Source organism: Apium graveolens, chromosome 7, assembly GCF_009905375.1.
Source record: "Apium graveolens cultivar Ventura chromosome 7, ASM990537v1, whole genome shotgun sequence".
In the NCBI taxonomy this organism is placed as follows: domain Eukaryota; kingdom Viridiplantae; phylum Streptophyta; class Magnoliopsida; order Apiales; family Apiaceae; genus Apium; species Apium graveolens.
This window is the reverse complement of record NC_133653.1, coordinates 5,716,220-5,788,308: the sequence shown is the minus strand read 5'-3', so window position 1 is coordinate 5,788,308 and position 72,089 is coordinate 5,716,220. Positions and strand designations below refer to the sequence as shown.

General features: G+C 33.4%; 4 protein-coding genes and 1 pseudogene across 5 annotated transcripts; 2 read left to right on the top strand and 3 right to left on the bottom strand.

Annotated features, from left to right (window-relative positions):
• Window positions 1–25,195: 25,195 nt before the first annotated feature.
• On the top strand, window positions 25,196–29,172 carry LOC141670450 (uncharacterized). Of its 2 annotated transcripts, XR_012554545.1 has the most exons (4): window positions 25,196–25,349; window positions 25,456–25,544; window positions 28,736–28,885; window positions 28,973–29,172. XR_012554545.1 is itself a non-coding variant. In XM_074476291.1 (3 exons), the coding sequence occupies exons 1-2, from the start codon at window positions 25,251–25,253 to the stop codon at window positions 25,513–25,515; spliced, it is 159 nt and encodes a 52-aa protein (XP_074332392.1). In that variant the 5' UTR covers window positions 25,196–25,250; the 3' UTR covers window positions 25,516–25,544; window positions 28,736–29,172. The 2 variants fall into 2 exon arrangements, 1 of the variants encoding a protein (XP_074332392.1); XM_074476291.1 differs by having other exon boundaries at window positions 28,736–29,172.
• A 487-nt stretch (window positions 29,173–29,659) lies between these two features.
• Window positions 29,660–30,714, top strand: LOC141673169 (protein ENHANCED DISEASE RESISTANCE 2-like). Its single transcript, XM_074479901.1, has one exon. The coding sequence runs from the start codon at window positions 29,660–29,662 to the stop codon at window positions 30,578–30,580; it is 921 nt and encodes a 306-aa protein (XP_074336002.1). The 3' UTR covers window positions 30,581–30,714.
• A 351-nt stretch (window positions 30,715–31,065) lies between these two features.
• Window positions 31,066–33,149, bottom strand: LOC141673168 (aspartyl protease family protein At5g10770-like; annotated as a pseudogene).
• Window positions 33,150–45,878: 12,729 nt separating this feature from the next.
• LOC141670647 (aspartyl protease family protein At5g10770-like) lies at window positions 45,879–49,868 on the bottom strand. The gene is made up of 2 exons (XM_074476593.1): window positions 49,618–49,868; window positions 45,879–47,351 (listed from the first exon to the last, which is right to left on the bottom strand). The coding sequence occupies exons 1-2, from the start codon at window positions 49,814–49,816 to the stop codon at window positions 46,087–46,089; spliced, it is 1,464 nt and encodes a 487-aa protein (XP_074332694.1). The 5' UTR covers window positions 49,817–49,868; the 3' UTR covers window positions 45,879–46,086.
• Window positions 49,869–59,540: 9,672 nt separating this feature from the next.
• On the bottom strand, window positions 59,541–60,377 carry LOC141673167 (uncharacterized). The gene has a single exon (XM_074479900.1). The coding sequence runs from the start codon at window positions 60,375–60,377 to the stop codon at window positions 59,541–59,543; it is 837 nt and encodes a 278-aa protein (XP_074336001.1).
• Between the last annotated feature and the right edge of the window lie 11,712 nt (window positions 60,378–72,089).

Sequence of the window (72,089 nt, the reverse complement as noted above, 5' to 3'; positions counted from 1 at the left end):
CCAATTATTACAACAGCCCCGTGGATCCACTCACATCCCTCATGAGCCCTTGGGCCTTTGCTATGTGGGAAATTGATCTGATTGGAGAACTTCTGAAAGCCAAGGGGGTGTTAAGTATGCAGTTATTGCGGTGGATTACTTCACTAAATGGGAAGAGGTCGAGCCTTTGGCCACCATCACGGCAAAAAATCTCAAGGAATTTGTGTAAAGAACCATTGTATGCCGCTATGGCATCCCTTACAAGTTGGTATCTGATAACGGGAAGCAGTTTGATAGCAAGGAGATGCGGGAGTTTTGTGAGCAGCTAGAAATTCAGAAGAGTTTTAGTGCGGTTTGTCACCTCCAAAGCAATGGGCAAACGGAGGCTGTTAATAAAATCATTAAGCACACCTTGAAGGCAAAGCTTGAGGAAAAGAAAGGAACATGGCCACAGGAGCTCGCACAGGTCCTGTGGTCTTACAACACGACCCCTAGGACTACAACTGGAGAGACCCCTTTTTCTTTGGTATATGGGTGTGAAGCCATGGTACCAGTTGAAATAGGGGCATGATCTTTTCGAAGGGATAACTATGACTCAGAGGCGAATGAGGTCAACCATCGACTCTACTTGGACATGATTGAAGAGACTCGAGAAGATGCTCTGTTAGATATATTTGATAATGTCATGGCTAATATGTTTTATGTTTAGCTTTCAGATCTTACTGAACAGGATAAATCAGTACTTAACTGTTGATCAGTACTTATACTGGAAGTCAGGACTTAAGGATATCAGTACGTATGTTATCAGGAGATAATCATCAGAAGATAGATATCAGAACTTAAGTGCTGAAGGATAATCAGATAAGGACAGTAGCTGATTAAAGGAAAGAAGATTGAGATAAACATAAGAAGAGATATGCATGAAGAAGGAATTCCGTGAAGAATGGGATACTTAGAAGAAAAGATATCTGATTGATATATTTTAGGAAGCAGAATTATATTCCATATCAATTAGCGATTATCTTGTAACTGTGTAGTATATAAACACAGACATAGGGTTTACACTATAAGTGTTATCATTATTAGAGAAGATTATTCATTGTAACCCTAGCAGCTCTCGTGATATTTGTTCATCACTGAGAGGTAACAGTTCCATACTGTAACAGAGTTTATTGTTTCAATAAAGTTTATTTTCTGTTACTTAAGTTCTTAAAGTTCGATTTGAGTGTACTATACACTGTATTCACCCCCTCTACAGTGTGTGTGTGACCTAACAATTGGTATAAGAGCTACTTTGTTAACACACATACAGTTAAAGATCCAAACACAATCATGTCGGACACAGAAACTCCAACTAAGCCTACCACAACTGAGGAACCATCAAAGACACAAATTCAGAGTCGGTATGAGACCATCAGAGTCCCCATACTGAGACCATCTAAATATCCCATATAGAAGGTAAGGATGACCATGTTCCTTGGAAGCAACAGATCCAGAATACCTTGATAGAATCAAGGAAGGCCCTCACAAACCAACCAAGCTCGCTATTGCAGTTGCAGGTGAAGCAGCAAAGACCGTACCAAAGGAGAAGAGTGATTATACTGCTGAAGACATAGCATCAATTGGTAAGGATGCTAAGGTACGCCACTTACTGCATAGTGCCATTGATAATGTAATGTCAACAGGGTAATCAACTGCAAGACTGCTAAGGAGATATGGGATGCTCTGGAAACAAGGTGTTAGGGAACTGACACAATTAAGAAGAACAGGAAGACAATACTCACTCAAGAGTATGAACACTTTGACTCAAAGGCTAATGAGTCATTGAATGATTTATATGATAGATTTGTCAAATTTTTGAATGATTTGTCATTGGTTGATAAAGAGTATGATCTTGAAGATTCAAACCTTAAGTTCCTGTTAGCTCTTCCTGAATGCTGGGATTTGAAGGCAACGACAATAAGAGACAACTACAATCTTGATTAAACAACTCTTGACGAAATCTATGGAATGCTCAAGACTCATGAGCTGGAGATGGAACAAAGAAGCAAGAGGAAAGGAGGAAAGTCAAGGACAGTTGCTCTTAAGGCTGAAGAAGAATTCCCCAAAGCAGCTTTCTCAAAGAAATACAAGGGTAAAGCTCTTTTCATAAAGTCTGATACTGAGTCATCAAGTTCTGAGAGTAATGATGACTCAGATTCTGAAAGCTTGCCTGAGACTGATGCTGATGAGGAGATGATGAAGCTGTGTGCTCTTATGGTGAAAGGAATCACAAAGATTGCATACAGGAAGTTCAGGAAGGGAAAGAAGTTTTCCAGGAAAGGCATAAGTTCTGATAAGAAGAATTTCAGAAGATCTGAAGGCAGAGGAGGAAAGTCTGACAGAGGAGATTACACCAATGTTAAATGCTATAAATATGGTGAGAAAGGCCACATATCTCCTGACTGCAAGAAGGTAAAGGGTGATAAAGGCAAGGCTCTTGTCACAAAGCAGAAAAGCTGGACAGACACCTCAGACTCTGAAAGTGAGGAGAACTATGCATTGATGGCAAATGCTGATAAAGAAAGTGCTGAGAGCAGTTCTGAAGCTGCTGAAACAAAGGTACCTCAGACTACTTATGCTTTTCATACTGATGATATTAATGAGTTGAGAAGATATCTTAAAACCATGTTTGTTAGCTATAGAGATCAATCTTTAACATGTGAAAGATTAACTTCTGAAAATCTTGCATTTAAGAAAAGGAATGATTTCTTAGAAAAAGAGTTAGTCATGTTCCATCAAACTCAGAAGGATAGAGATGATGTTTTTTATGTTAGGAATAAAGTGCTAAAATTAAATGAATCTCTAAAAACTGAGTTAGAAAAGGAAAGAGAGATTATCAAGACTTGGACTAACTCTGGCAAAACAACTCAAAATTTGCTAAGTAGTGGAAACTGGAAAGAGGGCTTAGGTTATGGAGAAGATAAGAAAGATAAAGGAACTGAAGAAATTAAGTCTGTTGATAAGCAAAAGCCAAAGTTAAAACCTGTTAAGTTTGTAACTGTAAAGTCTGAAAATGAAAAATCAGAAGTTACAAAGGAATCAACTTCTGACAAACTAAAACAGGAAAAGACAGCTGAAGTGAACATAGGCTTAATGACGAAGAAGCAGCTTAAACATAAGCTGAAAGATGTTAAGAATGCAAACAAGGTAAAATCACCTAGGAAAAATAGGAATGGAAAGGAAGGTGTGAATAAAAGCAATGATTATAAACCTGTTCCTGATGCTCCTAGGAAAACATGTCATAACTGTGGAAGTTCTAACCATCTGGCTTCTTTTTGCAGGAAGAATAAGAATATTAACTCCTTACCTTCAAAATCAGGAGTTAAGAGTCAGTCTGTTAGATACAAACCACAAAATCCTTGTTTTCATTGTGGTAGTTTATGGCATTCCATTTATACTTGTAAGGAATATCATAGTTTGTACTATGATTATTATCAAATAAAACCTTCTTTGAAGAAAGTTTCCATTATTCCTTCTAGTGTAAATTCTGATTCAAAGTCTGATAGTGTAAGTTCTGATAAGAAAAATGTTAACATAAACTCTGATGCTAAATCCGCTGCAAATGTTAACAAACTTAATAAGGCCAAAGGATCCAAGCAAGTCTGGGTCCTTAAAACTAATAATTAGTGGTCTTTGTGATTGCAGGGCAACAGAAAAAATATTCTAGTTCTGGACAGTGGATGTTCAGGACATATGACTGGAAATAAGGCCCTGCTATCAGACTTTGTGGAGAAAGTTGGCCCAAGTGTTTCTTATGGAGATGGCAACATTGGAAAAACATTGGGATATGGAAATATCAATCTTGGAAATGTCATAATTAAACAAGTAGCTCTGGTCTCAGGACTTAAACACAACCTACTGAGTATAAGTCAAATCTGTGACAGAGGTTATCATGTTGATTTCTTTGAAGAACACTGTGAAATTGTGAGTAAATCTAAAGGCAAAGTTGTTCTGAAAGGATACAGGCGTGGTAACATTTATGAAGCTAAGCTTTCAACAAGTACTGATGGTTCTGCAATCTGTCTGATGAGTAGAGCATCAATTGAAGAAAGCTGGAATTGGCATAAGAAACTCTCTCATTTAAATTTCAACAATATAAATGAACTGGTCAAGAAAGATCTTGTGAGAGGATTGCCAAACACAGTATTTGCTCCTGATGGTCTTTGTGATTCATGTCAGAAAGCCAAACAAAGAAAATCTTCATTCAAGAGCAAGACTGAATCATCAATTCTTAAGCCTTATCATCTAATACATGTTGATCTATTTGGTCCAGTAAATGTCATGTCAATTGCAAAGAAGAAGTATGCGTTGGTCATAGTGGATGAGTTCACCAGATACACATGGGTATATTTCTTGCATACAAAAAGTGAAACTGCATCAACCTTGATTGATCATATCAAACATCTGGATAAAATGGTCAAAGATTCTGTGAAAGTTTTAAGGAGTGATAATGGCACTGAGTTCAAGAATTTGATAATGGAAGAGTTCTGTAAAAGCCATGGAATAAAGCAGGAATTTTCTGCTCCTGGAACTCCACAGCAAAATGGAGTTGTTGAAAGGAAGAATAGAACTCTCATTGAAGCTGCACGTACAATGCTTGAAGAAGCAAAGCTTCCAACCTATTTCTGGGCTGAAGCTGTGCATACTGCTTGTTTTACTCAAAATGCAACACTCATTAACAAGCATGGAAAAACACCATATGAGATGGTGAAGAAAAAGAAGCCAAATCTGAAATATTTTCATGTATTTGGATGCAAGTGTTTTGTTCTCAAGACTCATCCTGAACAGCTATCAAAGTTTGATCTAAAAGCTGATGAAGGAATCTATAATTTGAGAACAAAAGTGGTCATGGAATCTATCAATGTCTCTTTTGATGACAAGAAGATTACTGGTCTTGAAGATTTCATTGACCATGATCAGCTGAGATTTGAAAATGAAGACTCAAATTCTGATACTGAAAATCCTGACAGTCTAAGTCCTGATACTGTAAACTCTGATGGATTAAACTCTGATATTATTGAAACTGTGGTGACTACGTCAAAGGAAGATGCACCTATGCAGGGGGAGCATACTCAAGATCCTACCACATCTCAAGAAACATCAGAACATGCATCTGGCTCTTCAAGTTCTGATTCGTCAAGTTCTGATAAGCCAAGTTCTGATAGTGCTGAAAATCTAAATACTGAAGAATCCAACTCAGAGAGCATAGTTTCAGGGGGAGCATCAGAAAATGAAAATGAAGATAGCATGGATCATGGGGGAGCATCCAGTTCTAGAGAAAACCTTCCATCTGCAAGGAAGTGGACAAAATCACATACACCTGATTTGATAATTGGAAATCCTGATGCAGGTGTCAGAACTAGAACAGGTACTTCAAATGAATGTCTTTACAATTCTTTTCTCTCTCAAACTGAGCCAAAAAAAGTGGAAGAAACTCTTCAAGATGCTGATTGGGTGCAAGCAATGCAGGAAGAGTTGAATGAATTTGAAAGAAACAAAGTCTGGACCCTAGTGCCAAGACCAAAGAATAGATCTGTTGTTGGTACAAAGTGGGTATTCAGAAACAAAACTGACAGTGATGGCATAATTACAAGGAATAAGGCAAGGCTGGTTATAAAAGGATATTCCCAACAGGAGGGAATTGATTATGATGAAACATTTGCACCAGTTGCTAGGTTAGAAGCCATAAGGATATTTTTGGCTTATGCTGCTCACAAAAAGTTTACTGTCTTTCAAATGGATGTGAAAAGTGCTTTTCTCAATGGAGAATTGGAAGAAGAGGTATATGTTGAACAACCTCCAGGTTTTGTAGATACCAAACATCCAGATTATGTCTACAGGCTTGATAAAGCACTTTATGGACTTAAGCAAGCTTCTAGAGCATGGTATGAGACTTTAGCTCAGTTTCTTCTGGAAAGTGGATTCAACAGAGGGACAATAGACAAAACACTGTTCTACCTCAACCATGAAAAGGACTTACTTCTGGTCCAGATTTATGTTGATGATATCATTTTTGGATCTACAAATGACAAACTTTGTAAGAAGTTTGCCAAACTAATGCAGTCAAGATATCAGATGAGTATGATGGGGGAACTTAGCTATTTTCTGGGCCTTCAAGTCAAGCAGAATGTGGAAGGCACTTTTATTTGTCAAACCAAGTACACCAGAAACTTGCTGAAGAAATTTGGAATGCAAGATTGTTCAAGTGCATCCACTCCAATGGCCACTGCTACAAAACTGGATAAGGATACCGGTAAATCAGTAGATATTACTGACTACAGAGGTATGAATGGCTCTCTACTCTATCTAACTGCTAGTAGACCTGATATCATGTATGCTACCTGTCTTTGTGTAAGATTTCAAGCAGATCCAAGAGAACCTCACTTAACAGCTGTAAAAAGAATCTTTAAGTATCTTAAAGGAACAGCTGCTCTGGGATTATGGTATCCTAGAGAATCAGATTTTAAACTAATAGGTTACTCAGATGCAGATTTTGCAGGGTGCAAAATTGACAGGAAAAGCACAAGTGGAAGCTGCCAATTTCTTGGAGGCAGATTGGTTTCTTGGTACAGCAAGAAATAAAAGTCAATTTCCACATTAACTGCAGAAGCAGAGTATATTGCTGCAGGAAGCTGTTGTGCACAGATTCTTTGGATGAAGAATCAGTTACTGGATTATGGGTTAACATATTTCAAAATCCCTATTTACTGTGATAATCAAAGTGCTATTGTTATGACAGGTAATCCAGTTCAACACTCTATGACAAAGCACATCAGCATCAAGTACCACTTCATCAGGGAACATGTGGATGAAGGTACAGTGGAATTGCATTTTGTTCCCACAGATCAACAACTGGAAGATATCTTCACAAAACCACTGTGTGAAGCTACTTTTACAAGATTGGTAAATGAACTTGGAATGGTTTCAGGTTCTTTCTCTAAATCTGCTTAGACTTGTTCTGTGTTATCAGACTTTATGCTCAGTATTTACAGAATTAATCTCATTGTATATTCTGTGCTTAATTGATAAATGTCTTTAAGTACTGACTGTTGTCTGATATATGTTTCTAAACTCTGATAAGTGATATATCTGTTCTAGTACCTATTCAATCCTATGAGGATAACTGTGCTAGATACTGACCTAGTAGTCTTCAATAAACAAATGATTCCATGTAAGAAATAATTATTTCAGTGGAAATCTTATGACACTATCAAATTCTGATAATTGAGCTTAGTTAAGTTTACTTTGTATATCTTATTACTAAGTCACAAATTAGAATAATGCTACTCATTTGTTAAGTTCTGATACTAGTAAAACTGCTGAATGTACTAAGTGCTGATAAACCTCACTTATCAAAATAAAAAGCAAAAAGATCAAAGAATAAAATCAGGTACTCCTTTGAGATCTAGAGTAAAAATGTGGAAGGGACGACCCAAGTGCATTGTTGGTATTAAGTAAATATGCATTAGAAAAGCAAAATATTTTCTTGGTGACTTTTCACACTCTATGATTACTGGAGAAATACTTTGATAATAGCATAAATTCTGATAAACAGTCGTGACTCACTTACACTGAGAAGCCACTGTAAAATAGAATTGCAAAAGATGCATAAAATTAGCACAAAATAGTTGAGGTGGACTCAAGCATAAACTCATTCATCAGTAGATTTCAGGACAATGACAGCTCCTTAGCAAAATTTTAATTATGTCTTATTTCTAAGATGTACTGAAGTGAATCAGACTTTAATTTTTGTCTGTTATTTAGCTTAATGCACACACTAATCACTCCATCTGAATGATGAAAATTTCTGTGGTGGTCTATGTTATTTTAGATAAACAGTCATTGTGTCACTTTGCACTAATTCTGAGGACAAGTTCTAGTTACATGTTCTAATGATTAAGTTCTGAAGTCTATAACTCAGAACTTGTATGAGTATTTACTAAGATGGGCATTCCTTTTTCGAGTTAAGAAATTATGTTCTGATGACTGTTAAGTTCTGATATAAGTCTAAGTTCTGATATTACAGTCTAATGTTTTACTTGACTTATCTGTGAATAAAATTTAATAACAGTCTCAGTTAATAATTGAATATGTTGAAGTGGAAGATTAATAGTCACTATGATTAGGATTAATGGTATTCGTACTTGAACAGTCCACTGTTTCTTGTGTCTTGTGCGGTCTAGACCATGATTCCTCTTTCCAATGAATGTTATTCTTTTTCAAAGTCTAGGGAGACGAGGTAGAATTAATTCTACCTGTCAGCATTCAATTTCTTTGCGTCTCCTGGCATTCTCTTGTCTATATAAGCAACCACTTCACATCAGTCTTTCCATCACATTCTTCTCACACACTTATCCTCCTTTTTTCTTTCAAAAACACAATGGTCAGATACAACATGTTTTTGAACTACCAAACCTTCAATATGGAGCTAAGTTGTGCCGAGTGGCAGCAGGAATGGCATGTCACAGCCATTCCTGAGGAGATATGGGACTCTGTCCCACAGGAGGTACTGACACGCCTCCTGTTCTTCTATATGGACTACCATCGCCATCTGGAGCGATTGGAGGAGGAAAGGCTGGCAGCTCTCCGCCAGCAAGAGCGAATCATCAGACTCGCCATTCTGTTTGTCGAGAGTAGGAAGAAGAAGAAATGATTTAATCTTGTCTTCTTCCTGTTTTTCTTCATCATCAGCTTTGTCAGGCTTCTTAGCTAGGACTAAGGCTGTTGATGTTAGGTTTCGTAGCTTAGGGAAATCTTGTATAAGTACTGATGTAATTTTAATTTCATAAATGTATTCTCTTGATATATTAATGAAATTTGTGTTTGCTTCAAGATTTTATCTCTAAGATATTTGGCAATGCATTGCTAAATCCTGATTGATATTCTGATGACCATATAAATTCTATTTTAATTTAAGTTCTGATTTTTTTATCAGCACTTACTCATCTCATTTATCTTGGTCATTTTTACGTGATTTACTTTCCGAATATTAATGATGCAGTGAAAAATAATTAACTCAGTGGGAACGGTTTCAATTTTGAATTAAAACTGTTTCACCTTGATTAATGGAATATCTGGGTAAGTGGAACGGTTTTTCCTTGAAAACAGGCAACTGAGTAAGTAATGATTCCTGTTTTCTCGAGCCCAGTAACTATCCGTTATTACTTCATGTCTGACAGGTGTCCAACGGTAACATTTTTGTTCAGAGTATAAGTACAACGGGAGAGGATTTCTTTAATCCTTTATTTTCTTCATATTTTTTCTCTTTACTTACTTTTACTCTCCTTCTTCTCACGTTGGTTTTTCATACAGACATCTTATCAAACACCTAATAGGCACTTTTGAATCTCAATTTTTCACATGGCACCTAAGGATTTAATCATTGATGGAGCTAAGTTTGTTCCAAACAACTATGCTGCAATTCTTGATCATGCTGAAGCTCCATCTGAATTGCATTTTGTGCAAGATCTTCTTGCACACAGTGAGATTGGGTATGCATTAACTCAGCCTGAAGTCTTTTCGAGTCAACAAGTTCTGACGTTTTGGCGGACTGGGCACTTTGATGATGGTGGTAAACATGGCACTCCCAGTATTGTTTTTGAAGTGGGTGATTCATCTTATGCAGTCACTCCTGGTACAATACGCAAAGCTCTACATCTCCCATAAAATTGTACTTTTTCAACTCCAGAGGAATCAGCACTTCAGGAGTTAATGGCTGATTTGGGATATGAAAAGAGTTTGGCAAAGCTTGGGCAGTTAAAAAGGGCTAATATCAGAAGAGAATAGAGTTTTTTCTTTGACTGCATCACCAAAGCTTTTGGGAACAAATGTTTGAATTTTGATGCTATCCCAATTCTGAGTCAGCACATAGGGTATGCTATTATCCATCAAACTCATTTTGATTTTGCAACTGGAATAATTGGTTTTATTGGGGATAGGATGACAGAGGATAGAAATATTGTCTATTTTTCTAGATTCTGTCAACTTATATATACTTTTTGTACTGATGAACCTCAATTAGTCAGTTCCTCAACCCCACCTTTTAGAGTTGCAAAACGATATTTTAATGATCTGGTAAATGCCGATACTAAGAAAAAAGTGGTTAGACCATTACAGATTCCTCAGTCTGTAAAACAGATCCTAGTAAATGCTGATCCTGATACTTATAGATCTGTTTACTCTGATGTCCAACCAACCACAAACACCCAAAAACCATCATCCTCAGCAACTACCACTCATACTACTCAACCTACCCTCAGAACATATCTCAAATCCTATCTCTCTACTTCACAGACTGCTCAACCTTCATCTTCAACACCTACTGTGAAGACTTCATCTTCCAAGCCAAAGAGGATAAAGAATGTTCCTCAAACACCTCAAAAGAGAAGGAGGATTGCCTTGAGAGATGACTCTGATTCTGAGGAACCGGTTCCTGCTAGAGAACCTGTTGTAACTGAAGCTGAGAAAGAGGTTTCTCAGAAGGATTCTGAAATTGGGGGTTCTAGGCTTCTCAAGAGGCTTAGACGAATGATAGTTCCTGAAACTCCCAAGGAATCCAAATCAACAAGGAAGTACAAGAAACAGAGGGCACAAAGGCCAGTTTCAGATGATGAAGAGGAAGTAGCTAAGGAAGGGGATCAGGAATCTTTGATCTCACAAAACAAGGAATTTGCTTCAATCATTTCTTCTCCATCAACTCCATCTCAGGAAGCTGTATCTGACAAGGCTAACTCACCATCTGTGTCTCTTGTTGATCCAGGCACAAGTGCTGAAATTTATATTCAGAACCTGGTTGTGCCTGAAATACTTTTCTTAGAAGCTCCAACAACAAATAATCCTTTCACAACACCTGTTACTGATGTTGTTCAAACTCCAGAGTTATCAACAACACCTTCTTTGCATCAAGATGCTGATGATCAGACTTTAGGTGAGCATCAGGATTTGGCTGTTGATCAGAACTTAGTATCAGATCAGCAATTAGAGGATGCTGAAGCCTCCATTGCTACTCACACTGTTGTCTTATCTGAAGAACTGATTCTTTAAGTTCTGATGCTGCAAATGCTGGAGATACTGGTGATGCTGCTCCAACTATAGATGCTGATGAAGCAGGTCCTTCAGGACATACTCCTCAACAGACTCTTCCTAAGTCTGAACTGGTAGAGAAGTTTGTTACTGGGGCTGCACCAGCACCAGTACCTTGGAGTGAAACTCCTGCAGGTCAGGAGTGGACTAAGGAATGGAACTCAGTTTCATGTGTTCCAAATGCATTACATCTTGCTGATCACTTTACTAAAGCTGATGAAATGTTAAATTCTGATAATTTTAAAACCTAGCTTAGAGTCACTGCATTGAGTACTAAACATCTACAAGGTCTTCATTCAACTACTCATGCAGAGCTACACAAGATTCAGGAGAACTTTATCAAACAAGAACAAGTTTGGAAAATTGATAAGAAAAAGTTCTTTCAACCTACCATTGACAGGATTGCTTATATTGAGAAAACTCAAGAGAAACAACAAGCTCAGATTGATGACATTCTGACAAATCAAGCTTCTCAGCAATCTCAACTTACTGAAATCCAATCCTCAGTGGAATTACTTATCTCTCTTTTACTACCTGCTGATGCCAAAAAGAGGGAGAAGGTAATTAAGTCCAAATGCAAAACTAACAAGACACTGCAAGGAAAGGATGATGGAAATGATGATCAAGGATACTCTGGAATGGGTAGCGGTCATAGTCAAGGTAGAAGGTTTACATCAAGACAAGCTAGTCACAGGACAAGTTCTGATACTTGGAAAAGAATAAGTTCTGCTGCTGGTAAAAGGATAAGTTCTGATGAACTTCTAGATCTTGATGAAGAAATGTCAAGACAGTTATTTCTTCAAGAAAATCCAGGAATGGACTTGGAAAGTTTAAAGGAAGAAGAAGCCAGACTTAAATCAGAGAAAGTCGCATCTAAATCTGAAGCTTCTGGTAAAAAGTCACTTCCAAAACTTAAAGGCATTGTGATCAAAGAAAGGACACATACTGAAGCAACATTGGCTAGATCACAACCACAGATAGATCCAAGATCCAAGGGTAAAGAAAAGGTTGGTGAACCTATCAAGGTTTATGTACCTCCTGAGGAAGAAGAAATTGCTGATGAAAAAGATGATCTTGCTCTGACTTCAAGAAAAGTTCTTAAAACAACCTCTGACATGGCTCAAGTTGTTCAGAGTCAAGAAATTGTAAGTTCTGATATTCAGAAGAAGCAAGTAACCTCTGACAGAGCTCAAGTTAACTTGATATCAGAAAATAGATCAAAGACACTCCTACCAGGATTCACTAAAGCAAAACAGACTCAATCTTTGAAGACTACTGCAAGTGGTTTTGAAGCAAGAGTAGTTACTGGAAAGGAAGCTAGAGATAAAACTGGATTGGGAAGTGCTGATGAAAGAAGAGTACACAACACTACCAATGATCCAACTTCCTTGAGTAAACCAGGTATTGGAGCAACTCCTGAGAGATTGAATCAACTGGAATCTGTACAGATGGTTTACCATACCTACTTGAAAGAATATATCATGTTGTATTTCATGACAGATGGTAGGGTTTATCATGTAAGACAAAATGCCATTCCATTGAAGTATTTTGAAGAATTGGAGCATGTACTTTTCTTACTTCAAGTGGATGACAGAATAACAGGGACTGCTGCAAACTACTTAAAAGAACAGATTCAGAGACAGAAAAGGCTTTATTCTGTTAAGTCTGACAGCATATATGTTCCAAAGTACAGAGATCACAATGGTGATATTGTTGATATGAAGCCTAATACTGCACAGATCAGAACGTATCTTGGTATTAAGGGACTTGAATTCAATCTAGAGTCTGACAAAGCTTATGTTATAAGACTAGATCAGGAGTTGAGAAAAGCAAAGATCAATGATCTCAGAGCTGCAATCTTTCAAACTGGTGAAGATACTGCAGAGCTTAAAGATGTTAAAAGGAGAATGATTGATGAACTAAGATATGCTGAGAAATGTTTGTTGAAGAACTATCTCAGAACAACTCCTGACATCAGAGAGATCAGAAAATGAAGAAGCCAAGTCGAAGATCTACAACTGCTTAAATTCTGATATTTATACAGACTAAAGTTGTTATCAGAAGTTGAAATTGGTAAAAACTTTAAGGATTGTAAGTTGTAGTTATCTAGTCTAATTCTCATGCATTTGTACTTAATGTTTTTGACATCATCAAATATCTGTTAAACTTGTATATTATGTTAATTTACAAGTTGGGGGAGATTGTTAGATATATTTGATAATGTCATGGCTAATATGTTTTATGTTTAGCTTTCAGATCTTACTGAACAGGATAAATCAGTACTTAACTGTTGATCAGTACTTATACTGGAAGTCAGGACTTAAGGATATCAGTACGTATGTTATCAGGAGATAATCATCAGGATATAGATATCAGAACTTAAGTGCTGAAGGATAATCAGATAAGGACAGTAGATGATTAAAGGAAAGAAGATTGAGATAAACATAAGAAGAGATATGTATGAAGAAGGAATTCTGTGAAGAATGGAATACTTGGAAGAAAAGATATCTGATTGATATATTTTAGGAAGCAGAATTATATTCCATATCAATTAGCGATTATCTTGTAACTGTGTAGTATATAAACACAGACATAGGGTTTACACTATAAGTGTTATCATTATTAGAGAAGATTATTCATTGTAACCCTAGCAACTCTCGTGATATTTGTTCATCACTGAGAGGTAACAGTTCCATACTGTAACAAAGTTTATTGTTTCAATAAAGTTTGTTTTCTGTTACTTAAGTTCTTAAAGTTCGATTTGAGTGTACTATACACTGTATTCACCCCCTCTACAGTGTGTGTGACCTAACATGCTCAGATCGGGATAGCAGCATATCAACAGAGGACAGTAAGGCACTACAACAGTAAGGTTCAAGCCCGGACTTTTAAGGTGGGAGATTTGGTTCTGCACCGGGTAATGCCAAACACTAAGGTGGTGAGCCATAGAGTATTTGGGGCAAATTGGGAAGGCCCCTACAAGATAAAATCAGTGCTTTGGGAGGGAACCTACCACCTCAAGGATATGCAGGACAAGTTGATCTCGAGAGCCTGGAATGCGGAACACCTCCGCAAGTATTATCAGTAATATTATTCTTCTGAGACTTAGTATTATCTTAAAATATTCCTAAGTCTCGGGGGGTGTTGCCATATAGGTTCCTCCCTGAGACCCCAAGTATGTAATCTTTTCACTTTCCATTATCTATGAAATGAATGATTGATATTTATTTGTTGCCTTGATGTTTTGACATCTGTTAATAGATTAAAATACCAGCAGGGGAGCCCATCCTTGGGAGCTCATGCAAGGACAAAAACAGTTGATTCATTAACATGTTAAAATCATAAGTCAAGCCGGGCCTCGGCCCGCTTTACAACAAGGTCTATAAACCGAGCTGGGCCTCGGCCCGCTTGAAAATAGTGAGCACAAAACGGATTGTTAAAGATGAGGACAAAACTATGAAAGTAAAAAGAGGTGCTCACAAGCTCACCTAGAGGCATGTCATGTGAGTTTAAAACTGACTTAAAGTTTAAGGATAGCCGCGATGCGAGCCTGCATCCTTGGCTCGCGTTCCCTTTGTCAAAGCTTGTGGTCCCAACCCGCTTCTAGGGAAGCAAACCTGCCATACACGGCTAGATAACAATAATAGGCCAGTAGGGATGCGAGTTTGTTTTCCTTCGATTTATCATAAGTACATTCTATTTATCTTGAATTTAAAAAGACAACGCGAGCTCGAGGATGCGAGCCGAGTAGCTCGACCCTCTATAAAATAAACAAATTTGCCATACGCGGCCAGGGTTGTGATAACTCTAGACCAGTAGTGGCAAAAGTTCCTTACATTAAAAGTAATTTCTGACAAAGGAAGAAGAAGGCGAGAAAATCTAATTTGAATTATATGGCTCGCATTATGCGAAGAGAGGATACATGAACGAGATGCGAGCCTTTGGGCCCGGCTTGCTAATGCAAGTATACATACAACAATTGTGAGTTAGCAGCGATGTGAGCTTGTTTTACTTAAAATTATCAATGATTTTACTTGTTTTACCTGAAAAGTAAGCAACGATGCGAGCTGGTGGTTCGGCTCGCTGTCAAGGAATAAAACTCGCCATACGCCGCCAGGATTATGATAACTCTAGGTCAGTAGAGGCACATTAAGGTTACGCAAAATAAAGAAAATTAACAAGGAAAATCAGCTAGCACGGTAAAAGTAAATACGAGCACAAAAGACTTCATAATTTTTACAACCATGGTTCAGAGTTGAGGCCCGAAGGAAGGAGTTTTCAAATACATATGCGAGGCAAACGGGGTGCCCGCTTCCCCATCAAAATGTTTATCAAAATAAATTAAACTAAGGCTTATTGCCTTTTATCTCCTTCCAGGCCTGCTCAGCTGCGAGCCGGGCCGCTCAGCTGCGAGCCGGGCCTCCTCTACTATTTGGGAATCCCTCTCCATCTCCAATTTGAGCATATCAGCATGCCTAGCCGTACCCGCACCTAGAGCATCCCATTCGAAGTCAGGAACCTTGATAATAAAAATCTTCATGAATTTTCTTGCTCCCAGGTTCCTAGCATCGGCAAAAGCGGCCTCCCGGCTCGCGGTTAAGGCTGACAGCGACCCCTCCAGCTCCACCACCTTCTCCTGGAGGGCCTCCTTCTTTCTTCCACTCCTCTGCGGCCAGGTCGTGGGCTTCCTTCTGGTCCCTCAGCGCCTTCTCGTGGGCAGAAGATAAGTCAAACATTTTTTATTATAATTGTTCATAAGCTTAACCTTCTCCTGCCCGTGCTCATTGACCTTGCACTGGAGGGACTTTACCTTGGAGTCCATCTTTAAGTTGGCCTGGATGATGGTTCGCATTTCTCGAGCCCTAGACAGCTGGCGAAAGTACACCTCGGCGGCAGCGGCCTTGGTCAACGCATCATTATTGACCTCGAGAGGGGTTGAGGTCCAATTTTTCACATCCTGCTCATTGACATTGGCCTGAGCGAGCCGACCGAATGTGGTCACAGCTGTGCTGGCAGAGGAAGAAGTGGGGAGAGGGGCATCAGATGGAGCAACTTTTTTCGAGTTGGACTCACCGGTTTTCCCGTCCTTAGGGCCACGATGCCTTTTCAGCCGAAGAGAGGGCCCTCCACTCTTGAGATGCTCAGTAAGAGTTGTCATGCGAGCTGGAGGATTTTCTTGGGTGTGAGACGTAGCGGTCGCAGCAGCAGGCTGCACCGGGCCTGAAGTCGCGGCTTGCTCAGCTTCCTCCATGAAGGGAATGGGTGAGATGACCATTTCTGAAAATGAACAATAAATAATATATTAATTACAGCAAGATGCGAGCAAGATAAAAGCTTAAACAATTTAAAGAAAGGTGTGAGCAGATAAGAGATAAAGGAAAGAGAAATACAATGTAACATGGGACGCGTGCAGGAAATAATAACGCAATGTAATGAGGGATGCGTGAAGAAAATATAAAATGCGAGCACATGAGCTCACATATGCGAGCCCGATATTCTTACCTTTCTTGGCTCTTTTCTTTGATTTCTTCTTTTGAGGAGTCAACTTCACTCCTTCCTTCAAAAACTCATATGCGACCAGGTTCGAGGTCGTTATGAGTTTATGAATATCTCTGTCCGTCTTGGGAAGTCCTAGAAGGCTGTCCGCGTTTATTTTTTCCTGCCCATGGAGGACAGTGTGAGGTGGGGTGGATGGAGATATTATACAGAACAAAGGATGTTAAAAAAAGGGAAGGAATATTATGTAGCAAAGAAGTGCGGCCAGAAAAAACTTGTCTTACATGGGTTGTAGTAAAAATGAGTTTGGACTCGAGGCACCCCATGAATATAGAAGTAGGGGCTCTTCCATTTCCCCAAGTTGTTCGGCCCGTTGTGGATACGATTCTTCTTGTTGAAGCATGGCCAAACAGAGAGATAGAAATACCCAAAGTCGTTTGGCGAGTGCTTCAAGTTGAGAAAGTAACCCAGTTGCCTCGCGGTTAGAGGAGGGTACCCACACTTGTGGTACATGATGTATAGAGCAAGGGCGGCCCGGTATCCATTCGGGTTGTTTTGCAATGGTGTGAGCTGGTAGTACTCGCAGACGTCCTTAATGAAGGGGTGGAGAGGTGAAGAAATTCCTAGCCTTAGCAAGAAAGTGGACAAAACCATGTGAGGCACCCTGCCTCCATTCTCTTGGTGGTTGAACCTATAGCATCGCATGTGTGGCCTGGGTAGGGTAACGTAACCCTCGAGCTGGAACAGTTCGATGAGCTCGGCTAGATGTTTTTGGGTAAGCGAGGTGGCCAGGATGCGACAAGCGAGCACCTTTACCTCTTCGGCCGAGGTGGAACTCTCCTCCCCATCTGGAATGATTAGCTTCCTAAAGATGATTTCACCCTCAAGTTCGGGCTGGACAGGAGGTATGTAAGGCTCAGGAGAAGCAGCGGGAATATAGTTGTAGTTGCAGATTTTGACTTGGCTTGTCACATCTGCCACCTCCTCGCTTTGAGGGGAATCATAAGACCAATGTGAGCCTTCTTCTTCACCCTCGATCCCTAAGATGGGATATTCTGCGGCAACAGGCTCCTTCCCTTTCTTAGTGTCATAGTAAGCACTACCCAGGTCGCTGTCAGTAGACTCAGAGTGAAGATGAATGGGGTCGAGGTCATTGGCTGCACTTGCTTAAGGCGAGCCTCTCTCTCTTCGGCCATTTCCCTTAGAATCTCCTCTGCTCGTTCTTTGTCTATAGGAGCGGGCTCGCGCCGTAAAAGTTCCTCCACCCCAAGAGATGCAGGTATCTTGGAAAGGTCCATAGGTCTATTTCTCCAGTCATAAATGTTAGTCTCCCTGGTGTAGTCTTCAGGGTTAGGATCGATGTGGATGTTTAGCGAGCCGGAGCCACTGGCTCGCATCGAGTTCTCAACTCGAGCAATATTTAGGGCCCCTTGGGGGGTGATAGAAGAACTGGGAGAAATAGGTTGGCTGAGGCGGTCAAAGAGGTAGGTCAGCTCGCGTTGAAAGTCCTTCGAGCCTCGCTGCTCAGGTGGGTATTGGTTTAGAGGAGATGGAGTAGCTGAAGAGCGAGCCGGGCTGGCAGATGAATGAGCCGGACTCGAGGAAGAGCGGGACGATCCATAGGAGCGAGCTGAAGACGCACTCGACATCTGTAAAAGATGGTGAGCATTAGTGTGTGGCCCTAAAAAATTAAAAACAAGTATGGGGTCGCACCTAAGTGTCCTCACGTCACACACGGGGTCGCGCCTAAGTATCCATGCGGGTAGACGGGCTCGCATCGTAGTTTGTGATTGTGTGTGTGCTCGCATCGAACATGTGGTGTGTGCTCGCATGGTACATATGAATAAAACAAGAATGAAGATGAATGATTATGGATCAAAGGAGTACCTGTGGGTGAATCTTAAAATGATCCTGATGAATCTGTTCTTGTAGAATATCGCCGCCGGTAGACGGTTCTTGTGGTGATGATTATTTTGGCCGTGGTAGATCCTTGAGCAAAAGGGGCAGCAGGTTTTTAACTGTTCTTGGAAATGTGATAAATGAAATGAGAATCTCACATATTTATAGGGGATAGGAGAGAGAAAGGGGAAGCGACACATGTCATCATCTCAGAGGATGACACGAATCCCTACGCCAGATGTCCTATAGCTGTCATGGGTTCAAAACACATGATCGTTTGAGGGTATGCGAGGCGGCCGGGTGCGACCTCGTGGTCTCGCACTCGCGGGGTCATAAAAGCTAATGTTGGAAAATTCCTAGCCTCAAGATGCGACCAGGAATTTTGGGGGTAGTTGTTATGCCCGCTTTTGGTCATGAGGCCTAAACAGGTCGATATGGGTGCATTGAAGAACTGGGCTCACATATGTGAGCTAGAATTATGGATTCATATAATTTGGGCCAGCACATGCGAGCTGGGCTCGTGATGTGCGAGCTGGGCTTAGGTGCCCATATGCGAGCTGAGCCCATGAGCCCACATCTTATGGAAATAAGGGAAACATTATATTTATTGATTGAGAGGAAAGGCGGTGCGGGCTGAGGCGACCAGGTCGGCCCACGTTTGAGGACTTTGCATGTAATATGGAAAGTGACTCATAGATGACTGAGTTGCTCGTAAATTTTGGGGCTGACACGGGATATTCCTGCAATCACGGAAGAAATGCGGAAATGCCGCGAGATTGTAGGAAGCGTGTGGAGCCGGTCGAGATTTACGTAACTAATTGGCTGAAGGCCTAAATTTATCATGGGCTTGGGCTTCATGGGTCGAAGAACCCTAACCCTAGCCTATGTGACTTGTTCTCCAAGAACTACGTAAGGCTTGATCCCTATAAATAGGGTACGTAGGCACTTGTATGAGACATGAGTCGACACTTGATAAAAAAATAACAAAAACCCTATTCTTTCTTGAAGAGTCAACATACAAGCTCAGCCACCACCATATACAACCTTACTCCGCCTTCAAATATCATCCTTGATCCTTATTCCGACCATCAACCTCCAAAACACTGTTATACGAATTTCTCCCTATTATAATTTGTATTAGTTATCTTCTTTTTATATGTTTGGTGTATAGTATCCATGGTAGCCGCTAAGATCATGTTGATTGATTAAAAAGGATATTAAGTTTATTTGCGTTAGTTGCCTTAATTTCTTAGGTTGGGTTGCAATACTCACTATAGCGGCTAATTGAAATTTTCAAGGCGTAGGTCCGTTTGTTTTGAAACAAATTATATCTCAATACAACAAAGTATAAAATACAAATATTGTTTAAACAATACTTCAAAATTATATTTTTTAGCTTTGCATAACAGTCGTACTTTAAATATCAATAAATTTTTATTCTTTTTAATATGTGTGTGTACATATATATAATGTATTTAATGTTAAATGTGTGTAAATGAGTCATAGCATATTTAATTTGACATAACTATGTGTTGTGAAATCATTAATAATTTTTTTTGTCGGAGAAATCATTAATAATTTAATTTGTAAATACTCAATAATAAAGTAGTAATATATATACACACACACATATATATATATTAATAATTATGAATGATAATTCAATAATTTTAATTTAATAAATTGTCTCACAAATCTCCTAATTGCTATATTATATATAATAGAGAGATTTTAATTTTTTTCAGGATACACAAATTATGATTGCTCTATAAACTACTCTTTATATTGATTTGCATGTGTACTCTAAAAACGTTGTTCTAAATTAATTGTCACCCTAAACAATCGTTGTCATAATATATACGAAAACTCTGATTAATTTTTGTTTATGTATAGTTTTAGTAGAATGATGATAATTGTCTCTTTCTTATAATAATCCTCGGTACTGTTACCAATTAAGAATATCTTACATTATTACGTGCTTAATTTCATTAACACTAAAAGTTTTTTTTCTTGAATACAAAAAAATAGAGGCTTAAAATAATAAATTTTAAATATCGTTCTGTTAATATAAATATTGAAGTAGTCATAAAATAGATAATAATAGCTAATGTACATAATGCATGTATATTAAATTAGATACATTTAATACATATGTATTAAATAAAAATGTCATAACATATATTGGGCATGTTTGGCGAACGAATTATAAGTCACTTATGACTTATAAGTCTGTCACAACTTATTGACGAGTGTTTGTCGACCCAATTTATAAGTCGAATTTACAACTCATAAGCTGATAAGTTGAATGTTAGTAACAACGTACTTTTTGTCAACTTATTTTGATATTTCGCTTTTTTTATTAATTTTAGTTTTAAAATATATGTTTTAAATTGTTATATAATTTACAACTCACGTATTAAAATAATTATGTTTAAAAATTATTTATTTCATTTTATTTAAGTAAAAAAATTATGACTTATAAGTAAAATTATCCGAACACCTAAAAATTAATAAGTATTCATCTAGTTATCACTTTTAAGTAACTTATTCATTTTAAATTATAAATTACTTATTTTCAGATTTTCTAAACGGACACATTAATAAAAGGGCAAATCAATAATTTTAATAGGATTATATTGTATGTAGAATAATGATAACAACCACTTTCTTATAATAATCCTTATTACCATTACAAATTAAGAATATCATATATTTTTCGGTTCAAGTTCATTGACACTAATAGTGTTTTTTCTCGAATATAATCGGTCTATTAAATATATATGCTCAAAATAATTAATTTTAAAAATCGTGTTGTTAATATAAATATTGAAGTATTAATAAATATATGTAATAATAGTTAGAGTAATTAATGCATGTATATTAAATTAGATACAACTAATACACACGCATTAAATAAAAATGTCATAATATATAATAATGAAGGGGCAAAACAGTAATTTCAATATGATTATATTGTATCACAAACCCCCTAATTGCTCTATTATATAGATAATAGCTAATAGATCGATAGATAGATTAGAAAGAAAAGATCATAGGGAAGTTGTTTTTAAAAAATCGTAAATAAGGCCTAAGAACGGTTGTTGGTACTGAGAAGCAACCCCAAACAATCGACTTAATGTATAACTTGCGGGAAATTGTTGTGCACAACTAATATGCCAAAGAACATAATTTTTAGGGCAAAGGTTAATCTCATGTGTATAAAAACATGGGTCAATGTATTGTCTCGTTTACTTTACAAATTATATGATCAAATCTATGTTAGATAAATTTTAATTATTTTATGTATCATTGTATATCATCAAATACATTCACTTAAAGGTGAGTTCTGTGTGAATGAAATCACGGGCTAATATATTCTCTCAAAATTATCACACACACTATTTTATATATTATGCATTAAGTTGGGGTCTATATAAAAACAGTCTCGCTACTTTGAGGGTGGGGTCTGCCTGCGTATATTTCATCATCCTCCAACCCCACTCTAAGCGGATTATATTGGATACGCTTAGTTTGGTTTACTCTCTTCATAAATTTATTAGCGTCAAAAGTAAAAAAATTGAATGTTTCAAACACAAAAGAATAAATACTTAGGAAATGTTTTTTTCCTATGAAAACATCTGAAACTAATAAAACATTAATAATAACATGTCAAGGTTCGAACTAGGGGTGTTCATGGATCGATTTAGCCAAATTAAAGACATTTTTACGATCCAACTCATTTAAATCGATTTAATATTTTTAACCCAATCCGCAAAATATAAAATCGTAACCGAACCTACCCATCAAACATCGATTTGGGTAAGGCTGTCAAACGGATAATTCGGATACGGATATGCCTATATCCGTATCTGCATCCGCAATCATCGAATTCGAATAAGAATAATATCCGTTTTATTTCGGATACGGATAATATCCGCTTTTTTGGGATACGAATGCGGATATTTCGGACGAATATCGGATTTTTTAAATTTTTTTGTTGCCCTACCGTTTTGACGATGATTATAGAACATTTTTTACGATTAAATACAAATAATATATTTATATATGTATAAAGTATGTGTACAATTATATAACATTTGTATAAACGTATTATTTAATACATTTACACACACTATAAATTAAAAATATAAAATTTAAATTATATACAATTATATATTTATATAATTTAAATATCATATATGTATTTAGTTTCGGATTCGAATATCCAGAATTCGGATACGGATAATATCCGCTTATTCTCGGATACAGATAATATCCGTTTTTTCTCGGATATGGATGCGAATTTTTCGGACGAATATCGGATTTTTCGAAATTTTTTGACAGCCCTAGATTTGGGTCTGGTAGGTTTGAACGGGTTGAATGATTATATAAAAAAAGTCGATATTATATATCTTCGATAATTTTGTATATTTAAATAAAATAAAAATATGTATAACTGATTATATTACTATTATTTAAATTTGATTAACTTATGTATTTCATGTCATAAATCATATGTACGGACACGAAATGTAACTATAAATAAAAAATGTATTATATTTATATTGTACAATTGCATAAAATAAATAAATTATATTTAAATTATCGAATAAGACCTAAATTAAATCGGGTTAAGTTAGGTTGGCTGAAAAAATCTTGAACATGTATCCAACCCATTTAATGAATTTAATTTTTTTTAACCCAACCAAGTACGTAATTTTTTTAGTCAGTTTAAGCGGCCGAAAGAGGGTCGATTTGATCGGGTTGACGAACTCATGAATACCCCTAGTCCAAGGATGTAAACCGAATATTATGTGAAATGCATCAACCTGTTGATAAAGCCGACCCGTATGAACCAATAAACAGATATTCTTAATTAATTAGTCCGTGACCTCGTGCTATGCAGATGAGTATTTTTTTGACAAATATGGCTTGTAGCCTTAAAAATGAGTATTTGTTCTTATAAATTTTCGGGGTGAGCGAGGATCGAACTCAGGACTTGGGATGACAGAGGATAAACTTTTAATAACTTGATCTATCTATCCGTACTCTGCACACGAGTATTTTAAAAAATATTTATAAACAACAAATTAGTATTAATACAATAAGTGTAGTACATTTACATATCATAATAAATTTATTCATAATTAATTTAGTTAGATATTTTATTATATAAGTTTCGGTGTAAATTGCATAAAGTACCAAACAAAACTTAAAGATTAATTCAAATTTGTATGAATAAGTTTACCATCATTAATAATATATGAGTTAATTTCTATGTCATCCTAAATTTTTGTGAAGTCCTAAAATTCTTATATGTCCTGCACTTAAAAAATTACGTTAAATATACAGTATTTAGTAAGTTTTCCAATCATCTTGCATAAATATCAATATTTTAATAAAAATTATGCAAAATATATACATTTTGTAAGTAAATAATTGTAAAATATATTATTTTACAAATCATGTTTAGTTTGTAAAATATACATGTTCACATTATAGAAAATACATGTTCTATTTGTAAAATTTATGAGATTTGTAAGAATTTTATTAAAAAAGTGATATTTATATAACTTGATTCGTAAAATTATATGTTGTGCTAAATTTTGCTTACTATTCTATTTCACAGCGTACGTGTGCTCTAAGACTTTACAAAAAATAGGGAATCCATAGAAGTTTGTTATATATATTTTACAAATTGGTCGATAACACATTTCTCATGTTCACTATCTCATATTTTTGTTTGAATTAAAAAGTTGAACTTAAACTTATCCATGGACTATCCATATTTATGTTTGATATTCATTTTAAGCTTTGTATAACATTCATATTATTATTTGAACCATTTCTAATTATGAAAAGTTCACATACAAATTCTGGACCTCAATAATGCAATTTATGATAAATATAATAAGCTCATTGCTAAATTTTTGAATTAAACTATAAATTTTGATAGTTTCATTAATAAATTAACTATTTAATGTGTTTACTATAACATATCAAATTAATTTAGTTTTTTGCACAATAACCTATTTCATAATATATTATTAGATCTTAAAAATGTATATATTTTATTCATTTAATTTTCTATTATTCTTATAATATGCTATTAGAATAAAATATTTTTTTTAAAAAAAAATCATGTGCGTAGTACAAACAATAACTTAGTTTTATTTCAAAATTTCCATAATTAAGATGGTCAAATTAAAGTGTGATGAGATAAATCAAGTGTTAAAATGTTTATTTCTTATCGTTTCAAATTTTTGTATATCCCGAGATTTGTTAGAACACAAGACATATAAATCCCATTAATTTAAAGAAAATTGGTCAAAAATATGGATCCATCATAAACCTAAATATGCTATTAAACCTAAAAATGGGTAATCGATTATTATCAAATCAAAGTTAAAATTTTTACCAAACCTAAAAATAGATTCGAGAATAAGGAAAGAGTTATCCAACAATTTATAGAATATAGATATTGATACGTAGTAAAATGAATATTAAATTAATTGATAGAATTCAAATATCCAAATTAATATATTTATATATAAATGATATTATAAAGTTATCTATATCTATAATTTTGTAATGAACAAAAATTTGTCAAAAAATTATTTAAAATGGGATTAGTTTTTAAAAAAATCACTTCCAAAAATGACATTTTTAAATTCCAATTATAACAACCAGTACTAAAAAAAGGTTTTTCTTTAAACCTCTAAAAACTCACCCCCACCCTCTACTCAACTCCAATGGCGGATCAGCCCAAAACGACGTCGACTCGACCATGGATCCTCGAGCTCGTTCCTCTTCTAGTCACCATCCTTATAGTTGCTCACGTCCTCGCACTGGTAAATTACAATTCTACCCTTCTCTAAGCAACACTTAACTACTTGTTCAGATCCCTCATTTTAAAATTTGTATGTATTTTTATTTTTGTGTGTATTTATGCAACAGGTTTATTGGATATACAGATTGGCTACTGAGAGACAACCCCAGAGGAGAAAGAAGCACTAGAAATAGTTCAAATTACAAGTGCCCACATGGTTAATTTCTTTGTTTTCGCTTGTTTTTGGTTTTTTATTTTGATTTTTGTGTGAAATTACAAGTACCCAGATGGTTGATTTTTCTAATTTTGCTTCTTTTGTGTTTTTATTGTACTGTATGTGTAAATTTACAAGTACCCAGATGGTTGATTCTTATAATTTTGCTTATTTTGTGCTTTATTAGACTGTATGTGTAAATTTAGAAGTACCCAGATGGTTAATTTATCGAATTTTTCTTCTTTTGTGTTTTTATTTTACTGTATGTGAAGATTTACAAGTACCCACATGGTTAATTTCTCTAATTTTGCATATTTTGTGACTTAATTGTATTTTATGTGTAAATTTAGAAGTACCCAGATGGTTAATTTCTCTAATTTTGCTTATTATGTGCTTTTATAATTACTGTATGTGCTAATTTACAAGTGGCCACATGGTTAATTTCTCGGATTTTGCTTATTTTTGTGCTTTATATTACTACATGTGTAATATGTAATTGATACTGTTTTAAGTATTTTCGATGTTTAAGTTTCTTGGCGTAGAGCATTTTGGTATAATTTGGAAGCTGCAAATATGGGAAATTGTTATTAGGTGTGCTTGATTGGGAAAGGGGAAAATCTCATATTACGTGTATACATAAACTTGAATTATTTTCTCCGGTCCCATTAATTTTGTAGGGACAGTGCATTCTTAATCTTGATAATTGAATAAGCTTGTTGGATGAATATTTTTCTCCGTTCCTGAGGCTTTTTTAATTGTATGTTCTTTACACTATATAAAATATTGTTTTAGAAACTTTGAGTAAGACTTACATATTTCAAGTTGGTCATATATGTTTCATTTGTAGCGGTCTTATTTGTTTAAGCTTTCTTCTTGCTAGGTTCAAAATTTGATCCTCTCCTTTGCATTTTTGCAGCTTTGCTTTATTCTTTCGAATTAATAACATTTCTGATTTTTTTTAATGGTTTATTGTTCATTTTCAGAATTACAGAAATGTTCAAAAACATCTTATTGTTTGATATTTAAAAGGGTGTATAAAAATTAGTTTAAAATGTTATTCAATTGGATTTGTGTATATGCATGTGATTGCTGATCTTTTGTAGATTTTGTAAACTTATTCAATTCCATCACACAACTGAAGTATCCAGAACTAGAAAGTAGAAACTGCTCGTAGTTTAGATGCTGCATATACACCCCATCTGTGGTACTACATAAGTTCTTTTACCATGTTTACATTGTTTATTGATTGAAACAGACTGACATGTATATATGTGACCACTGTGTAAACTTTCTCTGTTTATACATTACTTGTTCACTGAGAGCCTGCTATGTTAAAGTGTAGTGTTAAGTTTATAGATTTTTTAAGTTGTGGTTATTATTCATTTTTTCACATGTGCATGTACTTGTTTATATGTTTTGATTCTTTGCAACATTTTAATTTTATAGTAAATTAATCTTTTGGTATCATAATGTTTGCTATTTTAACTTTCATATCAGTAGTAGTGATACTAATTTTTTTCCTCTGTGTTAGTTTGTGATATATTGACTTTGAGTTGTATTGTTTTTTTCTTTTGTATGGACCCTCCAAAAATATATTTCTGCCTCCATCATTAGATGTGAGTCACCTTCCAAATTGTGTAAATGCTTTATGTTTTTTTTTTAAAAATATCATTCATATCAATATTAAAGTTCTTGGTGTATCTAGTCTTTTACGTGTTTGTGACAATATTAGTATAAGAAACCTTAAGAAATATTGTTATTGGCTGCGCTCAACTATTAAATTTAATACACATTCCCGGTCTGTGGTTGAGCGACTAGTGTTGCTTATCATTTTCTACTCTGTCTTTGTTACCTATTGATCATTCTCTGTTCCCAGTTTTGTCATACATCACCTCCAGGTACCAATTTTACTCAAATCATACAAGTTGGGAACTATTTTACTTTTAGCAAAATTAACTAGATATTAAGATTTTAAAAAAAAATTATGAATATATGTTATGGGCTTGGTCATTTTCTCCTCTGAGTTTTCATACTTGCTCGTCAATTATTCAGAGTTTAATAATGTGTGCCAATAATATTGCAATAACTTAATAGCCTTATTTCTGACATGATAAGTTTCTTTAGTTAAGAAAACTAAGATTTTTTGTTTATTGTTGTACAATAGTGATGGACTGTGGCATATCTTAATCTTGTGCAATTGGTGAGTTGGTCTATTGGCTCTTTAATTAAGTTGTCTACCTTGTTTTTATGTGGTCCATGTTAAAGTCCTTATATGCATTCATTCCTTGCTCAAAAATCTCGCTAGCCAAATGTTGTGCTATGCTGTTTCTTGTTATCTTGTACTTCCCGGCTTGTGTGTTAATTTTAGACTGGTGCTCTGCAGTAGACATTAGACATTAGACAAGTCATTGATAAGACTAACACATTGCTGTTATAAACTGGCGTATGTTATTGCTTTATAAAGTTATCTAGTTAGAAATTGGTATGATGCATAGTGGATTTTCTACTTTCATGCTTGTCTTCTATTCTTATGGCTTTGGTGTTTGGAACATGAATGAGCGAGGCTGCTTAAAAAATATGCAAGATTGCCGCCTTTTAATTTCATAATTTTTTCGGGCTGCATCATCTTGCAATCATAAATTTGCTTCCGTCTGTTGATTGAAAACTCTAATCAAGATGATACAATTGCATACTTGAATGATTCTCAGTAAACATAGGTGTCTTTCCCCTATTAGGAAGGACTCTACATTCTCAGCCTGGCAGGATACCAGGGAAAAGTTAGACCTATATAGCTTATAATCTAGAACCATTGTATTTTACAAACTTTCAAAGAGTTTCTTGTGTCATATAAGAATCTTATTCAGTTAAAAGTTAAAATTCCTTTAATCACAAATCCGTACTTTGTTACAACCTACAAGAGTCTTCAAGAAAAAAAAACCAGTATGGCCACCCAGTGCCATGCTTTCCTCCATCACTATTCACTATGTCTAGGGTTTAATAATTTCTTAGACTGCATTTTTAATTATGGTTTCTGTCATGTCATCTCATGTCTACTTGCGTTATAGAACTTTCCTCCATGGTGTGGTGTTTTATTCGGCACCCTTTCATTCCTATCACTTTAATTTTCACTCAGATTTTTTTTTGTCTTTAATCATGTGGGTTCTGATGATCTTATCCTTTTTTCTTCATTACAGAGAATACTAGATCCAAAATGGAGTTTACATTACTAGCAGAAGCTAAATTTCTAATACACAGTCGGAAGATGGCATTAGATATGCAAGTCTAAACTGTTTTCTGAGAGGATATCACGATATATTGCTGTGCGATCTGGGTGTATCTTCCTGGTAAGTACAGTTTAGACTTGGTTTGGACTTGGCTGCTGAATATTTAAAGGCTTGTCATTTTGAAATTTATTCGTTAAATCCTTTCAGTTGTATGTACCGGTTGAACTACTAAGCGTGTATTGATGTGCAATTAATATCGCACCGGTTACAGTTTGACAGCATTAAGTCTATATACATGTACAAGTAAATGTTACTGATTGAAGCTCCATTGAAGATGTACCGATTAAGTACTAAGCCTGTATCGATGTACAATCCAAATCTCGGTGTAGTTCATATTGTTTGAGTTATGCTCTGTTTATTTCTTAATATGAGACATGAGAAGCCAAGTAGAGATGTTATTTTCATCCCAAGCTATACCAGACAAAAAAATGACCCTAAAATATTAGATATCCTCAACAAATGTGGATTAAAACACCGCAGTATCAGAATACATAGTTTCTGAAATTTTTAATTAGGTTATATCTGAATATTAGGAGCTCCATATTATAAATATAGTTGTTATTTCTCTGTCTTACAATTTGCAATATTTGTAGCCTAGGCAGAAAGAAAATATTGAATTGTTTTTCTGGTACACGTCAACTGCCCATATATATGTTCTCCATCCAAAATACCTGTCCATCATTTTAGAGAGATAGGGGGAGAGAGAGAGAGAAACAGAGCTGTTTTGCCTCATTCTTTTTCCCCTTTCCTCTCAACCAAATCATAAAAATTTCTCTCTAGTTTTTCTCCAATTTCAAATGCCAAATATATAATCATATACATTTGGTATTAATAATGGGTTCGAAAAAGCAGAAGCAGAAGCTAAAACGTCGAAGCTCTGGGACAGAACAATCTGCAAAACAATCGGAAGATGATTGGAAATACGAAGTAATCAATGGTGGATCGTTAAAACACGTGGACCTTGTACAAGGATCCAACGGCTGGGCTTCACCGCCAGGAGACCTATTCTCGCTGCGGGCAGAAACTTATTTTGCCAAAAAAGTTAAGTCTCCGTCTGGTCCCTGGCTTCTTCAACCAGCTGGTGTTGATTGGTTGAGAGCTTATAATAAAATTGACAATGTGTTAGCGAGAACAGATAATCGTGTAATGGGTGCTTTGAGAAAATCACAATCTGAAGGTAAAAACATGAAGTCGTTTGTATTAGCTGTGAATCTTCAAATTCCTGGCCGCGAGCATCATAGCGCGGTTTTTTATTTCTCGACGGATGAACCGATTGCTTCCGGTTCGCTTCTGGACCGGTTTATAAACGGCGATGATTCGTTTCGGAACAGCCGGTTTAAATTGGTGAATCACATTGTAAAAGGACCGTGGATTGTGAAAACCGCGGTTGGAAATTACTCGGCATGTTTACTAGGAAAAGCATTGATTTGTAATTATTATCGAGGTGATAATTATCTCGAGATTGATGTAGATATCGGTAGCTCGGCGATCGCGACGACGATTTTGCATTTGGCTTTGGGATGTGTCACAGCAGTGACGATAGATATGGGATTTACGGTGGAAGCACAGTGTGAGGAAGAGTTACCTGAGAAATTATTTGGCGCGGTTAGGATTTTAGAAATGGAAATGTCGTCTGCGAGTTTCGTTAAAACGATCTCGTCTGATAGGAAAGTCGGAGGTGGTGGTGGTAGTCGTAGTGGTAGTAAAGTCGATGATTCCAGGTCTGATGAAGAGGACGATAAACGCGGAAAATGATATTTATTTGTTACATTAATTTCTTTGTTTTTACAGTGTTCTTCAATGTAAACTGGGAATTTATTAAGTGTTGGCATTGTGGCAGTTTCTGCATTTCATTGAGAATTCAATGTTACAAACTGTCTTTTATACCCCCTGCAATTTGTTTTAATTGCTTGAATTTTAACCGAAATACGTAGTTGCTTTTGGATCGTGAGATTTCAACCCGGTTAGGAATGAGGATGAAATTCTAATACATTATCGTACTGAAATCTCATTCTCATTTCCGTTAACCAAATTGAATTTCCATACGGGTACATAAGTTTCCCAGCAGCTCTCATACATATAGATCGTATACACTTTAATTCTTATGAAACTTGATCTTACATCCATGTGTTTATCATAAACACCTTATTCATATTTAGATAGCCTAAAATCATTTATTCCCATGATTATAAGCTATATATCATATTTTCTTACAGGTATCTGCACCATAATTGACTTGATTAAGCACACCCTTTAGCTCCAAATCCTAACATCCCTCCTGCAACATCATAAACAATTTGCATATTCTTCTGCTGAACATTTCCCCAAATTGTCAGATAAGATTCATCACTGTTAGGAGCAAAAGCCAAACAAAACTGTGACAAACTACTTCCGTAGAAAATTCCCGAACTATCGAGTTTGATATACTTGTTCCCTCCAAACACAAAGTAGATGGTTGGAACTGTGATTGTAGTATATTTACTGAAGTCATAACATGTATCGAGTAGCGAATAGGGTTTTGCGGATGGATATCTCGACATTTTTCTCATGAAAGTGTTACGTAACTCTTTGTAAGCTGCAGGCGGTAAACGTGTGATCACAGTGCCAGAATCAATGATAGACAGTAGGACTGATATGAAGTTTCTGACCGCCTATGTAAATTGCGACAATGTCTATGAAGTAAAATGATGTGCCTTTCGAATCAGCGAATGGAATGTATTGTGCTGTTTCTGAAACGAGCAGTGCTAGGTTCCCCAAATATCTTCCCCAAAATTTTTACCAAATGACGTGGCTGACACATGGCTTATTTTAATTCGTGGGCGCATATTAATGCACGCGAGTTACCATTTTATTGTTAGGAAAGTTACCAACTATTCATGGGGAAATTTTTGGGATAAAAATTGGGGTCTCCAGCATTTTCCTTCTGAAACAGCTGATTTTCCGAAAGTTAAGTAACCTGTTCCACTAGATGTTGCCGGAAGACAATAGGAGAAAACTTTTCCATATTTATCCGATGTTTGTGAAACAATAGAAAGTTGACCTCTGTTGTTTTGGCCACAGCCGAAGTAAAAATCAGTGATGACAATTGACATCAGTAGGAGATAATGTTAATGTATCTTTAGCAAAGTAACCTGCTGAATAGGATTGATCTCCGTATACGATTCCATAGACACAGGTGGTTCCACCGCTGCATCTAGGACTGTATCCTGTGGCGGATTTGAGTTGAGCACACTGCGGTGCATTGCATGATACGTTTGAATAAGCAGTGGATTCTGATGGATCGAAGATTGGTTCAGCTTGATCGTAGCACGATCTTACACATGGTTCACATTGTGTCCAAGTTAGGTCACTGCCAGTGTCGAAAACTAATGACAGGTCCTCTTTTGGTGATCCAAGACCTACTGTGACAATGTAGTTGCTCGTGCCTAGCGACAAGCCTAATTTGCCTGGAAATGTTAAGGATTTCGTGGATGGCGAGGAGTTTCCAGCTGCTTTGAAGGCGATCAGTGAGTTGATTGATTTTACTCGCGACTCGTCATGAGTTAGGGAGTCTGATGATTGAGATGAAGATTCCTTTGTTTTGTGGTGTTTGTGGCATGGTCGATGTTTTTGCACAACTCTGAGTGATGGTGATGATGGTCTGTGACCTCTTGATTCATGAAAAATGTTTATAGGATATAATAAAATTGTCAAATTATAGTTATAATATATAATATTCCATATTAGTGATGGAAAAAAAAATCTGCTCTTAATTTAAATTTGAGGGGTCAGTGTATTTTGTTCTTCCCAATTTTGTGATGAAAAATCACAAAGGTTACCCACATTATAAAAAACAGGTCTTTATCGACTGTCAAACTGTTGTAATTCAGTAAATTCGGTCTTTATCACTCTGTTTCTTGTAGTGCAACAAATTGTTTATGTTTGAATATAATATAAAATCGTTCAAATTATAATATCGTGTTCCGTCCTCTCCTAAGAACCGGTAATTAATCCGCGTATAGCAGCATGCATGAATGTAAATCTAAATCTAAAGAGAGAAACCTTGTGAAGAGGACTCATGTAACTCTGCAGCCATGAGCTTTCTATTAACAGCTCCATCTACATCATTCAAAGATGAAAACAAAACTACACTGGCTATTACTAGAGAATAAAAGTGAAGAGATGTGTAAGAGGAAGCTGCAGGATTTCCAATTGTGCAAAGAAATTCTTATTTCAAACAGCTATAAACCAGCCGAGTCGAGGCCACATAAACGAGTTCGAGCTGGGCGAGCTCGCGAGCCGCCCGACTTGAAATAGAGTCCAGCATAGCACCATACGAGTTCATAAGGTTTTTTTAACACTCATGGATAGATAGTCATTCTGCTTAAATTAATGTTTATGGCAATTAAGATCAAAATAATTTAAAAAGGTAAAGAATTATTATTTTCATAATTATTCTCGTCATAAAATATTTGATAGACGTATTTGTTTTCATAACTATTATCATCATAATATTCAATAGACGTATTTCTTGCAGTGACATACCATACTATTAAAGTAAATTTGAGTTTTTTTTATACGGACATTTTAAATATCATATTTAGATTTTATGAATACTAGTATTAGCTCAGTTTTAAAATAATAGTCCGGGTTTAGTTTTATTTGGTCCAATCTACTAAAATTGATCGAAAATTACAAAATAATTATTTATAATTCCTAAAATTTAAAAAACACATTTTAAGGTAAATTGTATAAAATCGTACGTAATGATATAGGTTCTCAAATATTTTTAATTATATAACATATATAAACTTCATTCAAAATTTAAGCAATTTGACTAAACAAACTTAAATAGTACCCTAGTACGGAATTATTATTAAGAGATTACATGATATTTAAAAACAAATTTAAATAGTACCCTATTACGGTATTATTATTAAGAGATTACATGATCTATAAATGAATGATTCAATAATGATTTTCATAAAAGAATTCTGCACAATTATAGGTTAAACTCAGTTGGGTTAAAAAGAGGATAATTATTTTCGTCCGTAGGTTCATACAATACAAAAAATAAATAAATATATGCTAGCTTGCAGTTCAGATTAACTTTTACTGGCTCTTCCTGGTCATCCACTACATAGCATATTGCTCTCTAATTTCACACAGATAAGTGGGTTCGTACCAAAAAGAATTTAAACAATTGTTATCAAATATTTTATTACGACATATCTTGGAAATTTTTGTTACGACGAACGCAAACCATTCACATAATGCTCCAATATGACAAAGACTTTAGTTTTTTCTCCCACTCATCTCAATATTTTTTTATATCGTATGGCCCCCATATAGTTAAATAGTGATCATGACGTGTTGGAACCAGAATTTTAAAATTTATGAATAATTAAAATATCATTAATATTTTAAAATTACTCGGATTTAACCAAGTTTTTAGTAATGATTTTAATTAGAAATCAGATATATTTTAAAAAATATTGTATTAATTTTTTTGCTCAGTCGAGACTTTAACATAGTCTGAATTTCGAGTAATTATAATATTCGAACCTTCCAACTTTCGATTTGTAAATTCATTTTTTTATTCCTGAATAATTATAAAGTTTTGTTTGTAAATTTAATTTATAAAAAAGTAAGCTCTATCCTCGTATAGTCTGGTCGGGTAGAATTGTAAGCAAAAATACGTATAAATATTTACTATATTATAATAATTGAAATGAGATATACTTTGATAACTTTTTTTGGTTGGTTTGACTATCCCCATTTATGTCCGTTGAATATTTTTAATCAAGTGATCATGACCGTTAAATTTAAATATTAAAAAAAATACACTACTCAACCTCACAGGTTCGAACCCCATCAAAAACAAATATTTATATTATTATTTATACAATTCTAAAACTTTCAGATTCGAACCCCACCAACATCAAATATTTATATTATTATTTATATACTAGCATAATAACCCGTGCGAGGCACGAGTTATTTTCCATATTTTTTTTGTACACCATACAATTATATTATTAAAATTCTTGATCGTTTTCCTTTTGATAAATATTGTATAACGTCTAAAACATATCAAATACAAGTTGAGTATCTATCATTGTGTATGATTTTTATGTAAAACATTAAAAACGTTCATAACATATTTAATATATCTCATTAATCATAATACATATTTTCTTGTTTGTATCGTGTAATTTGTATTTACTAAATGAATATAAGTAGGGTAGTCACTATACGTGTAAAAGGAAAATATTGAATTTAATATATCGAAAATTGTCAATATGTTTATAAAAAGAACTAAAAATTAACATATATATATTGCATAGTCGAGTAAATTTTTTGAGTTTTGATCAAATAAATTTTGGAGTAATGAGATATTTTATTAATAAAGTCATTAATAATTTACAATTACCTTGCTTAATTGAAAAGGATTAATAATACATAATTAAAGTGGTCAAGACCTGTAACCGTAATATTCAACAAAGTACAATTTACATTACAATTAATATAAGTTTATTTTTTAAAAAAGAATATTTTTTTAATTCAACGTTTATGTTGATTTAATATCATTGCTAATGTCATAATTCATTAACTAAAGTTGATATCGACCGTGTACTTAACTTTTAATCCTTTCTAATATACAAAGTTAATTTTATAAGATGTGAGATAATTGTCAATTCATAAATTAAAATTGACATAATCTATCTAGTTTTTAACACATTGAAAAAAAACTTAAATTTAATTGATCATTCTTAATTTCAGAACATAAAAAACTTTTGTGATTTACTTCTAGTATGTATATCAATAACTCTAAAATACACCATTAAAAATTGAATTTTTTAATATTGGTAAAGATAAAGTCACATGTGTGTGTAAATTATTGTATTTATTATATTTTCGAGTAAATTATGTTGGTTTCGTTTATTTATATGTTAGATATCTTGATCATGCATATATCTAATTGTTATTCAGTAAATTACCCAAATAACATGTATTTATGATTTTTCAAAAATTATAATTATCTAATAAATAAATTACAATTATTTATATATTGTAGTCGTAGTAACACTGACAATCAAACAATATCTATTTTTACTCAACAGAGCATCGGTCATGTATGTGACATAAAAATAATTCATATATCGTAAAGACTAACTACTAATATTCAGATTTTTTTTTCAAGAATCTGAATATAAAGTTTTACTAATATCATCATTCAAATCATTTTGAAGTTTCTTTCATTTATGATTCTAATATTTCTTTTTATAGTTACTTGATAACATTGTATATTATTTTTCTAAAATTAAATATTTTCAATTTGATGATTGTTTTAAATATTATTTGGACTTGTTAATCCTTTCAAAATATCGACTGATATTAATTTTTTTATTTAGATAGCATAACATAGATTAAATCAAATAGTACAATACATTATAATTTTAACTTTTTTTTCAAATAATTCCAAATAGTTGTACAATATATTTCAACACTAAATATTTTTTTGTAAATCTATTAGTGCTAATTTTAAATATTTTTTTTTTCAAAATATTTAATTGTATAATTTTTCAAGTTTCTTATATATATATATATATATATATATATATAAGATAAGTTCTATTGAGTGCTTGTTTTTAGTTGAGTACGGGAGTCCATATATGTTCTGCAAGTAAAATAGAACATGATCAGTTTGAAAAATATATGTATTCACATTGTAGAACACGTAAATATTTAACTTTAATGATATAACAGCATAACACACGTTTATATCATGTAGTTTATTATTTAAGTTTTTAAATTATCAGAAACATAAAACCTGAACCATTATACTGGATTGTAATTATATAAAGTTAGGATTTTGAACTCGAGAATTCCACAAAAAACAGGGATTATATATATATGATTACTTATAATAACTATATCAAATTGAATAATATAAAGTTTAGGATTTGTCTCACAAATAGTTGAATATAAATATATCTTTAATTAAATAATACAGTAAATAAACTCTTTTTTTTATGAAAAAGCATAAAATGTCTTACCATTTTTCAGATAACATGTTAATGAAAATTATTAATTTTACTTTATAGTTGTAGTTTAGTTTTTTCTAAAGAGAATGAAAAAATAGGACGTAGGAGCACCTCTTTATAAATTCACCATCATTGAATAATATTTTAAACCTATTTTTTAAAAGTGAAACATTAATAAATAAATCGATTTAGTATATCTTCGTAGTTTTAACGGAACTTGTGACATCTCATGTCAAATTTTAAATATATTTAAATATTTAGTTAAGTTCCAGATGTAATAATGTAAAACCACTCACTTAGTAATTTTGATACATAATATTAATTGACTTGATCGTATAAAAATCTCAAAAATATTAATTTTTATTAATATAAGATATTATAAAATTTATCCTTATTGGTAAGATATTCTCGTCGAGCTCGTAATTTAAATTTATTAAACCTAGTTAGTGATGATGTATTTTCGGCTGAGTCATGTATTCAAATTTCGAGTATTTTTTCAAAATGGGTAAAATTCTGATTTTGAAGCTAGTAATTTTGATACATATTATCAATTGACCTGATTTTATAAAGACATCAAATATATTAATTTTTACCAACATAAGATATCACAAAACTTTTCTTTGTTGAAAAGATTTTTTAGTCGAACTCGTAATTTAAATTAAACCTAAGTAGTGACGTGGTATTTACAAACATGTCATTTAGTCAAATTTTGAGTATCTTTTGAAAAATAGGTCAAGTAATTTTGAATACGAAATAAATCGAAATATGCTAATTATAACTTATCTAAATATGTAGTACAGATATATATTATTTATATAAGTGTATCTCTTTTCAACATATAAAAAAATTAATTATGTGTACAATTTATTTTTTATAAAAAATATATATTAAAAATGTATGAGACATACTTTTTAAATTAAAAATTGTTTAATAAATAAGGAAATGATTCGTTTATGTACTATGCTTAACTGTATATCTGAAATTCAATTGTTCAAATCTAACTCTACAAATATTTTAGTAATCATGTTTAAAGTTAAATAAATTATCGCTATTTACGACACTCATATATTATATTATGTATATGATAAAAACTTAAGTAACAATGTGATGTAGTGGTGTAGTGGTAAAGTGAAACTTAATAAATTATCGCTATTTACGACGAACGCAAACCATTCACATAATGCTCCAATATGACAAAGACTTTAGTTTTTTCTCCCACTCATCTCAATATTTTTTTATATCGTATGGCCCCCATATAGTTAAATAGTGATCATGACGTGTTGGAACCAGAATTTTAAAATTTATGAATAATTAAAATATCATTAATATTTTAAAATTACTCGGATTTAACCAAGTTTTTAGTAATGATTTTAATTAGAAATCAGATATATTTTAAAAAATATTGTATTAATTTTTTTCTCAGTCGAGACTTTAACATTGTCTGAATTTCGAGTAATTATAATATTCGAACCTTCCAACTTTCGATTTGTAAATTCATTTTTTTATTCCTGAATAATTATAATGTTTAATTTAATTTAATTTAAAAATTAAAATAAGAGATAAAGTGATTTTGTTTCAAAAAAAAAAAAAAAGAGATAAAGTGATTTAATCATATTTTAATTTTTCAAAAAATTAATTTTATTTATTTATTCAATATAATCGTTATCTTTAAATTGTTTAACTCAAATGATTTTTTTCTATATGTCTATAAAATTTGTATAAACATAATATTTAATATATATATATATATATATTATACATGTATATATAGACACATAAACACATTATAAATTTCATATAATATATTTTTAAATTATTTAAATATAAAATATATTTATTCGGATTCAGATATTATCGGATACGAATATGCCTATATCCGTATCCGTATTCGCAATCGTCGGATTCTAATACGGATAATATCCGTTTTGTTTCGGATACGGATAATATTCGCTTTATTTCAAATACGAATGCGGATTTTTCGGAAGAATTTCGGATTTTTCGAATCTCTTCTATATATAATAGGAGAACAAGAGGATAATTAATGAGATTAAAAAGTCTCATTGAAAAGACTAAACTACCCCTCTTTTTAATTTTATAAAAAAATGTGCTTTTTGGGAATCGAACTCAAGATATTTCATTCACCTATACAACCTTATTTCAGTACACCATAATATCACATATGCTTTTTATCATACACATAATATGTAAGTGTGCTAAATGAATATTTTATATAACTTTAAAGATAGTTACTTGAATTCCGCAAAACAAGATATTTACTTGAATATTTGTACAATTAGTTTTAAAGAATTAAATTCCGGATACAAAATTAGACATAGTACATAAATGAATTATTATCTTATTTATTAATTTTTTTTAGTTTGAAAATGTATCTAATATATTTTTAAAATATTTTATTATTATAAAAAGTAATTAAAATGTACATATATAATTTTAAAGAAAATATTGAGAATAGAATCGCTTATATATAAATAATATATAATGGTATTACATATTTAGATGAGTTCCAATTATAATGAGTAAAAATATTTTATTTTATTTCGAATTTGAAATAAGAACTTGACCCATTCTTCAAAAAATACTCGAAATTTGACTACATGACCCGGCCGAAAAACATCGTCACATTATACGTTTAGTAAATTTAAATTACAAGTTCGGCGATAATATCTTACCAAGAATGTGAAATTTTTTAATATCTTATGTTAATATAAATTAATGTGTTTGAGGTGTTTATAATATCAAGTCAATTGATTATTTATATTAAAATTACTAACTTCACTAGTAGCGCATTATTATTTTTGGGACTTGTCACGATTCTAAAAATATTCGAAATTTGATATTAGATCTCACAAGAATTTTTTAAAACTACGATGATATATTAAATTGATTTATTTTTCATTTTTCACTTAAAAAAAACTAGCTTTATTAAAAAAATTCTTCTAGATAAATAATGTTCATTGATCAAGATAATATTGTACAAATATTTTGAATTATTTTTATATTTTGAATTATTCAAATATAAATTATATCTATACTATATTATAATATTTGATTCAGTACATTTTATACTATTTAAATAAAAAATATATATTGTTCAGTAATCTGAATGAATTAATCAGTTCAACTGATATTTATAAAATTTTATCAAATTTAAAAATATTTAATTTTAGGAAAATAGTATACAATGCTATCAAATTATTATATGAAGAAATATTAAAATAGTAATGAAAATAACTTAAAAACTGTTTAAATAACAATATAATTATAATTTTTCCTTCGAATCCTTGAAAAAAAATCATGAATATCAATAATAAGTCTTTATAATATATAATTTATTTTTATATTACAACCATGATTGATACCCAGTTGCGTAAAAACTAGATATAGATTGTTTGTCAGTGATAATATGAATACCATATATAAATAATTGCTATTTATTTATTACATAATTTTAATTTTTGAATAATTATAAATGCATGTTATTTAAGTAATTAATTGTCACACTAGATGTTAATAGTGATTATACATGTACATAAATCAGATATATAGCATATAAATAATTGAAACCTTCGTAATTTACTAAGAAATGTAACATACGACAATTTACATGTTGACACACACATATAATTTAATGTTACTTTGGTAACCGTAGTGTAAATAAAAAACTAATATTTTTTCATGCATACATACGTTGAATTTCAAAAACTAACATTTTCATTAAAATTAACTTTTATATTAACAATAGTGTAAAGTTTACATTATCGTATATTATGATTGCAAGTTATCCTGACTTCAATTATGTATTTTTTATCTTTTTAAATTGAGTATGTTAATTGTAAGTTAATAGTGAACTCAATAATAATATAGACCAGTACATATAGTTTATTTAAATAGAATTCAATTTTTTTGGTTAACTCTGTATTCAACATATATGTTATTTTTTAACTTTTTATTTGTAAACATACTAACGACATTCTACAGATTAAGTATAATTGTTTCGCTTTAAAATACACTACTACCCTATTTATATTCATTCATTAAATACAAATTATAAAACACAAACAAATATATATATATATATATATATATATATATTGCTTAATGAGTTATATTTGAAATGTTGTGTAATTTGGTATTGTTTTTTATGAAAATAAACAATTAATTTATATTTGATATACGTTAGACATTGTACAACATTTACAAATAAGAATAAAATTAAGAACATTATAATTGCACGATGAATAAAAAATTCTAGAAAATGACCCGTGTCTCGCACGGGTAATTATGCTAGTTTTTTTGACAGCCCTACTCGTCATGAGTTAGGGAGTCTGATGATGATTGAGATGAAGATTCCTTTGGTTTGTGTTGTTTGTGGCATGGTCCATGTTTGTGCACAACTCTGAGTGATGGCGATGATGGTCTGTGACCTGTTGATTCATGAAAAATGTTCATCAATGAAAGATATAATAAAATTGTCAAATTATAGTTAGTTATAATAATATAATATTCCATATAGGTGATGAAAAAAAAAGTTATGTTCTTAATTTTAATTTAAGGGGCCAGTAATTTTTTTGTTAAACTCAATTTTCATAAATTGAAACAATTTCCTATCAATGAAAAAATGTAAAGGTCATCAACACTACAAGAAACAGGTTTTTACTGATCGTCAAACCAATCGTAATTAATAAAAATCAGTCAGTGCTTCCTAATGACAATTGTAAAAAATCATGTTTCTTGTAGTGCAACATATTATTTATGTTTGTATATAATATAAAATCGTTCAAATTATAATATCGTGTTCGGTACTCTCCTAAGAACGGGTAATTAATCCGTGTTTAGCAGCATGCATGAATGTAAATCTAAATCTAAAGAGAGAGACCTTGTGAAGAGGAGTCACAAACAGAGCCTGGTAGTAGAGAACTGACTCTGATGAAATGAGACTTATGTAACTCTGCAGCCATGAGCTTTCTATCAACAGCTGCATCTACATCATTAACAACAGAAAACAGAACTAAACTTGCTATTATTAGAGAATAAAAGTGAAGAGATGTGTAAGAGGAAGCTGCAGGATTTCCCATTGTGCAAAGAAATTCTTATTTCAAACTGCTATATATTGTACTTTCTTTACTCACCCGGTCCCCTTTATATAAGGTTTTAAGGTGCTTTGGTTCATGCATAGCTATGACTCTAATTCGGGCCGAGTAAGCCGAGTTTCGAAGCGGACGTAATTCGAACCGAGATTAATCGAGTCGAATCGAGCCAGCTCGTTTAACTAAACGAGGCTAAACCTTTGTCCGAACTCGATTCGTTTAATTTCACGAGTCGAGTCGAGCCGGCTCATTTAGCTAAACGAGTAGGTTTTAACGAGTCGGACGCGAGCCAGCTCGTTTAATTTTACACTTAATCGAGCCTAAATCTCTAACCGAACTCGGCTCGTTTAATTTCACGAGTCGAGCCGAACCGGCTCGAGTAATTAAACAAGTCGAGACCACATAAATGAGTTCGAGTCGCGAGCTACGAGTCGAGCCGAGCCGGCTCGAGTAATTAAACCAGTCGAGACCACATAAATGAGTTCGAGTCGGGCGAGCTCGCGAGCCGCCCGATTCGAATTACAGTCAAGCATAACACGAGCTCGCCCGACTCGAATTACAGTCCAGCATAACACGCGAGCTCGCCCGGCTCGAATTACAGTCCAGCATAACACCATACGAGTTCATGAGGTTTTTGTAACACTCATGGATAGATAGTCATTCTGCTTAAATTAATGTTTATGGCAATTAAGATCAAAATAATTTAAGAAGGTAAAGAATTATTATTTTCATAATTATTCTCGTCATAAAATATTTGATAGACGTATTTGTTTTCATAACTATTATCATCATAATATTCAATAGACGTATTTCTTGCGGTGACATACCATACTATTAAAGTAAATTTGAGTTTTTTTTATACGGACATTTTAAATATCATATTTAGATTTTATGAATACTAGTATTAGCTCAGTTTTAAAATAATAGTCCGGGTTTAGTTTTATTTGGTCCAAACTACTAAAATTGATCAAAAATTACAAATTATTTATTTATAATTCGTAAAATTTAAAAATCACATTTTAAAGTAAATTGTATAAAATCGTAATAACATAGGTTCTCTCCAATTTTACTGGCTCTTCGGGGTCATCCACTAGATAGCATATTGCTCTCCAATTTCACGTAGATAGGTGGGATGGTACCAAAACAAATTTAAATAATTGTTATCAAATATTTTATTATGACATATCTTGGAAATTTTTGTAATGAAGAACGCAAACCATTCACATATATAATGTTTAAAAATGAGGAAGACTTTAGTTTTTCCTCCCACTCATCTCGGTATTTTCTATATTGTACTACCAGGTCAAATAGTGATCACAATGCGGTGGAATCAGGGTTTTAAATTTATGAAAAATTAAAAATGTCATTAATATTTTAAAATTACCCCGATTTAACCAAGTTTTTTGTAATGGTTTTAACTAGAAATCAGATTTTTTTCTAAAAAAAAAAAATCATAATTTTTTTTATTCAGTCGAGACTTTAGCGTAGACCAACTGAATTTTGAGTAATTATAATATTCGAACCTTCCAACTTTCAATTTGTAAATTTATTTTTTTAATCTTGAGTAATTATAATGTTTTGTTTGTAAATTAATTTATAAAAAAGTAAGCTCTATCCTCGTATAGTCTGGTCAGGTAGAATTTGTAAGCAAAAATATCTATAAATCTGTATTATATTATTATAACCGAAATGTTGTATAATTTGATATATCTTTTTTTGGTTAGTTTGATTATCCTTATTTATGACCGTCGAATATTTTTAATCAAGTGATCGGGATCGCTAGATTCAAATACTAAAAAAATATATACACTACTAAAACTGTCAGATTCGAACCCCGCCAAATACAGATATTTATATTATTATTTATATAATAATAAAACTTCCAGATTCAAACCCCACCAACAACAAATATTTATATTATTATTTATACAATTTTCAAGATTTCGGTTCGAATCTCACCACCAACAAATATTTATATTAATATTTATAAATATATTAATAAGATAATTATCCAAAAAAATATATAATACTTTAAACAATATAAAAATATTAATAAAGACCGTGCGACCACGGTTCGTCAAGTTAAGTTAGGTTTTTTAGTAGACGAGAAATTTGATTAAAGACAAAAATGTTCGTTCGCTTTGTCTATAGAGACCAAGTCAAGAACTGGTAATGCACAGTACTTTGGGCCTGTTTAGCCGAACAAAATAAGCAACTTATTTGCTTATAAATTCATAAATACTTATAAATCAGTGTTTGTTAACTTAACTTATAAGTCAAATTTATAACTTATAAATTGATAAGTTGAAGGTTAGAAATGACGCATTTTTTATCAACTTATTTTATTTATTTTTTGTTTATTATTAACTTTAGTTTTAAAATTTATGTTTTTACATGTCTTTCTAATTAAAAATTTATGAATTAAAATAATTGTATTTAAAATTTATTTATTTTAGCTCAGTTAAATAAAAAAAATTCTGACATTTAAACAAAAAATAAATACTTACTTAACTTATAAGTATCCATCTACTTATGACTTATAAATCCCTTGTTCATTTCAAGTTATAAGTTACTTATTTTAAAATTTCCCAAAGGGACACTTTATACCAATTTTTTCCAATATTGTGTCCAGTAATTTTTCCATAAAAAAGTCTTAGAAAAGTTAGGTATTTTTATTATATGAAAGCCCAATAATTGTAAAATTTTTCAATACAAGTATCTGTTAAAGCGTACATAATAACTAAACAAAGAATTTCGAGAAGTCTGTAATTCGAGTCAGCTGATGGCGAGCACTCGAGCTCCATCACAAATTCGAACTCATTCAGTGAAAAAAGCCAAGCTCGGTGCACCGGCTGGTTTAATTAAAATTTCGCTCTCTCGAAAATTTGAATCGGCTCCGCTCGATTTTGTTCAAAATTTACATGTATATTATTTTTAAAATTTATTTTCATTTTATTAAATTTAAAATTTTAATAATTTTTTCAATTGTTACCTCACGACCCATCTCAGCCCGAGACTCATCTAAACTCGGGTCGTATTTAACTTATAAGTAAACTCGGCTTAACTAACCTATTAAATAAGCCGAGTTCAACTAAATTTTTAACTGTTTTCACCTAAACAAACATGTGGTTCAACTCATTTAAAAATATCCAACTCAAACTCGTTTCTTGAATAGCCGACTCCCTGCTAGATGTTTAAAAAAACATGCAAATTTTAATTTATATATTTTTAGACACACATGTCTGAATATTTAGTGCTTGTTTTTCTTTGAAACAAAAGCAAATTTCGGGTCTCCAACATAACAGGAGGAGAACAAAACACATCGCAGTTATTCTACATAATCTAGCCAACCTATTAGCAAAAAAAACATAATCTAGGCAACTCCTATGACCAAAACACATTGTAACTAACTATTCAACGAACAAAGTACTCTGGCCAAGAGCAAATGGGGCTGTTTTTAGCTTGACTTCTAACAAGACTAATTGAAACATTATTCCTCGCGTTTTAGCTCCGGAGCAGAAGAAAGAAAAAGTGAGATAATCAAAGTTCAACTCAGATACCAACAAAGAGTTGGTACACTAGTCGAACTCTTGGTCCGTCTAAAAGAGGAAAAGAAAAAGCGAGATAATCAAAGTTCAACTCAAATACCAACAAAAAGTTGGTGTAGTGGTCGAACTCTTAGTCTGTCTAAAAGAGGCAAAGAAAAAGTAAGATAATCAAAATTCAATTCAGATACCAACCAAGAGTTGGTGCAGTGGTCAAACTCTTGGTCTGTCTAAAAGAGGCAAAAAAAAAGTGAGATAATCAAAGTTTAACTCAAATACCAACAAAGAGTTGGTGCAGTGGTCGAACTCTTGGTCTGTCAAGGGTCCGGGTGCTTGATGAGTTTATAACTAAAAGAAGTTCAACTCATGTATAAGTAGTAAATAAAATGTATACACTTTACTTCTTATATATAGAACTCATCTTACATCCATGTGTTAATGATAAACACTCCACTTTTGTAACTCCAATAGTTCTCACAATCATATTATTACAAGTATACTATAGCCTAAAATCATTTCATCATGACTAAAAGCTACTCGTAGTATTTTCTTACAAATATTAACAACACAATTAGGGTTAATCAAGCACACCCTTGAGCTCCAAAGCCCAGCTTCCCTCCTGCAACATCATAAACAACTTGCATGGTCTTCTGCTGAACATTCCCATAAATCAGCACATCAGATGCATCACTATTAGGAGCAAAAGCCAAACACACTTGCGACGGATTAATCACGTACAAAATTCCCGAAACATGGATGTCGATTTTCTTGTTTCCGCCAAACACAATGCTGATGGTAGGAATCTGGACTGTAGAATATTTGCTGAAGTCATAACATGTATCGAGTATCGAAACTGGTTTTCCTAGGGCATATTGCGTCATTTGTTTCCTGAACGTGTTTCGTAAAGCTGTGTAGGCTGCAGGAGGTAGACGTGTGATGACAGTTCCAGAATCGATGATAGATCCAGCGGTGGAGAAGACAGTAGGACTGATTCGAAGGTTCTCACCGCCTACGTAAATCGCGACAATGTCGATGAAATAAAATGTTGTGCCTTGCGTATCAGCAAATGGAACGTACTGGATTGTTTTTGAAACGGCTGATTGTCCGAATGTTAAGTAACCAGTTTCACTAGATCTAGACGGAAGACAGTAGGAGAAAACATTTCCATATTTTTGCGATGTTTGTGAAACAATCGAAAGTTTATCTCTGGCTAGTCCGATTAAGCCAGCGGTTTGACCGAATAGGCCTTGATTGTTTTGGCCACATCCGAAGTAAAAATCTGGGACGACATCAGTAGGAGATAATGTTAATTTATCTTTCACAAAGAAACCTACTGTGAAGGATTGATCCCCGTATTGGACTCCGTAGATGCAGGTGTTTCCATTGCAGCTTGGACTGTTTCCTGTAGCGGATTTGAGCTGATTACATTGCGGTGCACTGCAGGATACGTTCGAATAGGTCGTCGATTGCAAAGGATTGAAAATTGGGTCGGCTTGATCGTAGCAGGATCGTGCGCATGGTTCACATTGTGTCCAGGTAAGGTCACTGCCAGTGTCGAAAATTAATGACAGGTCCTTTTTTGGTGATCCGAGACCTACTGTGACAATGTAGTTACCAGCGTTTAAGGATGAGCCTGATTTTGCTGGAACTGTAACTGAGTTCGTGGATGTGAAGGACTTTCGAGCAGCGTTGAAGGCGATTCGTGAGTTGATTGATTTAACTCGGGACTCGTCGTGAGTTAGGATTTGTGATGCTGAGGAGGATAGAGATTCCTTTGTGTTCTGTTGTTTGTGGCATGGTCCATGTTTGTGCACCACTTTGAGTGATGATGGTGATGGTTTCTGACCTGTTAATTCAAGAAAATTATCATTAATGAAGGAAATTCTCTGTATACTAAATGTAAAAGTCTGTAACAACATCTGCAACATATCTTCTTCATAGTTCATATGATAACATGTTGCGGAAAGTTTCTGCACATGTGTAGGCATGCCTTTTAACGTGAATACAAGGGAGCCCATCATTTACATGAATCGGAAAAAAATTCTCAATATAGTTGGTGTGCTCCGGAAGATCTCCGTATTTTAATTAACTTATATATTTACTTAATAATTTATTATTATAGAAATCGGCCGATTTTTCAAAAATCGCTGATAAATCGCTTAAAATCTGTCAAAAATATTTGTCCGATTTGACCGATTTCTGATAAATCGCCGATAAATTATCCGATTTTTTGAATTTTTTTGATAAATCAAAAATCGGTACTTTAACCGAATAATACCGATTTTCGAAATCTATAACACCGGAAGCAGCTTGATGGGTACGCATAGGCAATGATTAAGCTTCCACTTAGCTACAAACTTTCCAACGCGTGAAAAGATAAAATAAATTTCTATAGCCAAAACTTGCACATATTTGTCATGCATACATAATTTATCAGTCTGATGTACCCACCGATGAATTATTAATATTACGAATGTCACAGTCCACACACTCTAAAGACAAAGATCATACCATCAAAATTCAACTAAAGTTTGGCGCCCTGTGTGTGTACACATATGCTTGTATAAACATGTGAACAAATACTGCCTCCGTCCCTCTCATTTCTTTACAGTTTTTTCACATGCTTGACACGTATTTTAAGACAACTATAAAATATATTTCTGTAATTTATTTTTAAAATTTTCTTTTTTTGTATTTAAATTTGAACATCATATTTTTATTTAGAAGAAAAAAATTTAAAAAAATTATATAACTACATTTAATAAGATTATCAAAATACATGCCGAGCTCCCGTCCCCTGATATAAAGAATTGAGGGGGACGGAGGGAGTGCATTACAGAGATACATGCATCTTTATATGAGATTGTTGCAGGTATTTCTTGTCCTGCATCAACAACCACTACTATAATATTGTTTGCTAAATGCCACAAATAATTGAATTCATCCAATTATTTGATTCAATAAACCACTCAAGTTTAGATTAGTGTTAAGGCGAAATTTTATCCGATAACCTCTTCGTCTAGCTGTATCTCATTCGCTTTCTTGATGACATCATATTATTTACTAGTTAAACACATTATCCCTAACTCTTTCACAGGATGTCAAAGGTTCAAATCGTATCCAAAATAAGGTGCGTGTATGTTTCAACGGTAAGTTGACAATATCTTATTAGCTTCCTTGACGGAAGTACAGCCGCATGTTGAATATAAAAAGCTAAAGTATGTGGAAGCTGTATGCATAGCCATTTCCCACACCCGTGATAATGTTTTTGTACAGTTCTAATTCTAGAATAAATCATGGCCAGAAATTAATATTCAGTGTATGTGAATGCTATGAACCCTATGGTTAATTCTGTCCACATTCTATACAGTAGTCTCTTGGTCCCGGCCAATTATTATCGTTTTCGTTTATGAGAAGTGTCTGACACGTATTTTAAGATTATTATAAAGTATAGTTCTAAAACTTTTTTTAAAAATTTTCTTTTTCTGAATAAAAATAGAATGTTTATACTTTTATTCAGAAAAAAAATTTTTTAAAAAAGTTTATAAAACTATACTTTATATTCATCTTAAAATTCGTGTCGAATACTCTTTTAGAAACAATAACAATTGGGAGGGACGAATGGAGTATATACTAACAGACTACCCGTGTCTACATTTTTCTATAATCTTTTGTACGTAGTTTTGAAATAATTGAATGAAGAATTATTAGATTTATATGAGTTGAATAGTATAAGAATAAGTTTAGCCTTCTGTTTCTAGAAGAGCTGACTATCTAACATCACATCGGAGTTCGGTTTACGGAGCTGTAAGGGTTCGAGCTGGTTATTTAACAACAAGTTTAAAAAGACCTCAAATTACAGCTAAAACAATATATATTACTATTAAAAATAAAATTGTATTATTTTTTGGTTAAACTAATTAACTGCATAGTTGCCACTTGCCAGCAACAAAATATGATTGTTACTGACACTAATATCCATATGTTTTGTTAGAATATGAATATATGATATAAAATCTGTTGTCATTCTAACACCTTGAGATTTTAGAAGAATCGATAACTACTGTATATGGAATATTGAAAGTGAGTTTAAGGATGGACAGAAAAGGAACCTTCAGAAGAGGACTCGCAAACAGAGCCTGGTAGAATAGAAGTGAGTTTAATGTTATGAAACTGGTGTGTTTCTGTAGCCATGAGCTTTCTGTCAGCAGCTGCATCTCCATCATTGACTGAGGAAAACAGAACTAAACTTGCAATTGCTAGAGAGAGAAAGAGGAGAGATGTGGAGGAGGAAGCAGTGGGATTTTTCATTGTGCAAAGCAATTGTGTTCTTAAACTGCTGTTGCTCTGCCAACTATCTTGGCTCTCTTACTGCCCTTTATATACACATTTCTACGTACGGAAGTAATGTGCTATTTATATACTCCGTCTCCGTCTGTCCCTCCCATTTGTTTACACTTTCTTTTCCAATTGTTTACATTTCAAAATTTTCCAAAAATAGTAAAGTTTTTATAATTTTTAAATTAACTACATCCACTACTTTCCTCCACTATACCCACTTTATACATATAATATTAATCGGTTCCACTACTTTACTCACTTTTTCAACTTTTCTCCACTACTTTATCATTTTTCTTAAACTCCGCGCCCCACCCAAATATAAACATTTGGGAGGGACGGAGGGAGTAATTATATAATATTATTATTATGTAGAATATACTTCCGGGAGAATATAAAGGAGAAACAAAATTCTAAACAAGATTTTAAGGCTGTGTTCTAGAGTCAAGAGGGAAAAGAAAAAAAAATGAAATTGAGTAATTTTTTTTCTCTAAATTTTTTCAAAAATTGGATGAAGATTTTGGACATAAATATATAAGAAATTTCTCTTCAGTTCTTCTTATACTTTTTCTCTTCTTCCTCAAAAAAGTCTTGGAAACATGGTTTGAAAATCATATATTTGACTTTCTTTTCCTGTATTTCACAAAAATGTTTCTTAATAATTTATATTTGCTAAATAATTATATATCTATATTAGTTTGCGGAAAATAATTTAATTTATTAGGATTTTGAATATAAATGTTGAATGGTATTTTTATAATAACCAGATTAACTCATGCATTTGCAAAAATTCTCTTAATTTTATATTTAAACTCACTTAACTTTATATAATTATCCAAAGTTAACTCTAGATACTTAAATTCTTTGCATTTTAGCTCTCATTATATAATTTTAAAAATCAATATATATTATTATCAAAAAATTTAGAAGATCACATTAATAATCTTTATTAATAAGCGAAATTTATTTTTAAGTGATACTTTGGTTTCACTTATTTTTTGGTTTCACCACTTTTTGATTTCACCTTTTTGATTTCACCTTTTATGATTCATGTTATAACTCTGAGTGTATTATTTTTATCCTTTTTGATTCCTTTATGACTTATAAATATATATATATATATATATCATTTTTACCCATTTTTTGAATTTTATAAGCCATGCTTTTTTATTATTTTTATAGGTTTTAATCCTATTTTTAATTATGTTTAAACATAAATAGGTTCATAAATTGAACCGACTAAATATGTTTCGAAAAATATAAACCACGATCAACTAAATAGGTCGTGCTTAAATTGAAACTAGCATAAAAACTCTTGTCAGGCACGGGCAAGTAACTTAAATTGTGTGTGTTTAATTATAGTTAAATTAAATTATGTGTCAACAATGTTGTTCAAAGAAATTTGTAATATGGAATCTAATACGAGTAATAATGATAGCGTGTAAAATAATTTTTAACTTTGTCGTGTCTCTTAAATATATTTATTGTATTTTGTGAGTGTTATCTGATTAAGATGATTTTTTAGAATATTTATACTCATGCCTTACTTATAATTATTGATCAATGATGTTAAAGGAAATATAACTCATCATTGATAAAATATGGATAATTTTCAAATGGTACATCCTAAAAAGGTTAAGTTTAAGTTCTTGTTTTATTCACAAATCTTTAAAAATATTCTGGAACTTTACTTAATCCTTGCGCTCTCATATTTCGAGCCTTTCTTTCTAACTATTTTGTATTATTTTTTCTCCTAATCTCCAATATTTTTAAGCATTTTCTGTCTTTCTTTCTCTTTACCAATCTTAATGTCTTTCAATGCATTAAACAATTTAATTTTGAGTAATTAACTGAATGAATCTATATTGTGTTACAAGATGATCAATCTTTCAACCTCAGCCCTTGAGATTGGTCAATTATGTGTGAATAAATATTTTTTGTGTTTCAATCATCATAAGTTCAAATTGCTCTTGTGCCTAAACTGTCCTTAGATAATAAATGCATTCATTTTTTAATCACTTAATAACTTCATTAACATAAATATTTCACTAACGAGAGTGAATAGATAGACCAACCATTAAAATGAGTTTGTTATTACTATAAGAGTAATTTTAAAGGTACGAAAATATTTTACCAAAATTTTCCAAACAAATGAGATGTTGCTTTTCTATTAGTTATTTTCTCTTAAATGAAAAAGACCCATATGTGTTAATATGAATCGCACAAACAAAAACATGCCATATATTTTTTTTGGAGTTATTTTGGTACCGATTTTGGTACCTCTAGCACTACTCTTACTATAATGAGCTTTGTGTATGCACACTTTATTTTTATTTAATTATTAAAAGACTGCGCGAGATCGGGCGTTTAGTTTAACTTTTTTCTAAAACTGACTTAAAATTTTTAATTTACATTTTTTTCAAATTTGCTAAGTTTACCTATTTATCAAATCAATCTTGGTAAACGAATGTTCATAAAATAATAATTTCATCAAACGAATAACTTGTATGAACAATTTGTATGGTTTCAAATATAGTAGTAAAATATATGTTAATCTTAATTAATAGAAGAATAATATCAATGAGTGATATATTATAACTGTTCTTGAGGGTATTCATTGATCGTGATTTAACTGTATATTTTAAATTGATCAAGACTAAAGCTTGTTGCGCGATCGAAAATCAGTAACTCAACTTCCACATTAACAAACACTACAAGAAAAAAGGCTAAAAGCCATCGGTCAAAAATCGGTTGCTTTTAGCTATAAACAACCGAAATCGGTGGATTTTGTTATAAAATCCACTGTTCCCCGTTAGTGGCTTTTAACCTGTCGAAGTTGTGTTCAGAGGTGGAATTTATATAAAAGCGACCGCATTTTCGGTTGCTTTTATTCCAGGTCAACTTTCCAGCTTTTCCCTTCAACATTTTTGTGAAAATTTAAACCTCCTGCTCTTAATTTTTGTTGAAATTTAAAGTTCCCGATTCTAAACTAAAGACACCAAAGTCGGTGGCTTTTATATGGTCAAATATTGGAACCAAAAATGGCGAGGAGCCTGCCTAATTCTTACAAATAAAATCAGTTCTAATAAAAAGCCTAAACACAAAAAATGGGAAACAAGCTTAAATAAAAAAAAAAAAAAGTTAACAATGCATCAAAGCTTAATTACATTCATTCCCCACAAATCTGTTAAAAAACTATCACACAAATACCAAAATATTACATCAAGGTTAAGCTAAATGTTCCATAGTTTGCTCTTTTTTCTTGTAGTGAAACTTTTAATAAACATTTGAAAAATATTTTTTTTCATTTTATCCTAAGTCTAAAATTGTTCAATGTACTATTCAATATTGTTATCGCTCGTTGTTAAATCCTATCTACTATGCTATATTCAATTTTTTACTCTTTGTTGCATGAACATCTATATAAATTATTCTACCTTTTCGTCTTCTATTATATAAGTTCCACAAGTTATATAATATGCATGACTCAAATGTATTTTGTGAGACGGAACTATAAATCGTATAATATACATTACATATAATCCTCTTTTCAAAAATGCGAATTTTGACCAAATATTCAGCTAATTTGTATGTAAATCTTTTGCTTTTTTTTAATGAGATATATTTTCAAAATCAACTACTTTTACAACTTCTCAAATTCTACTAATAGGTTATTATATCTCTTGTAATAATATATAATGTTGGATATTATATTAAAAAATTTATATTACACTGAAACCTTTATATTTTTAGTTCTAATATATTATCGTATAATATCCAAAATCTTGATTATAATATAATATTATATCCAGTTATGTGTATGTAGCCGATAACATATAAATAGAATGGATCTCATTTATAATCATTTAAAAAAAATCAAAGTTTCTTATTTTTCTTACTATTTATTTAATATTTTTTTAGTATTTATAATATTTTTTATAAAGTCATCTTATTATTGAACTACATATTCTATGTAATTATTAATAGACAATCAATGTATAATCCAAAATTTATTTAAACATTATTTTTGAAATTTTGTAAAGTTTCATATTTACTTAGTATGTATATTTTAATTGATCAAAATAATACATCTCAAAAGAATTATTAATATATCTAATTTTATAAGAAAAAAATAAATTATCAAAATGGATGTATATAGGTACAGGCTTACATTTAATTACATATAATAAAACAATACATACACGTTATCATGCAATAGTCTACCATTATTGTATCTTAAACGAATAGTAAAATAGTTACAACTATTGTTTTTTAAATGAATAGTAAAATATTTATGGAGGATATTATAAGCGAAGAAAACTTTATGTACCTAGTTATTCAATTATAATATAAGGCTAAATGTTCTCCTAGCTTAGCTGGTTATGGGCTTGCATTAAGTTACTTGTGGTCAAGGGTTCAAATCACATTAATAACTAATTAGGCTCGGAAACAGGTTCGTAAGATATTTAATAAATTGGCTCAAGAGTTGAGGTTCGTTAGCTAATAAAACCAGGTTTGGTAAAATTAATTTGCTCAGAAGTTAGACTCGTAAGTTATGTTGGAGTTAATATATATAAGAGATATTTTATTTTAATTTTTTTTAATTTGTTAGTGGAATTCCATTTTAATAAAATGATATGAATATAATAAAAACTGTATTTTGGTTTCATCCCTATAAAATAATAAAATTGTTCAAACCGTAATATAGTTAAAATTCTATTTTCGTAGAACTTAAATTATTTCTTGATAGGGTACTTGGTTTCATCTTAGTACACTTATGTTGTATTTTGGTTTCACCTTTAGATTTCTATTTCATGTAGAGTTCTATGTTGTCTTTTTAACAAAATATATCATATTATAATTACGATATTTCTATTTTCCGTAGAATTTTTTTTTGTATTAAAATAATAAAATGAAATATTTTATACATTCATAACCTTTATTAATAAGCTGAACCTTTTTTAAATGGTACTTTGGTTTTAATTATTTTTTGTTCCACCGCCTTTTACTTTCACCATTTATGATTCATATATATAACTTTATCCTTTTTGATGCCTATAGGGCTTATAATTTTATATGTATTATTTCTACCAATTTTTTAAATTTTATAAGCCATGCTTTTGAAAAACCATCTTTTAAGGGATATTTTGGTTTCACCCCTTTTCGGTTTCACAAACTTTTGTCTCCACCCTTTTTTAAATCTTAGCATAATTTTGAATATATCATTTTTATTCTTTTTTTGATTGCTATATGACTTATAACTCTATATGTAATATTTAACCTTTTTTTATTCTTATATACCAGATATTTGTATTGCTTTTATATAAACAGAATCGTGTGTACATTGTAATTTCTAGATTCATACCTATAAAATTCTATTTTAGCACCAAATACAAATTTATACATATATAAAGAATATTTTATTAGAAAAAAAATATGCGATCACAAACTATGTAAAAACACAAATCTAGTTAACAATAAGAAATCTATTATGCAATTACTTAGTAATGTTGATTTAATGTTTTGTTTAATTATCCGTCAATCGTGTTGCTCATTACTTGGTTAAAGTTTCGATGTAAAATCATAGTTATGTCTTTTTGAACAACATATACATAATAACGTTGAGTTTATTGTTCTAATAAGATTTGAGTTAATGAAAACTACATATAATTTCAAAAGAATAATTGCAATAATCGTATAATTTTATTTATTATATATTTTAAATTATATTTATAATAAATTTCTATAATCACTATTTAATATTAATATTTTGATCCCGGCCCGTATTTCGCACGGGTTATCAACTAATATATATAATGCTCGTAAAATAAATTGCAATATACATTTCACGAGACATATTTTAATAGAAATGAAAATTATACACAAATTTTAAAATTTACAATTCAATAAGAATCTTGGCAAAATTTTCGTCAGAAGTACGTACTAACTTCTTGCGTCATCCACTAGCTACGACAAATTTTACCCATTATGTTGTACTACGAGTGGGTTCACAGTTCACACTATTTTATTGACAATTGTTGTCGAACCTTTATTTCGACATATATATCTTGGAAGTTCTTGCAACGAAGATTATGAACCATCCACATAATGCTCCAATCCAATACAAGGGAGACTTCCCCCCACTTATATTTGTTTTTCATATCCTAATGCAGTGTTAGTTGTATATGTATCTTAAAAGGTATATATGCAGATAGATAAGCAAATTAATTAAAAGAAATTCAGTAATTAACTGAGACTTGGGGCTTGTTTATTAACCCATGAATGATATATAATAAATTAAGTGAATGAGATATAAATAGGATTGTTTACATAGTGAGACCAAAATTATTCTGAACAATATATGGGTTGAAGAGTGAAACACCGACACCCATCTTTGGGGTATCAATTGCATTTAGTGTCCACATTAAATTGTGAGAATGTTGGATTGCATTTAGTGTCCACATTAAATTGTGAGAATGTTGGGGGTGGCTGGGAATCGAACCTTAGTCCTCCCGCCAGCCTAAGCTCTGATACCATGTTGAGTAACCAGTTCATCTAAAACCTTAAGGTGTTAGAGGAAGGCCCCAATAGGATCATATATTTAACAGTATAGTGTACCCAAATTTTGCAAGGTTCAAGTAAAATTACAATGAATTTATTTATATTGTAATTTACTAATTATTTTATTAAATATATCTATATATTATTTTCATTTTTGCATGTAAATGGGCTTTCGAGTGAGGGGGAGTGTTAGAATAATATAAGATCCTGGAAATGGCCATTCTCTAACACCTTGAGGTTTTAGAGTAACTGGTTACTCAAAGATGGGCGCCCGTGATCCACTCTTCGACCCATAAATGGGCTTTCGAGTGAGGGGGAGTGTTAGAATAATATAAGATCCTGGACAGGGCCATTCTCTAAAACCTTAAGGTGTTAGGGGAAGGCCCCAATAGGATCATATATTTAACAGAACTAAGGTTCGATTCCGCTGTGAGAGGAACATACCCTCTTTATGTCTCGCCACTGCAATGCCCATAAAATACGTCAAAGGACCAAGATCTTTGATGGTAAATTCAGAACTAAGACGAGCCATGATAGACTTGCGTAGACTAGTAGAAGAAGCCGTTAGAATTATATCATCAACATACAACAAAAGATAAGCCATGTCAGTCCCTTTTCTATAAATGAACAAGGAGTTATCACACTTGCTATTCGTGAAGCCAAGAGAGATGACATAGTCAGCAAAACGTTTGTACCAAGCACGAGGGGCTGTCGAAGACCATATAAAGTCTTAAGCAGTAGACATACATAATCTGGATAAGCAGGATGTCGGTATCCCAGTGGTTGATGCATATAAACTGTTTCTTTTTAATCACCATGAAGAAACGCATTCTTCACATCCAATTGATGAATGTCCCATGCCTTGGAGAGAGCTAGAGACAGAACGGTACGAATCGTAGCCGGCTTCACCACCGGACTGAATGTCTCGCCACAATCAATACCAACCTACTGAGTCTGCCCATCAGCCACAAGACGAGCTTTATGCCTCTCAAGCACCCCATTAGAGTCCCCTTTATGAGAAAAAAACCCACATAGAACGAACAACATTAACACCAGGTGGACGAGGTACCAACACCCATGTCTTATTTTGAATAAGAGCATCATACTCTTCATTCATTGCCATTTTCAAATTAGTGTCCCTGAGAGCCGCCACTAGGTTACGGGGCAAAGCAGAACGAGCAACCGAAGTTAACAAAGCATATTTTTTATTTAGCTTAAAAATGCCATGTTGACTCCGAGTGACCATGGAATGACGAAAGGGTGGATGGTGGCTGATGGGTCACTGATATATGGTTAGAATTATGCTCAGGACTGGGAGATGTGGTCTGACTCGATGTAGGACTCGAGGGAGAGGACACTGGGCTGCCAGAAATGTGTGTAGGTGGTGACGGAGGACTGACTGGGCTTTGTGGTGAAGGGGGGTGATTGGTCTACGTGGTACAACCGGACGACCTGAACTAGTAGGTTCTGGACTAGGATTGTGTACCAGATTTTGTATGTGATGACGCATATATGGCGAAATATTATCACCCAAAAAATCATAGTCAGTAGGAGAAGGGGTATGTGTGTTGGCAAAAGGAAACACCTGCTCATCAAATATCACATGACGACAAATAATAATTTTATTTGATGATAAATCAAAACACTTGTAGCCACGATGAGTTGACGAGGGATATCCTAAAAACACACAGGAAGTAGATCGGGGTTGTAATTTGTTGATTGTTGTAGACGGAAACAAAGGATAGCATAAACAACCAAACACTTTAAGATGAGAAAATGAGGGAACCCTTCTGTAAAGAATTTGTAGGGGAGCTTGATTTCGTAAAATCTTACTCGGAAGAATATTAAGGAGATATATGGCCATTTGTAAAGCATGATGCCAAAATGAAGGAGGAAGAGAAGCATGAGCAAGAAGAGTGCGAGTAATATTATTTATACTTCGGATTTTCCTTTCGGCCTTACCATTTTGAGAAGATGTATGAGGACAAGATAGGCGGAATGACATGCCATTAGTTTTACAAAACTCCCAGAATTGACCATTTTCGAATTCCTTCCCATTGTCACATTGTAAGGTTTTGATCTTACGTTCAAATTGAGTGTGAATGTGGTCTTTAAATATCAAGAATTTCTTAAAAACTTCGGATTTATTTGCCAACGAAAAAGTCCATAAGAAATTCGAAAAATTGTCTAAGAACAAAACATAATATTTATGCCCCATAGAACTCAAAACATGTGATGTCCAAATATCACTATGAATGATATCGAATGGCAAATAAGTGCTTGAAGTAGAAGGTGCAAATGGCAACTTAATATGTTTTCCAAAAATACAAGATTGACAAATACTTGAACCTGAAAGAGAATTACAAGTAATACTTTTATTGAGCCTAAGAGCCTCAAAAACAGGAGCACCTGGATGACCTAATCGAGCATGTCAGAGTGTAGGAGAGATAGCTGCAAAGACTGAGTGGAAAGTTCGATTGTTGAAAGACGTGGTAAGAGGGTACAGTTCACCTTGACTATCACATCTCATGATGAGTCTCCTTGTCGGAAATTCCTTCACAGAAAACCCAAAAGGATCAAATTCAACAGTCATACTATTATCAGTAGTGAATTTTCGAACCAAAATTAAATTTTTAACAATTTGGGGAGCATGAAGGACATTGTTTAGGACTAGAGAATGACTCGGAGACACTAACTCAGTACGACCATAACCACTGATTGGAATAGAATGACCATTTGCGACCATAATACCACTATTTTGATGACTCAAATCAGTATAAGCAGATAAATTACCATTTGATGAGGTCACATGAGAAGTTGCTCCAGTGTCCATGTACCAGGAAGAATCAGGTAGATTGAGAGACATAGTATGCATAGCCGCTTCAATGTTTGTAGGAGAGTAGGAGATGGACTGCTTTTGATCTGCCACAAACGCTTGCTGAGGAAGAAACGCTTGCTGAGGACGAACCACTTGTTGAGGACGAGTCCCCAGAATTCCAGGTTGCTGCTGTTGTGGGTGGTTCGAGTATCCATGAGGCCAGCCTTGGGTTGGATACGGGCACGGTGGAGTAGCCCATGTTGACATCCAAGCCCAGGGTAGAACATTACCCCACGGAGCTTGATTTCCCCACTGTTGTTATTGCTGACCACCACTGCGGCCCTGCTTACCCCTTCCAGTACCACGACCACCACCATTATTTGGTTTGCGTCCAAAGTTTCTCCTATTTCCAGAAGATTTACCACGGTCCTGTGTTGGAGCCGAGTGTACTGGGTTAGAAATACCATTATCAAACACCGAATTTTGGTTGGCAAACATAGCAGATTCCTTGGTAGCTTCCTTTTCCAGTCCAGCCTCCTCGAGAGTGAGCATCGAACGCGCCTTATAGAATGAGGGTAATGGGTCACTCTGGCGGATCAACGTCCCAACACCCCTATAGGCTTGAGTAAGACCAGAAACGAGTTGAAGGACTAGGTGACTTTCCGATACTGGAGCCCCTACATTCTTCAACTGATCGAAAATTGTCTTTAAACGTTGACAATAAGCCGAAGCATTCGGAAAAATTTCCATCTGAGTATTGGAGAACTCAGCCTCCAGGGTTACCACACGGGAATTTTTGTTGTCTTGAAATATGTCACGTAAACGGTTCCAAGCATCCATGGCCTTAGCATCTGGTTCAATAATTGTGTGCAAGAGATCGCTGGAGATTGTTGCATAAATCCAAGAAAGAACCGTAGCGTCAAGAGTAGACCATAATTCCTTTTCATCCTCGGTAGTCAGGACCTTCTCTTTGCCTTCAGCAGGAGGAATAATATGGTGAAGGACCTTGTGAGAACGTGCAACAATTTTGAACAGCTCTGCCCAGGTTGAGTACTGAACATTCTCCATCTCAAGAGTAATGGGAATATGATTGCGGATATTAGACACCGCAAGAGCTGGATGAAAAGAGTTTTTATTTTCAGACTTATTAGTCATGATGTTGAGAAAGGAACAAAGAAGAAACGAAGAGAATAGGGAATAGAAGAGACGAAGAGAATAAGCCTAAAGCTCTGATACCATGAAAGAATATTTTCCTCAAATGATTTCATATCATTGCCTTGTTATATATACTCAACACATGCCATATATTTAGGCCTCAATATAGGAAACAACTCCTAAGCACAACTGATTTACAGGGACTGATTTACAGGAATTGATTTACAATAATAACAAAGATATCTCCAATAACAAACTAACAAACTATATCTATATATATCTTAACACAAACCTCATTTAAAACTATATATTGAAATTATATAAATAATATTTAGTAACTTTGTGAGTTGCTATTTTTATTATATAGTTTGATCATTTATCAAAATTTAATTGAAAAATGTCTAATATTATCGTTGAAACTTTTTTTAATTCATTATATTCATTTTGTATTTAAGTCACAAAAATTATTTTATATTGTGTTTATAAAAAAAGTAATAAATAATAATAATTATTAAAAAATTTATATATTACTATTCAGAAAAGTCATATAGTTATTTGTCAAATAATAGAATAAATGAATCATCCATATAACCGTTTCGTTCAGAATTTTAATCAGCCAAAAAATACTCATTCAGATTTAACAAATGACCTCTTAGTAATGTGTTAGGGGCACAAGAGAGCAAACCTAGGTTGAAGTCATGTCGCACTAAAAATTTTAGTAAATTTTATTTTGTGAAGTCACTATTTTTAGTTTTAGTAAAGTTTTATGTTTAAACTTTTATTCAATTTTTTTTTTGAAAAAATATTATGAAACTATACTTTGTAGAAGTCTCGAAATACGTGTCAAATAGTAACGTAAACAAGGATGGAGTAACTAATACTTTATATGTTTATGCATGGATCACTATTTTTACTACGTCCCCGCCTGCAGCCGGAAGCAAATAGTACTAGCTATTTTAGGGTTTCAAAATTCTTCTAATATTTTGTTACTTACTATTTACATATCATAAATTATTCTTTTATTGCTGCATACTCATGATATTTTATAAACCAATTTTCTAATTTGTGCCTTATAAGGGCACATCATATAAAAATCCGTATGATTAGAAGATGGAAAGTTTATTAATAATAATAGATGCATAAAAATCTCCACTAATAAAATTTTGAAAAATCATCGAACATAAATTTTTAGGCACACACTAGAAAAACCGTTTTACAAATTATGATTAAAATATTTTTTATTTGATGACTGTGGATTAGTGGTTCAAGTCGTCGTCGAACATGCCTGTAGTAAAACTCGTTTCATTGAACACACGCTAAAAAAAATCGTTTTATAAATTATGATTATAAGATTATTTACTTGATGATTGTGGATTAGTGGTTCCAGTCGTCGTCATCGGAACATGCTAGCAGTAAAACTCGTTTCATTGAGTACTGAAAATATTATTATTTAACTCTTGAGAAGTTGGAGTATATTGCCCGCAAGGGTTGACTCAGTTGGTTAAAGAGAGGACAGGTTCGAATCCCACGGGAGGAGAATTTATGATTATGCCTCCTGAGTCAGAGTCTGTCGCTTAAATGTGGTTTACCGTGGTTTGCAGGCTATTGCGTGAGCCCGTAGGGTTTACCCAGTGTGCACCCGAAGGGTAGCGGCTGCGCGTTACCTACGATAAAAAAAAAGTTGGGGTATATTGCACTTGAAAAGTTAGGGTATATCTCAAATAGAATGCAGCCTGTGGTACTGGTAGGGTTGCAAGATCCATAATGAAGTCAGAAGTACTGTAAATTAGTATTGATAATATAATATTATTCAGGCTTGAAGTGGGGCTTGAATTTAGGTAGACTCTTCTTCAGTTCTTCCACAAATGGGGTTTATTTGGGGTCAATGGCGGGTTCAGTCTCTAACTAAGATGGCCTAAGAGCATCTTGTTGACTATAATTAGTTTTATTGAACCCGTAAAACATTGTATTTAGATAGAATATATAAATGATTATAATTTTTTTTACATAATATCTATATTTTTTATTTATAATATGTATTAATGATTTTTAGCTAAGTGTTTTATATAGGTGGAGATGCTAAACACTAGTCTTTTTAGAAAAAATATATCCTCGTAATACATGTTCATTTTTAATTATAAATACAATTATCACTACAAGAAAACAGGGTAAAACCGACCGGACATAACCGACCGACGTCGATTTGGTCACCTTATAACCGACCGACGTCAGTGGTCGGTTATATGCCAACTAAACGACACCGTATCGATGACGTGACACACATAAAACTGACCATCAGCTGGTGGTCGGTTTTATAGAAAAAATGACACCGTTTTGCTGATGTGTCACTTTTAAAACCGACTGACTACAAGTGGTCGGTTATATAGAATAATAAAAAATTAATTTAAAGCACAAAAAAAGTACTCATTATAGAGAAAACGGTGTCGTTTTATTCTTCTGCATAAAACCGACCGCTAACGGTCGGTTTTAACCTATTTTTTTTAATTTTTTTGTTATATCCCTCATTTCTTGATTTTGGCCAAAACATTAAAAAAATAGAGGATTGAAGTGTAGGAGTTTCAGAAAATTGTAAGTTATTTCCATATTTTGTAATAATGTGTGTGTGTGTTTATGTTGGTGGTGTATGTATTAAATGTTGTTGTATGTATTTAATGTTTTTATTTTTTTATATAATGTTTGTTGTGAGAATTGAAGTTTGGTAGTAGATAATTTGTAAGTTAGTTTCATTTATTGTAATTATAGTGTGTGTGTTTGTGTGTTTTATGAAATATGTTTATTTCATTTATTAATGTTTATTGTAGATAATTTGTTGTATGAGATTAATGATAAATTATTTATTAAATATATTTTTTTAATTTTAAAAAATATTATTGTAGATGGAAACCATTGATCGAAGTTGGATTGGTAATCAATTACAAAGCGATAAAATTTCATTGACCCCGGAATATAGAATTGGTGTAGAAATTTTTTTAAAATTTGCTAGCGAAAATGGAATGGAAGATGGTACAATGAAGTGTCCGTGTGCACATTTTGACCACGGTCGGTTATGAGTTCCAGTCAACATTTAGAAATAGACATAACCGACCACCTGCGGTCGGTTATGACTCAGTGACGTGGCGACACGTGTGCACACGTGTTACCACGTGTACACAGTGACCCCATATTTTAGTAAAATGCCCAGACACTTAACCGACCACTGTGTTGGTCGGTTATGAGGCTTAAACCCGACCAAAGGTCATAACCGACCAGGCTAAAATCGACCACCCCTCGTGGTCGGTTATGAACCTTTTAACTGACCGTTTTGCCTCTTAACCGACCGTTTTTGACGGTCAGTTTTGTCATGTTTTCTTGTAGTGTATGTTGATTTTAAATTTTAAATATAATCATGTGATTTTATTTCAAAATTATCCGTATTTAAAGTTATATAATAATTAATGAGAATAAAGTAAGAGTTTATATTCATATATTTATGAAAAATATAAATACAAAAACATCAATAAATTAATATAAACATAATTCTCTCAAAAGAAACTTGTACTGATGAATATAAATTTCATCATTTACTTACCTATATTTCAAATAAATAGTGTTATCGATTGAAGTGGGTAAGCAGCTCTACTACAGTGCCCCACTAATATGAAGACCCCAAAATTATAAAATGTATAACTTCGACGCTGTTTTGATATGCTTTGTCGTGGTATCTAATTTGTGTTACAGTTGCTTGTGTGTTACATTTTTGAAAAATATTTTCATATAATTTATGAGCGTTTTTTCATATACTTAGATCCCCACATTTTTTTATTTAGTTCAACTTTCAATGTGATATCTAATTTGTGTTAAAGTTGCTTGTGTGTTTCAATTTTAAAAATCATCTTTATATATTTTACGAATACTTTTTGATATCCATAAAGTCCCACATTTTTTATTTAGTTCAGAGTTTTCAAAATATTTGAGAGTTGAGACGCCCACAAATAGGTGGTACTGTACGTGCCTAAAACTGCTAAGCCCTATAATGAAAGTCCCTGAGGTGATTTTAGATAAACTAGTTTTGTACCGGCGGCATGCGATAATTATCATTTTTTATATAATTTTTTTATCATTTTTATAAAATTTATTTAAGGAATTTAATATTATATTTGTAAATATGTTTTGCAATTTAGAGAACGTATTTTTACAATTTTTTTATAATTTTAAATTGCAAATATAGTTGCAAAAATGGCCCACAAATAGGTGGTACCGTACGTGCCTACAAGTGAATCGAAAGTTGGATCTACATTGGATCTCACCTGAATCGCCCCATCTATCCTCCAAAGGAGAAGGCCCTATAATGAAAGTCCCTAAGGTGATCTTAGATAAACTAGCTGTGACGGCCTCAACCCCGGGGTCAGGAGTTGACATCATCAACAATCACCATAACAAATATAATATAATCAATTCCAAGATAGAATATATATACGACCCCTTTTTCCAAGATCTTTTCCAGGTTTAAGTATGATTTAGGTTACAACTAACACAAACCAACTTACAACAATCATCTCGACACGACTAATTTAACACAACAACTCAACAGACCACCCTTAGTCCAGCACAACCATCTCAGAGGAGTCTGACGCGAAGGAAACTGGAACTCTGCCCTGACTACCACGGAAGAATCTCCTAGGCATCTGCAATACATATATAAAACATTCTGCAAGGGTGAGCAATTGCTTGCTCAGCAGTACCGCTATATGAATAACAAGAAAAATAACTTATGGTAAAATGATTATTGGAACAGAAATTATAATTTGCTGCACATCAAGTAAAAACATACGTAAACTGGATATTCAAAATTAGCATGCTCTGTAAAACAATATCATCAGTAGTGTGCTCTGTATAAATACCAGAATTAAATCTTAGCATGCTATTTCTATATCCAAATCCACTATATAAACCACTTGTTCCGCTACGGGAACCACAAAACTCAAATCAGATACGTAGTGGATATGTGAAGACAACTGATCAGGCTATCAACACTGGACGGCTCCAACTGCCATCCTATATACCTATTCCGGAACTCAGAGACTAGCTAGGTCTCTGACCTGCTGGACTAATCGGTTTTATATTGCGCGCAACCGAATTAGCCTCTTACGCCACATCAATAGGCCTACTCTGGCCCCAATGTATCCCATATCTGCCATTTTATCCAGTTTTCAAAACACTTGTACCTATCTCATTTTTAAAATCATTTATTTAACCAGCACACATATAAAATCCAGTTCGCAAATCATTCCCTTCGAGATAGGTACTTTTCGAAGTTACTTTTTCCCCAAAATAAAATGAAAACAATGATTTATAATTACGGGGATACGTAACTGGAAACGTTTCTGTTCCATTACGAGAATAAAACAACAGTTACTCATATATACTGAACCACAAGAGTATGGTCAGGGGTACTTGCCTTGCAGAGCGTTAAGACTATCACTGACTGATTTTGATAGACTTGAACGTTCAGGCTCTCATGGAAAAATGACTGTCTCACTAGAAGACATCCCTGCTTTGAAGTAATTTATCTCAAGATTGTATTCAAGACTCTCAGGGTTCTTTACTTGGAACCTTGCTGCACTTGTCGACTGATTACTAGGTTATCTTAGTTCGACTTCAATTCTTGAGTCCTTCGACCAGAACCTACAGAGCCGAAATATCCTATGTTAGACGTCTAGGTATGCTTGACATATCATCGATACCAATCCTACCCAAATGATAACAATCCCGACTCGTACTTATATGTATTATTATAATACAATAACACACATAACAGTCAGGTTCACGTGCTCAAAAATCGGTTCGGTGTTCATTTTCGGAAAAATACATATACTCGTCATTTACAAAACTAGGATTATTACTTTTGGCAAAACAGTTCATCATAACATATAATCAGATTTCGTATAAAACATATATATGTGTTTATATATTCATTCGTCAGTCCGATAATTACTGGATACGCCCCCCGTATTTCTGTAGTTCGATTTCTCGGAAATTGGGCAGCACCTCCTTTAATTATCGGACTAACCCGTCGAACAATTCGACGTCAAACCAATTCTCAACAACTATAACGACAACCCAATCACAATCCAATTGCACAAATCCCAATCACCAATTCATACCAGTAATATCATTCGAAATCCATAAATTCCCAAGTTCAAATCAATTATATTTACTAATTATTATTCTTATTTTATATTTTTAATTTGTAGGACTTAGAACAACGTCATCACTGTCCACCGTCCGCTCGTAAAAAGTCATCGCGGATGGCGACAAAATTTCGCGGGTACCCGATTAATTCTCAGGTTTCCAACGCAAAATTCCGTCGATTATTCGAAATATTTCCCGCACAAAATTTTTATATTTTATTTCACATAACCCAATCAAGCAAATTCCTGTAGAAAATCAGTAAGATAATTAAAACGAAACCATCAACACGCGCCCAAAACACAGGGCCGTAATTCATGGCCGGAAAACACAGAACTGGATGGACAAGGAAGAAACGAGGCACCCACAACACACACGCTTAACACATACAGCAATACACACATAACAATCACCGCCGCACCAATGACACCTTGCCGGAAAATAGGCGGCATCAAGGCGGCCGGAGAACAAGAACAAGGCGGCACAACAGTAACACAAATTCAAGGCAACAGAGGATAATCACAACAAAAATACATAACATACGCGCACAAACACGCACAGGGAGGAAGGGTGAAAACGACCACCAACCACTGGAATCACCAGGGACAGCGGCGGCGGCGTAATACCGGAAAAAAGAACAGCAGCCGGCAAGTAACCCCGGAAGGAAGGGAAACCGAGAACTCATATGTATATAGATATAAGTGTATACATCTGTTTTTGCAGGAGAGAGATGAGAGAAATCACAGAGAGATTGAAGAGAAGGAGACGAGAGAGAAATGAGATAAGGGGTATAGATTACAGGGGATAAGGATGTTAGTCCTTATCTGATTTGTTTCCTTTTCTGTTTCGATCTGACACCGCAATAAGCTATTAACGATACATATCGCACATTATAATTGTTAGGAATATATGTGCATTAGTTTGATGATATGTTTAACAAAACACTTAAGTAGAAATCTAGTGTTTGTAGCCTCAACAGATAAGACCACTTTGGCTATCCGTTGATGGTGTAGCTTTACTTAGAAATAAGTCTAGTGTTGTAGCACATTTCAGTCTCTGAATTTGAGATATAATTCTTAAATGTTGAGGAAAATTATAAGTCATGTTGACTACTAAAGGATATGCAGATAGGAAGGCCAATTATAAATATTTCATGCCTTGTAATTTTGTATAAATGAATTGGTATCAACGGATAACTTAAAGACCTTCAACGGATGAGAAACAAAGCTTCAACGGATGTCTCTAAAGCTTCAACGGATAACATCCTTCAACGGATGAGTGCATCAACGGATAGAGCTTCAACTGCTAACACATCAACGGATAAAGCCATCAACGGATGAAGGCTTCAACGGATGTTCTGTTAAATAGCAGTTGACAAGTGGTAGTTGTACCTACAAACAGAGGCACATGGGTTGACAGAGACAACTGAGATGTGGTAGCCTATTTCAGGAACATCAGAAAAAGCAGCCGTTCTACTCTAGTATAAAGAGGCAATAGTCAACAATGCACTGGAGTAAAATGGAGAAGAAACAAGTGGAGAACTTATTTTATTATTGTACTTTTATCTTTGTCTTCACTTGTAAACTTGGTGTTATATAAACCAAGTAGCAGCTAGTAATTAGAATAGAATTTTTCCAGAGCTGTTTAGAAAAATCTTGAGAAAAATTATCTAGTTTGTACTAGGATACAGCTGTGATCAACTTCTTGAATCACAGATTTTCTGAAATACCATCTCTGGTGGAACAACAAATCCACCAGAAAAGTTTTTAAGGTCTGTTGTGTTCTGTACTTTTGTGCTTGAATATATATCTGTCTGTATTAGCTTAAAGCAATTCACACACTTGTTTATCTTAAACACACAGCCTTTGAAACTGCTCAAAACTTGAAAAAGTTTTGAGATTTACATTCACCCCCCCTTCTGTAAATCTCATTGTTAGTTCACTAGGAATAACAATTGATATCAGAGCAGGCTCTTGACACACAAAGAGTTTAAAGTTCTTGGAAACTAACAAAGATGAGTAAGAAGGATATTGGAGTAAAAATCCCAGTTCTTGACAAAGACAGTTATCACCATTGGAAGGTGAAAATGCACCTTCATCTACTCTCCCAAGATGAAGGTTATGTAAACTGCATTGAAAATGGTCCTCACATTCCCCACAAAGTAGCCACAGTTGCTACAGCCACAATTGTTGTTGGTCAATCCATTCCAAAACCTAGAGCAGAATGGACAATGGAAGACACAGAAGAAGTCCACAAGGATAAGAAGACTATGAACATTTTGTTTAATGGTCTTGACAAGGATATGTTTGATAATGTGATAAATTGCACAACTACCAAAGAGGTTTGGGACACAGTTCAGCTACTGTGTGAAGGTACAGAACAAGTAAAAGAAAATAAAATGCAGCTTCTCATTCAACAGTATGAGTATTTTCATTTTGAAGAAAATGAATCTTTAAATGACACATTCAATAGATTCCAAAAGCTGTTGAATGGACTGAAGCTGTATGGTAGAGTGTACCAGGTGAAGGATTCAAATCTTAATTTTTTAAGATCCTTGCCAAAGGAATGGAAACCCATGACTGTCTCCTTAAGAAACTCTCAAGATTATAAAGACTTCACTCTTGAAAGTTTATATGGAATCTTGAAGACTTATGAACAAGAGCTGGAACAGGATGAGGTATTGGAGAAGGGAAGAAAGAAAGGAGGTTCAGTTGCCTTGGTAGCTGAAAATGAGAAAGAATGCAGACAAGAAACTGTGAGATCAACATTAAACTCCAAAGATGGCACAAGCAAATCAGAATCAAGCAAGGGTAAGGAGCAAGTTGCTGAGAATGAAGACAACTCCAGCCAAGATGACTCTGATGGTATTGATGAGCATCTTGCATTTCTGTCCAGAAGATTTGCAAAGATGAAATTTAAGAAAAACACTAGAGCCACTAAACCTCATAAGAACATGGTGGACAAATCCAAGTTCAAGTGTTTCAATTGTGGTATAAGTGGACACTTTGCAAGTGAGTGCAGAAAGCCAACTTCTGAAAAGAAGAAATTTGACCAAGTAGATTACAAAAAGAAATATTTTGATCTGCTCAAGCAAAAGGAGAAGGCTTTCATTACTCAAGAAAAAGACTGGGCAGCTGATGGAGAAGAAGAGGATGAAGATGTGGAATATGTCAACTTGGCTCTCATGGCTGATTCTGAGGAAAATGAAGTTAGTTCATCAAGCAACCAGGTAATCACTACTGATTTAACACAGCTTACTAAAGAAGAGTGCAATGATGCTTTTAATGACATGTCTACTGAATTGTATCACTTGCGTGTGTCTCTTAAATCTCTTGCTAAAGAAAATAGTAGGATTAAAGAGAACAATCTGTTTTTAAGTAATAGAAATGCTGTGTTAGAAGATAAGTTGATTGACCTAGAGAAAACTAAGCTACATTGTATATCTGTTGAAAATGAACTAGCTGAATCTGTTAAGAAAGTAGAAATACTTTCTAATCAATTAGAGAGAGAGCAAGAGGTGATTAAAGCCTGGAAGACATCTAGGGATGTTAGTGCTCAAATTGTCAAGGTACAAGGAATTGAATCATTTTGTGAGGCTGCCTGGGATAAAAACAAAAAGAAAATGGAATTAATTGATGGGTTGTCAACGGATGTGGAATCAACGGATGATGAAAATTATCCGTTGAAGGAAGAAAAGGAGCATCCGTTGAAGGTTCCTCAATTAAAATAGGCAGATGTTTCTAAATGTGAAAATCTAAAGAAACTCAATAAAAAGTTTGGTTCAACTTCCAAGAACTTTGTCAAAGAAGAAGCAAGCACATCCAAAGATTTCAGTAAGGTGAATATAGGACACATGACCTTAGAACAGTTAAAGAATAGGCTCAAAGTGGTTGAGGATAAAAAGGAAACTAAAAGGAAATCTAATAGAAATGGGAAGGTAGGGGTTAACAAACACAACAATTACACACCTGATAAGTATGCTCCTAGAAAAAGCTGTGTGCATTGTAATAGTGTTAATCATCTATCTGCTAATTGCAAATCTATTAAGAAAACTCCTATACCTGTACCCTCTTCCATGCCTAATATGTCTGCATCACCTCTGCATGCTATGCCTGTTATGTCTCAACAGAATCCTTATGCACATTTTACAAACATGCCATATTTTAACAATCCTTATCTTGCTGCATTTAGTATGCCTCAAATGCCATACAATATGCCTATGTGGAATAACATGTTTGCACAATCCATGCCTTATCAAATTCCAAATGTGCTAAATGATTCTGTGACTAACCCTACACCTCAACCAACTACATCTAAGATCAAGGTTGACTCAAAGTTACCTAAGTCTAAAGATGCAGGAGGAATGAAGTCTAGGAGAAAGGCTAACATGAATGGACCCAAGGAAACTTGGGTACCAAAATCAACTTGATTGCTTTTATGGTGTGCAGGGAAACAGAAGAAATCTATGGTACTTGGACAGTGGCTGTTCAAGACACATGACAGGAGATTTCTCCCTGCTCACAGAGTTTAAGGAGAAAGCTGGCCCTAGCATAACCTTTGGAGATGACAGCAAAGGGTTTACTATGGGATATGGCTTGATTTCAACAAGGAATGTCATCATTGATGAAGTTGCATTAGTTGATGGTCTCAAGCACAACTTACTGAGCATCAGTCAACTATGTGATAGAGGGAATACAATTTCCTTCAATTCTGAAGCCTGTGTTGTCACTAGTAAGAAAGACAACAAAGTGGTTCTAACTGGAGTTAGAAAAGGAAATGTGTACTTAGCTGACTTCAACTCTACTGATGCAGAATCTATTACTTGTCTCTTCAGCAAAGCAAGTCCAGTTGAAAGTTGGCTATGGCACAAGAAGCTATCCCACTTGAATTTCAAGACAATGAATGATCTAGTCAAAAAGGACTTAGTTAGAGGAATTCCTCTAGTTGAATTCTCAAGGGATGGTTTGTGTGATGCTTGTCAGAAAGGCAAACAAAGGAAAGCATCATTCAAAAAGAAGCTTGAAACAACAATTGATGAACCATTACAGCTGCTACATATGTATTTGTTTGGACCAGTCAATGTATTGTCAATTGCAAGAAAAAGATATTGCTTAGTGATTGTAGATGATTTCTCAAAGTTTTCATGGGTCTATTTTCTTGGATCAAAGGATGAAGCAAGTGAAATCATTATCAATCACATCAGGCAAGTCAATAATCATCCTGACTTGAAGGTTAGGAATATCAGGAGTGACAATGGAACTGAGTTCAAGAATTTAACAATGAGGCTGTTCTGTGAAGAAATTGGAATCATGCATGAGTTCTCAGCTCCAAGAACACCTCAGCAAAATGGGGTAGTTGAAAGAAAGAACAGATCTTTAATTGAGGCTGCTAGAACAATGCTTGAAGAATCAAAGTTACCAACATATTTCTGGGCTGAAGCTGTTAATTGTGCCTGCTACACTCAGAATATTTCTTTGATCAATCAAGCTAAAAGCATGACTCCTTATCAGTTGTTCAAAAGAA

Bases quoted from the DNA above. Each gene is read 5' to 3' on its own strand.
- LOC141670450 (XM_074476291.1), top strand. From the start codon at position 25,251: ATGGCGGATCAGCCCAAAACGACGTCGACTCGACCATGGATCCTCGAG. The intron at 25,350-25,455 runs GTAAATTACAAT...TTTATGCAACAG, and splicing joins TTGCTCACGTCCTCGCACTG to GTTTATTGGATATACAGATT.
- LOC141673169 (XM_074479901.1), top strand. From the start codon at position 29,660: ATGGGTTCGAAAAAGCAGAAGCAGAAGCTAAAACGTCGAAGCTCTGGG.
- LOC141670647 (XM_074476593.1), bottom strand. From the start codon at position 49,816: ATGAAAAATCCCACTGCTTCCTCCTCCACATCTCTCCTCTTTCTCTCT. The intron at 47,352-49,617 runs GTTCCTTTTCTG...TTGAATTAACAG, and splicing joins TTGCGAGTCCTCTTCTGAAG to GTCAGAAACCATCACCATCA.
- LOC141673167 (XM_074479900.1), bottom strand. From the start codon at position 60,377: ATGACTAATAAGTCTGAAAATAAAAACTCTTTTCATCCAGCTCTTGCG.